General features: G+C 36.3%; 7 protein-coding genes, 1 long non-coding RNA gene, 1 other non-coding gene and 1 pseudogene across 10 annotated transcripts in view; 3 read left to right on the forward strand and 7 right to left on the reverse strand.

Annotated features, from left to right (window-relative positions):
• Positions 1-1,594: 1,594 nt before the first annotated feature.
• LOC106369828 lies at positions 1,595-2,029 on the reverse strand. The gene has a single exon (XM_013809934.1). The coding sequence runs from the start codon at positions 2,027-2,029 to the stop codon at positions 1,595-1,597; it is 435 nt and encodes a 144-aa protein (XP_013665388.1).
• Positions 2,030-2,084: 55 nt separating this feature from the next.
• Positions 2,085-2,564, reverse strand: LOC125592745. Its single transcript, XM_048768133.1, has one exon. It carries the CDS (start codon positions 2,562-2,564, stop codon positions 2,085-2,087), a length of 480 nt encoding a protein of 159 aa, XP_048624090.1.
• A 4,869-nt stretch (positions 2,565-7,433) lies between these two features.
• LOC106370495 (S-adenosylmethionine decarboxylase proenzyme 4-like) lies at positions 7,434-9,203 on the forward strand. Its single transcript, XM_013810496.3, has one exon. The coding sequence runs from the start codon at positions 7,557-7,559 to the stop codon at positions 8,877-8,879; it is 1,323 nt and encodes a 440-aa protein (XP_013665950.2). The 5' UTR covers positions 7,434-7,556; the 3' UTR covers positions 8,880-9,203.
• A 1,300-nt stretch (positions 9,204-10,503) lies between these two features.
• LOC106371904 lies at positions 10,504-12,810 on the reverse strand (annotated as a pseudogene).
• A 5,332-nt stretch (positions 12,811-18,142) lies between these two features.
• LOC106371903 (probable prolyl 4-hydroxylase 4) lies at positions 18,143-20,034 on the forward strand. The gene is made up of 7 exons (XM_013812013.3): positions 18,143-18,403; positions 18,519-18,576; positions 18,681-18,785; positions 18,988-19,045; positions 19,160-19,335; positions 19,419-19,488; positions 19,576-20,034. Exons 1-7 carry the CDS (start codon positions 18,264-18,266, stop codon positions 19,869-19,871), a joined length of 903 nt encoding a protein of 300 aa, XP_013667467.1. The 5' UTR covers positions 18,143-18,263; the 3' UTR covers positions 19,872-20,034.
• Positions 20,035-22,966: 2,932 nt separating this feature from the next.
• LOC125593511 lies at positions 22,967-23,073 on the reverse strand. Its single transcript, XR_007329415.1, has one exon. It is a non-coding gene; the product is annotated as a small nucleolar RNA R71 (small nucleolar RNA).
• A 12,362-nt stretch (positions 23,074-35,435) lies between these two features.
• LOC106371905 lies at positions 35,436-42,648 on the reverse strand. Its single transcript, XM_048769022.1, has 13 exons — positions 42,426-42,648; positions 41,778-41,846; positions 41,507-41,686; positions 41,311-41,421; positions 38,945-39,283; positions 38,678-38,854; positions 38,065-38,358; positions 37,861-37,983; positions 37,523-37,720; positions 36,718-36,971; positions 36,370-36,574; positions 35,982-36,287; positions 35,436-35,893 (listed from the first exon to the last, which is right to left on the reverse strand). Exons 1-13 carry the CDS (start codon positions 42,540-42,542, stop codon positions 35,603-35,605), a joined length of 2,664 nt encoding a protein of 887 aa, XP_048624979.1. The 5' UTR covers positions 42,543-42,648; the 3' UTR covers positions 35,436-35,602.
• LOC125593065 lies at positions 41,773-42,819 on the forward strand. The gene is made up of 2 exons (XR_007328989.1): positions 41,773-41,838; positions 42,418-42,819. It is a non-coding gene; the product is annotated as an uncharacterized LOC125593065 (long non-coding RNA).
• Positions 42,820-50,532: 7,713 nt separating this feature from the next.
• On the reverse strand, positions 50,533-53,834 carry LOC106371906 (sugar transporter ERD6-like 16). Its single transcript, XM_048769023.1, has 16 exons — positions 53,575-53,834; positions 53,395-53,457; positions 53,170-53,259; positions 53,013-53,072; positions 52,820-52,885; positions 52,525-52,666; positions 52,366-52,430; positions 52,109-52,282; positions 51,934-52,018; positions 51,793-51,839; positions 51,651-51,713; positions 51,492-51,551; positions 51,347-51,400; positions 51,185-51,244; positions 50,950-51,064; positions 50,533-50,859 (listed from the first exon to the last, which is right to left on the reverse strand). The coding sequence occupies exons 1-16, from the start codon at positions 53,764-53,766 to the stop codon at positions 50,738-50,740; spliced, it is 1,458 nt and encodes a 485-aa protein (XP_048624980.1). The 5' UTR covers positions 53,767-53,834; the 3' UTR covers positions 50,533-50,737.
• Positions 53,835-67,376: 13,542 nt separating this feature from the next.
• Positions 67,377-71,207, reverse strand: part of LOC106371909 (squamosa promoter-binding-like protein 7) — a 4,827-nt gene continuing 996 nt past the window's right edge. Inside the window, exons 2-10 of one of the 2 annotated variants that reach the window (XM_013812018.3) lie at positions 70,664-70,836; positions 70,318-70,544; positions 70,167-70,241; positions 69,961-70,068; positions 69,505-69,622; positions 69,250-69,385; positions 68,896-69,049; positions 68,259-68,810; positions 67,377-68,090 (exon numbers count right to left, since the gene is read on the reverse strand). In XM_013812018.3, coding sequence (XP_013667472.2) covers positions 67,791-68,090; positions 68,259-68,810; positions 68,896-69,049; positions 69,250-69,385; positions 69,505-69,622; positions 69,961-70,068; positions 70,167-70,241; positions 70,318-70,544; positions 70,664-70,836 — 1,843 coding nt within the window. In that variant the 3' untranslated portion in view covers positions 67,377-67,790. Of the gene's footprint in view, positions 68,091-68,258; positions 68,811-68,895; positions 69,050-69,249; positions 69,386-69,504; positions 69,623-69,960; positions 70,069-70,166; positions 70,242-70,317; positions 70,548-70,663; positions 70,837-71,207 lie in introns of both variants that reach the window. The other variant, XM_048769024.1, reaches the window with a different exon arrangement.

The following is a 71,207-nucleotide window of genomic DNA, read 5'->3' on the forward strand; positions in this document are numbered from 1 at the left end:
CAAGCCGGTATGTATGACTTAGTCGCTCTATTCGGGTCAGCAAATGAATCTGGCAACTGATTAGCTAGCTTTTGTAGATGTATAATCTTTTGGACTTCCATATCACATTCTTTAGTCCAAGGATCTTGCCAAGATATTGATGGTCGAGACCATTCTATTTCTTTTACCAACCGGCAGTTATCTCCCCCTAAGGTCGGATATGTGGACTCATCAAAGTGTGAGTCTGCGTATCTGGCCTTAAATAAATCACCCGTGGTTGGCTCAAGATACTTTATAATGGTTGGAGAGTCATATCCAACATATATTCTCATCCTTCTCTGTGGTGGAGCAATTGGAACATAAACGGCACATCCAAATGTTTTGATATGGGACACGTCTGGCTCATGACCCGTGAGTAATTGGGATGGTGAATATCTATGCTCACTAGATGGTCTGATGCGAATTAGTTCTGCTGCATGTAATACTACATGTCCCAATGTTGATACCGAGAGTTTAGACCTCATGAGTAATGGTCGGGCAATCAGCTGTATGCGTTTAATAAAAGACTCGGCCAAGCCGTTCTGTGTATGTACATGTGACACGGAGTGTTCCACACTTACCCCTATGGACATACAGTACTCATTAAACGCCTGAGACGTGAACTCACCAGCATTGTCTAGACGTATAATCTTTAAAGGAAAATCAGGAAAATGTGCTCTCAGTCTTATGATCTGAGCAAGCAGCCTTGCAAATGCCAAATTTCAAGTGGATAGTAGGCAGACATGCGACCATCTGGTCGATGCATCAATCAGGACCATGAAATATCTAAATGTCTCACAAGGTGGGTGTATTGGTCCACATAGATCTCCCTGAATCATTTCCAGAAAATTTATGATTTCCGTATTAACTTTGGCTGGTGATGGCCTAGTAATGAGTTTCTCTTGTGTACATGCTACAGATGTGAGATTATTTGGGACAACTTCTTTGAATGTGTGCCCTTGAGAATTCATTATCAACTTTCGCATCATACTAGTCCCAGGATGGCCAAGCCGGTTATGCCATAGAGTGAAATTTTCGCAGGCATTAGCCTCGATCATACTGATCTTTGCATAGTATAGACCAGTAGACATTGCAGGTATAGTTTATAGGATCTTTCTATTGCCTTGGGTGATCGAAATAATGTTAAGGAACTCTTTACGTCCTTCTTCCCATGTTTCAAGGTGGAAACCATTTAACCTTATGTCCTTGAAACTCAATAAGCTCCTTTTAGAGCTGGGGGAATATAAGGTATTTTTGATCTCTAGATGAGTGCCTTTAGACATCAGTATGTATGCCTGGCTGTGGCCTTCAATAAGGCTGGCTACACCCGCAATGGTATGTATATTGGCACTTTGCATTGTGAGATTTTTGAAATATCTTTTGTCTCTAAGAATTATTTGACTTGATCCACTATCCACCACAAGTATACTCATCTCATCTTTCATTCTATAATAAGATTTATAATCTCAGAGACTTTTGTAAAACTTTTATAAAATAAAACTTCATTTTATAAATCCAAAACATCTATAGTAATGAAACACAAAGCAATCATAAAACAATCAAACAAGATGTCGAATTAGTCTTTGAGACAATCTGAAGTCTCATAATCCATAAGGTCATCCTTTTCATGGTCGAAATCATCATCAGCATCATACCCGTTATCATGAACCATATGGGCTTCCGGGTTCTTGTTCTTAAGACTCTCTTGATAGAGTTCACATAAATGCTTAGGGGTTCTACAATTCTTAGCCCAATGGTTACTCATCCCGCACTTGTGACAAACGGATTTGATCGAGTAAGGAGGCTTAGATATGCCGCCTCGACCACGGCCAAAAGTGGCTCTTCCACGGCCATAGCTGGAACCACGACCACGGTTATTGTGGTTTCCATGCCCATGGCCGTATGAGTAGTTGTCACGACCACCACGGCCTTTGCCGTGTGATCTTCTTTCATTATAGACGTGGTTGTTTTCTTTGGGATCTTTCTTTTCTTGTTCAACCCAGGAGTTCATTATTAGCCTCGGCCAGAAGTAGGCACGAGATCAGATCAGTGTATGTGGCGAAGCCTCACTCTCTATACTGTTGTTGCAACAACACATTTGTGGAATGGAATGTGGAGAAGGTCTTATCAAGTAACACTTTCTCGGTTACTTCTTCACCACAAAGTCTCATCATTGAAACTATCTTAAACAATACTGAATTGTATTCATCCACAGACTTATAGTCCATGAATCTGAGATTCTTCCACTCATATCTAGCCTTTGGTAGTAGCACCATTTTCTGGTGATCATGTCGCCGATGTAAAGCGGTCCAAAGGTCTAGTGGATTTTCTATGGTAAGGTACTGATCTTTTAGACCTTCAATGAGATGGTGGTGTATTATACTTATCGCCCTATATCGATTTTTATCATTCTCATTGTTGCCCTCGATGATAGTATCACCGAGTCCCTTTGACCTCAGGTTGATCTTTGTATCTAGCGCCCATTGTAAGTAGTTATCTCCAGAGAGATTAAGGGCAGCATAGTCTAGATTTGAGATTTTCGACATCTGAATCCCATTATCAATCAGATTTTAGGGTTTCATAATGTGATCATGCGACCGTAAGACAAACAAGAATATTGGCCACAATCAAGTCTTATACGACCATAAATCAATCAATAGTATCGACCATATAAAATCTACTTGACCATGGTGCGAACAATCCTAGTTTATGTTTCAATATGTAACAAAGAGATTAGGCCACACGGCCATATAATGTCATGATGCAAACTATACAAGTTATGCAATCTATATATCATGCTGGTCGAGAATGCAATTAATAATATCATTCAGCTTTATATGTTATGCAAACAAACCTAAAAATCGGTTTCTATTTTGCAACAATATATAAAGTCTAGGGTTTCAATTTAAACAATATAAGCAGCCAGTTTTAGCAATATGAAATCAAGGTTTCAAGGCCTTTAAGATTTTAAATTCGAGATTAGATTATTCAATCAATCTATCAATCCAGATCATCAATTATTCAAACAAACAAGAATAATTAAAACCGGATTCAAACTTTAGGTTTAGGGTTTCGATTCCAGAATTTAGGGTTTCTTAAATTCAGATCAGAACAATCAATAAAACAATCAACATGTTCTAAGGAATCGATTTCAAACTAGTGGTTATAAGATGATCAGTTTTAAGGTATAGCTTTTTAGGGTTTCATCAAGAACAATCGGATTTCCATAATAATGGATTAGGGGTTTTAGGGTTTGATCATTATGTTCTCAGATTAATCGGTATACCTTTGTTTTGTAGGGTTGAACTGGACCACCAAAGATGAACAAATGAACCTCGAGCTGCACACGAACGGACGCGAACGGGGAACGGGGAACATGTAGGTGCTGAGCTGATCGTCGGAGTTGAGACGAGACGAGGAACGCCTTAGATCGTCGGAGTTGAGACGAGACGAGGAACGCCTTAGATCGTCGCCGGCTTAGGTTTTTTTAGGGTTTAGTAGTTGGCTCAGGGTTTTAGAATCTATCGTGCTGATAACGTGTTGTAAAAGTATGGGAAAATTGTGTCTATTATTAATGAATCAGAAGGTCCCTTTATATAGGGATTACAAAATATAGAAATATGGAAAGAGTACAAAACCTAATCCAACTAAAATTAGGAAAATTAATAAAACATGTAAAAGGAAATTGGGCTAATCTGGCCGACTCTAAACCTCCATGACCAGCTGAACCTTATCTTCCGGTCTTGGTTATGGGCTATCCACTTAATGATATATAACATCGATAAATTATTAACGGACGATCTAACAATCATATGTTATTTCTCGGTAAACTTGAACATTGATCCTCGGTTAAGCAAGCAAAGCAGACATGCGTCACATAATTGTACACTTAAGGCTGCTTGATATATATAGCTGTAACATTTATATATAAATTAAATGTTTATAAAAAATAACATGTTATTTAAGATGTTATACAACTCACACATCCCACTTTTTCTTTCATTTATGTCAATTTATTGACATATAAATCTGCCATCTTCTACAATTATTATATGTACAAAAAGAAAAACTATATGACAAGATGGTGTTCTGGAGTATAGTAATTGGAAGTAAAACGTAACTAAAAATATGGTTTAGACAATAAATAATATACTAATGTAGTTGCAATGATATTTCTTTGCGAGTATAGCTCCATAGATTTACTGGATGGATAATTTGACTTTAAGCATAATCTTACTTGATTTCTTAACAAGAGTATATGTAGTATTTGACGACAAAATAATTTATACTTAATTCGTACAATTTAATATACTAGTAATATAGCGCATGGTTAATGTGTAATGCTGCAGTGATCATGGTTGTCATTGGTACGCCGTGGACAAATTATAAGAGTGTTTAATCCTGTTAGAGAATTTACTTGAAATGTTAACTTAAAGGAGCCTTAGCAGCTGACTACGTAGAGTATTGACGATCACAAGATCAACCATGCAAACTAAACTAACGCCAACCATGTAAACTAAACTAATGTATACCTAAGACCATCTCTAGTAATATACAAAAATTTCTTCTATATTTCATACTAAAATAGAGTAACTCTATTATTGAGTTGAATTTGCTCCAACGGTTCACTCTATAATAGAGTTATTCTATAATAGAGTGAAATATAGAGTAGTGTTGTTTTTTTACTCCAAATATAGAGTGAAAAAGCAACATTACTCTATATTTCACTCTATTATAGAGTGAACCATTGGAGTAAATTCAACTCAATAATAGAGTTACTCTATTTTAGTGTGAAATATAGAAGAAATTTTGTTTTCCATTGGAGATGCCCTAACCACATGAAGAATATGTTATGCATGACAACATCCATCAACTTGATGATGTTATGTGGTTAACATCAGGAGTTTAGTTTCATTCATCCAAAAACTGATGTTTATGTCAGAGACCGTTTAAATAACTCGTTTCATCAATTAAAACACGACCGACCTAACCGTAATTTAGCTAAAATTAGATTTTAACCAACGTTTTAAAAACGTAAGAATATTTTTAACAAAAATCTAATTTACAAAATCAATATATTTTAACATTTTTGATAAGTAGGGTTTCATATTTTAGTGTATTTGAAAACATATAATTAAATTATTTTTATTTTTATTAAATATGAAAGTTATATAAGATATTATGCAATTTTATTTTTAATTATTTTAATCTGTTTTCTTATGAATTTTTAATAAAATTTATGTAATTTGTTTGATTAATTATGTGATATATACTTATTTGATAAATTTTTTAATTATAAAACTTATTTGACATCAATTTATTAACTTTCACATTTTATTTGTTTAAAACTTATTTGATGTCAACTTAAACCAAACATAATCTCGCATATATAATTATGAATTATATACTTTTAAGAATAAAATTAATCTAAGAATAAAAATATAATATGAAAGTTTTAGTGCAATTTTTGTTTATAAAAATATAAATAATATAATTCATTAATTTAATTAATTTATATTAAAACAATAAAATGTTATAATCAGTAAATTGACATCAAATAAGTTTTATAATAAATAATTGATCAAATAAGTATATATCACACAATTAATCAAATGAATTACATAAATTCTATTGAAAGTTAATAACAAAACATAATAAATAATTAAAAAACAAAATTAAATAATATTTTATATAACTTTAATATTTAATATAAATAAAATAATATAATTATATAGTTTTCAAATACACTAAAATAAAAATGTTAAAACACTACTTACCAAAATTTTGTAAAACATATTATTTTTGTAAACTATATTTTGTTAAAAAATTTCTTACGCTTTTAAAACGCAGATCAAAATCTAATTTTAGGTAAATTAATGTCAGGTACATCATATCTTAATTGATAAAGCGAGATATTTAAACGGTCTTTGACATCCACATAACTTTTTGGATGAATGAAATCAAACTTGTGATGTTAACTACATAACATCGTTAAGTTGATGGATGTTGTCATGCATAACATATACTTCGTGTAGGTATACATTAGTTTAGTTTGCATGGTTAGCCATGTGATGGCCAATACTTCATGTAGTCAGCAATCATTTTTCCTAGCTTAAAAGATACATTTAATCAAAAATACTTTAACAATTAGGCTTAAGATTTAGTGATTATTTTTTTATAGAATTTTTAGGTTTAAGATTTAAAGTTTAAGGTTTAGTGATTGTTTTCCAAGTTACATTCAAATATTAAGACAAACCAGAAAATGAAACCAGTACGAATCAAAATGAACGAATAAGAATGAAGGCTTGTAATCTAGGAGAAAAACTACAAAGACCATTTTCAATGGTTCATTGGTTTTTTTTCAAAATGAAGTAAATTAATTTTGAGTTTGAGTTTACTTCAATAATTTCTTTCATTTTTTTAATTCTTAATATATTTATTTCATTTTTTTTGTAATAACACCCTTTATCTGATAAGATTTAAAATTATATTCTCTTATTCTAAATTTTTAACTTAAATTTAACTCTATTAAAATAAAATATTTATTGTACTAGTAAAATTACATAACCACATACAAAAACTAATAGAATTTTTTTTAAACAGTGCTATTCTTTCATAAATTTTCTATGATATGTTAAAGTTTGTTTGTGTTTTTTTATTTTAGTTTTGGTAATAGTTATGTATCCTTAATGTTATTGTTTATTTTTTTTATTTTATTACAATTTTTATTTTAGATATATCATTATTGAATTATAAGTTTTATATTAAATTATTAAATTATTATTTTTATTATAATTATGTTTTAAATTTTAATCATTATATACATATTAAATAAAAAGATAATTTTAATTTTATCAAAAACATTAGAGATTATTATGCAAATAAAAAAATTCAACATCAAAATGATTTTGAATAGCATTACTTCAAATAATATAACACTATTCATATCCTTGTTTTTCCTTAAAATGTTGCATTATTGGAAAAATATTTGTTTATTTTTTAAGTTTTCTTTTATTTTGATTTATCATTGGAAATGCCCTAAAACTGAAATTGAGATTTCTGCTAAAACCCGAATATAGACTATTCGGAACCAACCAAGAACCTGACCAATCTCAGGCTGTTATCCGGTGTAACCAAAAAAAAATTCCTTCTATATAAACTAAAATATTACGAGATACAAGGTAGGCCTGGGCTTATGTCATCGTCTTTTGATAACATGATTGATAGCTTTATAAAATTTGGATTGCTAATATGTCTTGCGATACTATACAGTTTTACTGATAAACATAATTATGTAGAACCGGCAAATTTACATTAACCCATTTCGTAATTCGATAACAGTTTTACCAATCACAAACTATTATGTCGTTGTACTCTACATGTTTTTGTTTATTTTTCATGATTTTGAAAAATTATGCAATATTATCAACCAGGACTAAACATACCCACCTAATGGAAAATGATGAACAAACACACAAAAATTAAGACGACTCAGAAACGCACACTAATTAGATCTCTCATAGAGGCAGTACGCATGCATGCATACTTACATACACAACATACAAAACAAACACAAACTCTCATCATCTTTCTCGTTTCATTATGCCTGCAATCATGATTTTATTGGTCTCTTAACCCGCATGCTCCTCCTCCTTTATACCCTCCAAAATCTCTCCTATAAATACCATTTCTCCTCTACTAGTCACCACTACCTCTCTCTTCTCTCTCTGCAGACACACACACACACACACTCATCTGCTCTGTTCTTATTGCAACTTTCTCTGTTCTGTTATATCCCCACGTCTTCTTCTGACCTTCCAATGGCAGTGTCTGGGTTCGAGGGATTCGAGAAAAGACTCGAACTTCGATTCTTCAACGACTCTATAACCAATAACAACCCAATGGGCCTCCGTTTAATCGACTTCGAATCTCTAGACCAAGTCTTAAATGAAGTGCAGTGCACCGTAGTCTCCGCCGTAGCAAACCACAGCTTCGACGCCTACGTCCTCTCCGAGTCGAGCCTCTTCGTCTACCCAACCAAAATCATCATCAAAACATGCGGCACGACACAACTCCTCAAATCAATCCGACCGTTGATCCACCTCGCGCGTAACGTCAACCTCACGTTACGCGCGTGCCGCTACTCGCGCGGGAGCTTCATCTTCCCCAACTCGCAGCCTTTCCCCTACACGAGCTTCGAAGACGAAGTCGTCATCGTCGAAGAAAGCCTCCCGAAGTCTTTCCGTTACCGTAAAGCCTCCGTTATGACGCCGTCTAATAGTAACCCTTCGCGTGCTTGGCACGTGTTCACCGCGAGCGCTGACGTGGAGCCCGACGAGACTCTGGTTGTTGTTGAGGTATGCATGACGGAGCTTGACCGAGTCAACGCTCGTAGCTTCTTCAGACGGAAAGGCGACGAGGGAAATAGTGACTCTGCCGGGAAAGAGATGACGCGGCTGAGCGGTATCGATATGATAAACGCAAACGCGTTTATATGCGACTTCGCGTTTGATCCTTGCGGCTACTCGATGAACGGGGTCGACGGAGACCGTTACTCGACCATCCACGTCACGCCTGAAGACGGTTTTAGCTACGCGAGCTTCGAGTGCGGGTTGTCTCTTTACGACGGCGGTCACGGAGATATCGCCGAGGTGTTGGCCCGCGCGATTGATGTTTTCCGGCCAGGTTGCGTCTCCATCGCCACTACTTACAACGGCGAGGATTATGACCACGAGGTGACGAAGCGTGTGGAGCGGGTGCTGGCGAAGAAGCTCGGTCTTAAATGTCGGAGCAGACTTATGGATGAGTTTCCAGGCTCCGGAACTGTCGTTTATCAGTCATTCACGCCTCGTCGGAAATAGATTTCACTGGTGGAGGAGAACAAAGAAAAAAAAAAGTTTTAGGTTTTAAATAGTTGATGACGTGGAGGGATATGATTGGTTGGATTGGGTAAGGAAAGATATAAGTGGGAACATATGATCATCATGCATGCGCGCCCCACTTTGCACTTGTGGCACTGTCAAACCTAAGCATTTTTGAGGCACTGTGTTGTAGAATTTTAGTGGGGGATGGTAAAAAATGTTTGCTATTTTCTTCTTCTTTCCTTCTTTTGTGTTCTTGTGTTTGTTTTTTAAAAATTATCTTAAATCTTTACATGAGACTCTTGATATACATCTTCATTGTTATCTATGGCTGCAAATTAATTCATCATCACCTATATGTGAGAAGTATATTGTGGTTTAACCTAAATAGAAAAGGAGAAAACACCCAAAAAAAAAGAAAGATTAAAAAATATGCAAATATGTTACTAACCAAGGTAGGCTATCCTCCAATACACAAATATGAAACATATAGTAAAAACATTTCAAAAGTTATGTTCAACCAGCTTCCGCTATGTTTTGTCAGTTACATTCGGCGTTAGCAGAACATATGCATCAAGTCGGAATTAGTATCACCAGACATACCTTTTACACCGGTTTCTGGCGACACATTGGTCAAATTAGCATGGACGTCAATCGTCATCATCGTCATATCTTCCAAAATTCAAATCCAGTAAAAACTAAACTCATGGCTATCCAACACAACCCAGTTAAAATTAAAACTCATGGCTAACACAACACAATCCGATCATAACATTAAATTCTGGCAATGTGCATGTCTACGTGCTTGTGCTTTAGACGACAAAAATACAAAAAAATTACTCTCAAATTTCACTTTTTGGCTTTTGCCTATTGACCTTTTAAAAAGAAAATTAATATTTAGTTAATGACTTAATTTCAATAATCGCGCATGTAAACTCTATCCACTCCCAACATACTAAAAAACAATATGCACGTGACAATCATTGGTTAAAAGTAAAAAACCAATTTTGTTATGTCCAGTAGCAAAATCACTTTGAACTGCACTAAGATATCACTTTGAACTGCACTAAGATATTCTCTGAGCAGGGGAATCCACTCCACTCTGAAACTTTACTTTTATAAAGATTGATAGCTAATTCATTATTTTCCTTAAAAACCATCACTTAATCAATTAAAAACAATCAACAATTCACAAAGATATCTAGTGAAGGCAGAAGAAAAAGTTTGAAAAAATTGAGTTTTAAGAAGCTTCACTGCTCTTATTTAATGTCCATTCACCGGTTACCTTTACGATCACATGATTCTTTCTCTCCAATAAGATACAAAATAAGTAGCAAACAATTAAAAAAGATGTGTAGCTTTGGGAAAAAGGATGCACGAGGTTCTTCGTCATAAGAAGTATTAGCATTCTATTAAAAAGGATTCAAATGAGTGAAATCTTCTGAATGAACCAAATTCAACTAGGAAGACAACAAGCTTTATGAAGTGCAAATACAATTTCTGTTTTTTATTTGTGAACCATTGTTCACATCTCAGAAGAAAAAAAACTCAACTAATTAGGAGCCATCAAAAGAAAAAAATTCTCTGCAAATGAACCGAATCCTACCAGCAAGAACACACAAAAAAAAAAACAAGATTCAAATTGCTTGGAGTGAAATTTGCTTTTATTGAATTACATTGTAGGAAGAAAATTTGTGCATTTTGCAACCCGCAAAACAAGAAGAATCATAAGAAACCGTTTCACAAAGCTGTAAGGTTTTCGTATAAGAAGTAACCAATCACTACTTCGTAATCAAGGAGTGGCTTTTCATCATCTCTATCATTTCTTCGTTCTCCTTTCACGGCATGCCTTCAAAGCTTGAACGTCTTTGGAACAACAAATCACAAACAACAAAAGCTTATCAACACTACGTCCGATTGTCTTTACCAACTGTATCATCTCTTTCACGTAAGAGAATTCAATTAATCCATCACTTCTAAATCAGTTCCTCACACAACAATAATAAACGCAGTGTCATTCTCTTAGGTTAAAAACCCTAAACCCAGTTCTAAAATCTGCTAGTAAATTTGAGAATAGAGAGAGCTACGTACGTTTCTGACAAGGTTTCTAGTCCCTATTGCTATCAACAAGACAATCCTGCCAAAACAAAAATCAAATAAAATAAAGCGAATATAAAAGATGGAAGAATCAAAGAGAAGATGAGAAACAAAAACCTGTAAAGACAAATAGAGAGAAGAACACTCTTTGAGCTGTTTCACATTCCCGTCGTGATGGTTTGGAGGAGGAAGATGTTTCGTCTCGGAATTGGAATTCTTCGTCACTTTCTCCATTTCTTCTTCAATCGTGGATGATTCAGGAATCAGAACACTGTCAGTATAAATCAGGGAAACCTTTTATTATTTCGTATGGGCTTTATTTATTCATTTAGAGCCCAGGCCCATCTACAGATAAGAAGAAGGTCTGATATACGTGCAGTATTAAGTAGTGGTCTACATGTAGATAAACCATCTCTTATATCCTAGCTAGATATAAATGTTGGATATGGGCCCGATTAATACCAAAGCCCAAGAGTCGACTCGGTCCAACAACTTTAGAGAAACCCAGAAAGAAGCGTGGCCCATTACAAACCTGGTCGCGTCACGATAGCCGACTTACCAATCTGTCAGGACGATCTGACACGCGCAATCGAGTGTCAGAAACGAGAAGAACCCAATCCCTTACGATTGCACCGAGCGTAGGTATCAACAGCTCCGCCAATCACTGTTCCGAGTCAGACAATAATGAATAAACCAAGCGGCATCCACGCAACGAATGCCTATATAAAGAAAGAGGAAGTCTGAAAAAGAACACACACAAAAATATATACGGAGAGAGAGATGGAGAGAGAGATAGCTGTGACGAAAAGTTAGTCTTTACGAAGACGAGTTCATTTTCTTTGTATCTCCTTTCAGCTTATAGCTTAAACTTCATATTAACGAAACCTAAGGCTCCAATTCTCTTTTATTGTTTAATTAAATCTGTTAGAGTCCTTGGTACCGGATTTAGGATTCACCAATAAAGAAGATTATTGTACTATTATTTTGTTGTAACTTGTAAGGTTTACTAGCGTGGGCCATCTATGTTCTTCTTGCACGCCAAGCCATTGATCAAAAAGAAAAAGAACAAACAACTTCTTGATCCGGTTTTAGGAGATGATTACGACTTAGAAGAGCTTGACCCTCTTATCTTCGTAGCTTCGTGGTGTATACATCAACCCCCTCCCCCCATGAACCATGCATGCATATCAAAACATTCAACTCTAAGGGGCATCTCCAACTCTACTCTATTTTCCGCTCTAAAATAGAGTTTAGAGTAAAAATGTTTCAATGGTACTCTATTTCTTAGAGTGAAAAATAGGTTTACTCCAACTATAGAGTAACTTGTTTTTTTGTTCATCACTCTATTTTTTATTCTAAAATAGAGTACTATTGGAGCAAACTCAAACTCTATTATAGAGTTACTCTATTTTAAGAGCATCTCTAACTCACCTCTATTTCCACCTCTATAATAGCATTCAAAGGCAAAATCACTCCAATCCATCTTTATTTTTGCCTTTAAAATAGAGATTGTTTTTTTCCTCTATTTATAAAGGAAGAAATCACATTATTTTATATTTTACTCTATATTTAGAGATAGAGAAATACACCGGAGTAAAACCAATCTCTATTATAGAATTCTTTTATTTTAGAAATAAAAATAGAGAAATGCATTGGAGATGGTTTAACACCTAGTCACATACTCACATTTTACATTAACAAAGTGATTAATTTGGTCACATATGTGTGTATACAAATAGAGAAATGCACCGGAGATGGTCTAACACCTGGTGACATTTTACATTAACAAAGTGATTAATTTGGTCACGTATACATAACATGTTGTGGAGGTTCTCAGGGGAGACAAATGCAGCTTAGATCAGTTAAGAGAATGAGAAAACTAAAAAACTGCAAAGGACTTATTCAGAAGAATTATTGGATAACGAAGAATACAACTCAAAAAGATATTTGAACGATATTAATCGACACATGGAGACTGCGCCTCTCGGAACATCTAAAGACTCGTGAGTCGTGAAACATCTTACTTGTTAAGTGCAAGCGAAATGATTTCACTTACTGCATTTGTTCACACGATAAATTAATCAGATCCGGATTGGTTATCAATTTAAAAGAGAAGACGGGAAAAGTTCAGTCCAAATATGTTGTAACATATGTATTTGATCATGCTGTTGTGTTCTTGCAACTATTGTTTGTTACATGTTATCCTTTTGTTCTTGGATTTTTCCATATCCACTACGTACTAATGGATTATTGGATTGATTTATACACCATATATACTTTATGCATACATCGTTTTTATAGTGATGATTAAGAAATAAAAAAATTATATATTTTTGTTCATTACTAAAATATATCAATACTATTAAATTAGAAACATGTCCTATTGATAATAGTTGAATCCAACTTAAAAAAACACATAGATCATTATTCTCATTTTATACTAAATAAAAGATAATAAAATAAAGGTAAATTAACGTCCGTTGAATACACATTTTGTTACCTCCATTTTAATTCCAAGATAGTCAGTTCCCAATTCTCTCACTACTCCAGACCCACTTCCTCAATATTTAAAATTGTCGACTAAATTTAATCCAAAGCTTACGATTTCATATAACTAATATAAGTTATGAAATAATATTCATACTTCTGAAAAAGGACAATAATCTACATTGTAACAAGGCAGTTGCATCATTCCTGATGCGACATGTCAGCGATATGTGGGTCCTATTTTTAAAAAGTATGAAAAAATGTCAAGTCTGTGACTCGAACGCAGATTATTGAGATCTAAACAAAACATTTATACCACTGAGCTAAAGGATTTTTTGTACATTGATGACTGAAACAAATATATATTTATGAAGGTCGGAAACCTTTGCTTTTTCGGTTTTCTCTGTGGGATCCACACTTATTTATTTTATCTAATGATTTAATAAATATTTTATAACTCACGTTTTGAAATGAGATTCGTTAAAAAAAACCCCAATAAACCTCTTTGGTCTGTAAGCGTTCTCTTCAATAGAAGTTTAGGGCTTTCAATTTTTAATCATCGGTTCATGACTCATCTAAGAAACACAGATTGGCTCTTTGAGTTTCATGAATCAGTTTTTCTTCTTTAGTCTCTACATCTCCCCATTTTCAATAAATTCATCATCGGTTCTTTTATTTTGCCTGATAAATCATGATTGTGTGGTTTTAATTTTCTTTGGTCATCCTTAGCTTGCACCCTTTGATCTAACCAAGAAGAAGAAGAAGACATTTGTCGTTCAGGATGCCATCGAGGACTCAGCTGAGTCACACGGGAGACATACTATCTGTTACCTGATTGTTCAAGAAGAATTTATGTGCTGTGAAACATATTTGTTTATTTTCTTCAGTTGCTTTATTTAATCTTTTTTCCTGCAAATAATGATGGCTTTGACAGTTCATTCACGGGAGCCAAGAAGTAAAAGAAGAAGAAGCCAGTGAGTGTTTGACATTTTTTGTCTTCCTAAGTTTTTTTTCCATTCATTAAACTTGGATTTTAAAGATTATGTGTCTCACATTCTTTTTATTTTGATGGTTGTTAGGTTGAATGAAGATCATTGAATAAAGAAAATGTTGATGCTCCTGAAGATTTGGAGGGTACTTTATATTTCTTTCTCTGATAATTCTAGCGACATAAATTTGAACCTTATAGAAGGTATATTGCAGAGCATCCTAACGATGAGGAAGAGGTGGAGGGAATTGATCTGCACCAGCAACGTTACCCGTGGGAGGAAAGTGACATGGATTACTTATACGACGAGGTAAGCATATCATTAGATGGTTTGCGGTCCATCTTTGAGAGCCGTCGATTGTAAGTGTCTATCGTTTTGAAGTTGTACGACACTAAGATGTAAAGAATTACTAATCACGATTACCTTACTAGCAGAGTTCTTTTACACAGCTATTGTCAATGCAATTAACACTGGAAATTGATGGTGCTATATTTCATGTTCCAAATGCTAACGCAAGCTCCAATGTTGATTCTCAGCTTTAACATGCCAAAATCACAATGCAGTGGATGTTGTAAGGTAATTCAGTAGGCACAAATGTTCAGTTGAAAAAAATTCTAAACTGTATTTATGCATCAAACTTATCATCCGTAACATAATAATATGCTTTTTCTGTGCTAGGAACCGTTTGTAAATAAATGTCTCGGATGTATATGACTGCTTAGTTTGTTGCTTTTGACAGTGAAATCACTAAGCTTGCAATGTGTCAGGACAACAAAAGCATCTCAGCTGATGGTTAGCTTTACAATTTCGTTGGTTTCTTTTTCCTATTATGTTGGATGAATTATTTTAGCTAACAAATATCGCAACAGAGCGCTAGCAATAACTCTAATAGATTTATATATACATTTAGAATTGGAAGTTTGGTGAGAACAGGAACAAATACTTTTGTCACGCTATTGGACAGTTATACGCCATTTCAAGAGAATTGATTTCTTATATTTCCCATAATCAGTAAGATTTTAACTGTTTTGTCTACCTTGCATTCATACCTCATTCTCCATTTAACTTCATGGTGCTACTATATAATGATCAAGTCATTTTCTACACAAATAGGCAAGTGAGGGATGTTACGTTGGGTGCTTGGTTTATTGGGCTTGGCTATACAAAGTCTGTTGTGACTCTAAAACTTTTACCTCATTTAACATTGATTATGGTTCTTGGGAGAATTACAGATTGTGAATGAAAGGCACAAGCAGGGAACATATGTGTAGCTGCGTTCGACTCGACATGTAGCGGTATCTGCAGATCCGCTGATCCCATTGTGGAGGTTAACATGCAATGTGTTGACCTGGAAATCATTATTTGGAAGCTACATTTCGAGGCATTTCCTCAACATATAAATAGACCATAGACAGAGTTTGATATTTATAATACTCAGTGATCATGAAGTCTGCAGAAAACAGTCCTTTTGCATATTCTATATGGAACCAAGAGATATGTCATTTGTTCGATGATTGTATTATGATAGCTACTAACATAGGAGATGACTAGAGAAAGAGAAATTAGTATGAAACTCTTATATGGGTAGCTTTTGTAAACACATTTGGGTTTATTAACAGTTGTGACAAGCAATTATGTTTATAGTAAAGGAAACCCGCCGCAGCGTCAATAACAAATGCGCCAGTTTTTTGGTTGTTTGGGATTGAAATAGCTTATAGATTTTCTAAATCAATATAATTGATTTGATTAAAGCTATATTGGATGACAAAAAGAAGAATTGCAAGTTTAATAACTTCTACTTTAGACTTTAATTTCAACTAAATAATAATCAGTCTTTTATCCATATCATCTTAGTTATAATCGTAAGGACTTATTAGAATAAATAAATAGTTTCAACAATATTTAATATGTGATTTAATAAACAAAAGAACATGTAGGATTTTTAGGATTTAAAGAGATTGGAGACAATAGTTAATGACTATGAAAAGAATACGAAGCAGATGATGAAAAATGATTCGAGCAAATTAGTGGCAACACAGAGCTAAGCGAGATAAAAATATCAATCAATAAAGAATGAAAGAAGAATGAGCAGGGTTAAGTTATTACACAAGCCAAAACTAAGACAAATCAAACGACAGAACGTGAAAACAAATGTAAACAAGACAAGAGGAGATGGTGAAGATAAAATGCATTGAAAAACTGAATGCTAGATTAGTAAGTAAGAGACAAAAATAGATTAAAATGCAAAAACCCCGCGTCTTGGCGCGGATAACGATCCCTAGTAGTATTGATTCCTTCGTTTAGGTTTCTACCAAATGAGGATGATTAACCTATATTACTCTATTATAATAAAATTATATTTTAAATCTATTACATTACATACACGAACTATAACTGTGAAACTAAATATAATCTTACAATTAATTAGGCATCAGGTATAGTAAATCATATTATTCATGCTCAATGCAACAATCTAATCGACAACATCTTCCTTCACCTAACAATAACATTTTCTTCATTCCACATCATGATTTCTACCAAATTAGGATTTTAGCTAAAAATTAATTAATAATTATGATTCTAATATTTTAATAAATCTAAATATAATTTAAAAGTATTAAAAACAAATTATCAAGTTACAACTTAATGGCGGGTTTTGGAATTTTACCGAGTTTTTAAAACAATGAGTGTTTAGCTAAATTAGAATTAGATTATATACGAATCACCGAGTTTGACGGTTCAACTACATATAAGTCATGTATGAAAGCACCGGTCAATACAATTATAAATGTATTATGCTACACAATTTTTAAATATATAGTCTTTTAATTACCTAATCTTTGTTTTCTATAAACAAAGTTTTAAATAGAAATAAATTCCGTGTTTTGAAAGATAGACTCTTTTGTAGTATTTTAACTACCGAATCTTTGGGTTAGTGACGGACTTTAAGATTTTTACGGATTTATCGGTTTTTAAATATCAGATTTTAACTAAATTTGAACTATACTATATTCGGATCACTGGATGTTTCGGTTCGACCGCGGGTCTGGATCGAATACATAAACATTAGTAAAAACTATTATAACCTCTGCAAATATATATTATTAAATTAGTCTAAAATATGCCAAGTAAATCTTATGTTTCACCAATTTAACAAATTTAACTCTTATAAAATGTATAAAAATATAAAGATGTTGTGAGATAAGAATGTATACAAAATCTCAAATAAAAGAATTGACAAATTATATAATTTTAAACCAAAAAATATTTTATATAATAACAATAATATAAATCGTAATCAAAAATACTATTTGTATCACATTTTTATTAACCAAAAAAATCTGTGCTTTTGAAACGCATATCAAAATCTAGATTAATATAGATCCTAATTTTCATTCAAAAATTAAATTTCTCAAAAAAAATTAAAACAAAAAATATACTCAAAATCTAGTATAACATTAAAATCGAAAGATGTTGCATCCGAAAAATCAAATACAACAAAACTACAGATCTTATTGGTTATTATTCTGAATACAACAAAATCAATTCATATGTCACTATGCTTTTTCATACGATCTAACCAATTAAGAGTTAGACTACCCATCCGGTACGGTACGGTTCGGTTCGGACCAACATTCTCAAAAAAGCCGTTTTGTCGTTATCTGGTCTTAGGCAGGGCATAAACTTGTCACCACCGTCGACATTTTCCCCGAGAAAAAGAAACTTTTTTTTGTTCCTTCTTGTAGTTCCGTCTTCCCATCTATTTCCTTCCACCGACTCCTCTCGTACATCTAAGATCCGATCCACTACGATGATGTCGATGTCTCGCCGTGGAATGTTATCGTTCTTCGCCATCTTATCCGTCCTGCTTCAATGCACCAATTCCTTAACTAGCTCTCCTACCGCCATTATTAATCCTTCCAAAGTCAAGCAGGTTTCATCCAAACCCAGGTTTGTTCTCTCTCTCTATCGCAAAAATCCTCAAGTGATTTTGAGAAAGCTGAAACCTTTTTGATGTTTTAAAAAGTCTATGGCTTTGTCTTGTTTATTTATTTTCTTGTTTCAGGGCGTTTGTATACGAAGGGTTCCTCACGGAATTGGAATGTGATCATATGGTCTCCCTTGTGAGTTTCCTTCGTTATCATTCATTGCTTAATTTTGGAAACTTCTCTTTTCTTTTTCTGGTTAAAGATTCTGACTTTCGATTTATGTGGGGGAAAAAAAAAAGGCAAAGGCGAGCCTGAAGAGATCTGCTGTGGCTGATAATGATAGTGGAGAAAGCAAATTCAGCGAGGTTCGGACCAGCTCTGGCACCTTTATCCCCAAAGCAAAGGTTCGACTTTTCTCTCTGTGTTTGCATTGATCCTGCAAATGACAGATCTTTTCTCCAATGTCCGGTTGATTAGAACCTAACATAATGTTGTTATAACCTTTGATGTGATTCCTATTTGATTTTAGGTTACTTTGTTCATATCATTTGAATGATGGATTTTGGTAGTTGGAAGATTGATCTTTTAGTATTGTTGTGATCACAGGATCCAATTGTTTCCGGTATAGAAGACAAGATCTCCACTTGGACATTTCTTCCTAAAGGTTCAAGAATTGCTAACTAAGATTATTGCACAATCTTGACATCTTATATTATTGAAAGATTTTCATAAGATACAAATTTTCATTTAAGTTCATTTGGTTTCTGTGGGTGACTAGAAAACGGGGAAGACATGCAGGTATTGAGATACGAGCACGGTCAAAAATACGATGCTCACTTTGACTACTTTCATGACAAAGTCAACATTGTCCGTGGTGGACACCGCATTGCCACCGTTCTCATGTATCTATCCAATGTCACAAGAGGTGGAGAAACCGTCTTCCCCAATGCAGAGGTTTGTGCAGCACCTACCTATCAGATGATTACTGTAAATGATCTTCCTTCTCTCACTACAAAGATCTGATGTTTTTTGTGTAGATACCTTCTCGCCGAGTACTAACTGAAAACAAAGACGACCTTTCTGATTGTGCCAAGAAAGGAATCGCTGGTGAGTAACTAAACTGATACTAATAATCATTCTTCTCTTCTTGTAACAGTAAAGGGTATAAATTTTTACATCTTTTGTGTTTGTCAGTGAAACCAAGGAAAGGGGATGCTTTGTTGTTCTTCAACCTCCACCCTGACGCAATCCCTGACCCATTGAGCCTCCACGGTGGATGTCCCGTGATTGAAGGAGAGAAATGGTCTGCGACCAAGTGGATCCATGTGGACTCATTTGACAAGATTGTGACACCGGGTGGTAACTGTACTGATATGAACGAGAGCTGTGAGAGATGGGCAGTTCTAGGGGAATGCACAAAGAACCCAGAGTACATGGTTGGTACTGCTGAGCTTCCTGGCTATTGCAGGCGCAGCTGTAAGGCTTGTTAGACTTACCCTCCTCTTTCTTCTTCTTCTTCTTCTTATGTGCCATCAAAACTCTTTGTTGTTGTCTCTTGTAGAGTTGTTGTTATTTAACTGGAGTTTTGTAAAACTAGAACTGTTGATGAAAGACTCTTGTAGAGTTGTTATAATTTTGGTTTTTGAGGTCTTATGTAGGCCTGGGCAAAATAACCGGAACCGAAGAACCGAACCGGAACCGAACCGAAATACCCGAAACCGGAATCGGACCAATACCCTCAAATACCCGAACGGTTCCTATATTTTTATATCCGAAATAACCGAACCGAACCGGAACCGAACCGAGAACCGAACGGGTACCCGAATATATAAAAATATTAATTATATATACATATAACATCATTAAATATATATTTTAAATTTAAAATTCTATTAAAAGTATCTGAAAATAGTTTATGATAACTAAATTATTATAAAGTATCCAAACTACCCGAAAGTATCCGAAAGTATCCGGATAGTTTTATCCGAAATATCCAAAGTAATCCAAAATATCCAAAATTTTTATGTAAATCATCTTAATTATTTGATATTTTACCTTAAATAACCGATATTTTATCCAAATTATCCAAACTACCCGAACTATCCGAACCCGAACCGGATCCAAATGAGAACCGAACTTTTTCCGGATATTTTCCGGTTCCTACATTTACTATCCGAACCGAACCGAACCCGAAACTATCCGAACCGAACCGAACCGAAAATAGGTCAAGTACTAAATGGATCCTCTAGCCCCTATCCGAACTACCCGAAACCCGAAATACCCGAACCGAACCGAACCGATACTCGAAATGCCCAGGCCTAGTCTTATGTGTGTTGTTCCTTGGAGTATTGTGGTTAATGAACATCTTTTGTTCTTAAATTCATTAGTTATAGACACATTTTATAATTGTAATCCATAAAAGAGCTTTGTATACTAGCAATGGAGTTTATTTGAAATCAAGCATTGAAGTTTCTAAACAGCTTCTGGAATAAAAATTCAATCAAATCTTTGATCGGTTAACCGGGTATTTATCTGATATCTTGCATTTTTCCATTGTCTTATCCATTCACTCATGTGCATTTTGATCATATAGACTAGGATTTAGCCATGTTTAGGTTGCATTTTGCATACATGAGTCCTTATCAGGTATTGGAGTACCACATGGAGTTTTTGGAGACATTTGAGTGCATTTGGAGCTCAAAAGAGGTGATAAAGGTGATCATTGGACGAGCAGTGCTGGGAGCGACCTCACCGGAGCGACACCGTGAAGTCGCTGTGACACCCTTTCAGAGCGACTTGACCGGAGCGACACATCGAGCCTCGCGTCTCCATCACCCGGAGCGACGTGACCGGAGCGACACAGCGAGGTCGCTCGCGTCTCCATCACCCGGAGCGACGTCTCGCAGCGACCCCTCCAGGTCGCTCCCGAAGCCTGGAGCGACTTCCCGGAGCGACTACTAGAGGTCACTGCGCGCCTTCTGTTTGCTCGAATTCATTTCTACTCAAGGGCCTTTTGGTCATTTCATTATGCACGTTTTTTACTTCTGAAAACCTATGTTTTAAGTACTTTTGGCAGCCACCAGAGAGATTATCTTTTGTTCTAAGAAAAAAACCTTTGGAAAGTTCATCTCTTGAATCATCTTTGTTCATCTAGTTATTGCAATTCTGTGTTTTCCAGTTCGTTGTTGTATCCCTCTGTATGATTAATTTGAAATCCAAAATGGGTTTAAGAGAAATCATGAAGGGTAGTGAGTAATCACCATTTGAATTCATGGGTTAAGAAGATTAATGGTGATTAGGTTAGAGCTAGGATATTTTAGAGTAGATCATTCCAAAACCTTGCTAGTAGAGTAATCATAATGCATCTTCTGAGTTAGCTTCTCAAAGGTTGATCTTTAGGCATTTCCTACCCAAAAGGTGTTCGATGAAATGCCTGAAACAACTCTTCTAAGCTTTTAGCATATTTTGCCAAAGACATTTGTTGTTAGAAGTGCTAAGATAGCCTTAGACCTGTTAGTAATGATTGCTTCCATATTATTCAACCAAAGACATTTGTTGTTTGAAATGTGTTAGTAAATGAACATCCATCTAGACATAGAGTTTGTTTAGGATCGTGTCTAAGCTTAAGGTTGATAGTTTGATTGTTCGTCTGCCATCCTTAGTTCGAAACTTGATCACCCAAGGTCTAATTCGTATGCTCATGAGTTCTCATTTTCCTTAGTTAAGAAAGTCAACTCATTTACCATTTTTATTATTCTGAAACTGCATTAGTATTAATCATTAGTTTAGAAAACCCTTTAAATCATTGGTTGCACTTAGATTAAGTAAGTACTTGCATTCTCAGTGCTTGAAATCCCTTGGAATTGGTTCGACAATCATTTATACTACAACATTTGTCTTAGGAGCCTTGAAAACTCCTAACATCAAATTGGCGCCGTTGCCAAATTCTAAGTGGATTTGAACATTGAGATTTAGTTATTTGCTTGAGACTAAGTCATTTTTATTTTCTTTAGTCACTGATTCTCCTTCTTCACCTCCCTTTAATTTACAGGTGTATGAACTTGAGGAGCAGGGGTCCATCAAACCTAGTTCCAAGAGACGCAGACATCAGAGCTTTAGAGAGAGAGTGTGCTAGAAAGAGAAGAGAAGAAGAGCAACAGTCTCACTTGCAGAGATTGGATACTGATATGGGAGACATACCTCAAAATGATGCCAACAACGTTCCACAAAACCAACAGCGAGCAGCTCGACCCATTGGCACTTATGACCGCCCCAACATTCATGGTCATAGATTGGGAATCCGAGCACCAGCTGTAGCAGCCAACAACTTTGAGATCAAATCAGGACTCCTCAACGTGATCGAGAACAACAAGTATCATGGCTTGGCTCTAGAGGACCCATTTGATCACTTGGATCAAAAACCAATGGTGTGTCTGAGGATGCCTTAAAGCTGAAGTTATTCCCTTTCTCTCTGGGGGATAAGGCACGACAGTGGGAGAAGTCTCTACCAAGTGACTCAATCACCACTTGGGATGACTGCAAGAAAGCTTTTTTGGAGAAGTTCTTCTCTACTTCAAGAACTGCTAAGCTGAGAAATGAGATCTCCAGCTTTCAACAGAAAGGCTTGGAAGGCTTCAGTGAAGCTTGGGAGAGATTCAAGGGCTACCAAGCTCAATGCCCACACCATGGTTTCTCTAAGGAGAGCTTGCTGAGCACATTCTACCGTGGTGCTCTTCCTAAGTACAGGGCCAGACTGGATACAGCTAGCAATGGGTTCTTCTTGGGGAGAACTGAGGAAGATGCAGAAGAGCTGGTTGACAACATGGTAAAGAGTGATGCAGTCTACAGTGGAGACCACGACAGAGGCAGTCGAACAGATGACAAGCAGACGAGGAGGGAGTTAAAGGCTCTCCAGGATAAGATTGATATTCTTATTGCTGATAAGGCCACCTAGGAGCAGCTGCACTTTGTTGGTAACCCAAACAAAGAAGCCACACCTGTTGTCCAGGAAGTTGATGGTTTGGAAGGGCAAGAAGAGTTGTGCTTCATCAACAACAATGGTAGCTGGTACAAGAAAGAGCCAAACTTTCAGTACAACAACTACCAACAGAGATCTTACCCCAACAACCAACAGAGTGGCTATCAGCCTCGAAACAGCCAGCAAGGTAGCTATCATCCTCAACAAAACCCTCCTCCCGGTTTCAACAACAAAGGACAACAACCTGCCCAACAACAACCTACTACTTCTACCTCTACTCCTCCAGTCAGCAGCACTGATGCCCTACTAAAACAAATCTTGGAGTCTCAGACAAGAAGTGAGAAGCATGTTGGTTATGAGTTGAAAAACCTTCACGCAAAGATTAATAGAAGCTATAATGAGCTCAACAACAAGTTCAGAACCTTGGAGAACCAGTTTGCTGCCATGAACACTCAACAAAATCGCCAACAAGGTTCTTTACCTGGAAAATCTGAGCAAAACCCCAAGGAGACCATGAAAGCTATCACCCTCAGGAGTGGTAAGGAGTTACCTCAGAAAGCTCTCACCAAGGATGCTGAGAAACAAGGTGAGTTGCCATCAACATAGATGATGAAGTGGTGATTGTTGATGAGAAAATCAATGATGAAATCTTGGAGAAGATTGTGGAAGCAAAAGGTAAAGGAAAGGTTGAGGAAGAGAAGAAAACAGTGAAAGATGGTGAAGTTGTTGCTCCAGCAAGTGAGAATTCTTTTGTTCCTCCTCCCTATGAACCCAAACTATCATTCCCTGGTAGATTCAAGAGGCAACTGCTAGAGAAGTACAAAGCTCTATTTGAGAAGCAAATGAGTGAAGTTCAAGTCACAATGTCCATCATTGATGCTTTCATGCTAATCCCTCAATATAGCAAGTTCCTGAAAGATGTTGTAGCTGCAAAGAAGAAGGAGATGGAGGGCATGATGATTCTCACTCATGAGTGCAGTGCCATCATCCAGAGGCTTGTTGTTCCAAAGAAGCTAGAAGATCCAGGATGCTTCACATTACCTTGTGCTCTTGGACCTATGGTATTTGATAGATGTCTCTGCGATTTGGGAGCTAGTGTCAGTTTGATGCCTTTATCTGTTGCTAAGAAGCTTGGTTTCACTCAGTACAAGAAGTGTAGATTGTCTCTGGTATTGGCTGATCGTTCAGTGAAGTACCTGGTGGGTATCTTGGAGGACCTCCCCGTTATGGTTGGAAAATATGAGATCCCTACAGACTTTGTGGTGCTTGAGATGGGTGAGGAAGCTGCAGATCCTTTAATCCTTGGAAGGCCTTTCTTAGCTACAGCAGGAGCAATTGTTAATGTGAAAGAGGGCAAGATTGATCTCCACTTGGGTAAAGGGCATGTTCTTCACTTTGACATCAAGGAGGTAATGAAGAAACCAACAGTTCAAGGGCAAGTTTTCTACATTGAAGAGATGGATGCCCTTGCTGATGAGCTCCTTGAAGAATTGTCAATAGAAGACCCTCTACAGCATGCTTTGACGATAGAGAGGCCAGCTGAAGTGATTCAGAACCTGGAGAGTGCTGCCTATGGGATGATGTTGGATTCACACAGAGGATTTGGTAGTAAGGATCAGTATGAGGAGCTGCCTCAAATTGTCCATCAGGAAGCCTCGGTCATTCAACAAGGGGACACCCAGCAAAACGACTGGAGCGAGCTTAAGGCGCCTAAGGTGGAGCTTAAACCTCTCCCCAATGGTGTAAGGTATGCATTTCTTGGTCCTAATGGAACTTATCCAGTCATTGTGAGTAGTGAACTTACTGAAACTGAGCTATCTGAACTTTTGAAAACACTTAAAAGATTTAGAAAAGCAATAGGTTACTCACTTGATGACATCAAGGGAATATCACCCTCTTTGTGTATGCATAGGATACATCTTGAGGATGAATCAATGACTTCTATCGAGCATCAAAGAAGGTTAAATCCTAACCTGAAGGATGTTGTAAAGAAAGAGATTCTTAAACTCTTAGATGCTGGTGTTATCTACCCTATCTCAGATTCTAAATGGGTATCTCCTGTGCATGTTGTGCCAAAAAAGGGTGGTATAACTGTGATTAAAAATGACAAGGATGAATTGATACCAACAAGAACAGTCACTGGGCATAGGATGTGTATTGATTACCGCAAACTGAACTCTGCATCTAGAAAGGATCATTTTCCACTTCCATTTATTGATCAGATGCTTGAGAGACTTGCAAATCATCCATTCTATTGTTTTCTTGATGGATATTCAGGATTCTTCCAGATCCCCATACATCCCAATGATCAGGAGAAAACAACATTCACATGTCCTTATGGTACCTTCGCATATCGAAGAATGCCATTTGGTCTATGTAATGCTCCAGCCACCTTTCAAAGGTGCATGATGTCGATCTTTTCTGATCTGATTGAGGATGTTGTGGAGGTGTTCATGGATGATTTCTCTGTCTATGGATCTTCGTTTTCTGCTTGTTTGTCAAATTTGTGCAGGGTCCTACAGAGATGTGAAGACACCAACCTTGTGCTGAACTGGGAGAAGTGTCACTTCATGGTCAAAGAAGGGATTGTGCTGGGGCACAAGATTTCAGAGAAGGGGATTGAGGTGGATAAGGCCAAAATCGATGTTATGGTTGGTTTGCCCCCACCAAAGACAGTGAAAGACATCCGAAGTTTTCTTGGTCATGCTGGGTTTTACAGGAGATTCATAAAGGACTTCTCCATGATCACTAGACCATTGACCAGGCTGCTGTGCAAAGAAGCCACCTTCAGCTTTGATGTGGAGTGTCTAGAAGCCTTCAAGAAGCTGAAAGGTGAACTCATCAGTGCTCCAATTGTCCAGCCACCTAATTGGGATCTCCCCTTTGAGATCATGTGTGATGCTAGTGATTATGCTGTGGGAGCTGTTTTGGGGCAGAAGAAAGATGGCAAGACCCATGTGATCTACTACGCGAGCCAAACCCTGAATGATGCTCAGATGAGATATGCCACAACAGAGAAGGAGATGCTAGCCATTGTCTTTGCCTTTGAGAAGTTCAGAAGCTACTTGGTGGGATCTAAAGTCATTGTCTACACAGATCATGCTGCGTTGAGACACCTTTTGGCGAAGAAGGATGCAAAGCCCAGGCTCTTGAGATGGATTCTTTTGCTGCAAGAGTTTGATTTAGAGATCAAGGACAAGCCAGGAGTTGAGAATGGTGTAGCTGATCACTTGTCCAGGCTGAGAGTGGAGTGTGGCATTCCCATTGATGAAGGACTCCCTGAGGAACAGATCATGGCTATTGGAGCAGTGATAGCAGTTTGTGAGACTGGAAGGAAGCTTGAAGAAGTCAAGGCAACAGAAGAGAAAGAACCTTGGTATGCTGATTTGGTGAATTACCTAGCCACAGGAAAAGAGCCTTTGAATCTTGTGGGTTATGCCAAGAAGAAGTTCTACAAGGATGTGAAGAGATACTACTGGGATGAGCCCTACCTCTACATTCTCTGCAAAGATCAACTTTATAGGAGAGTGGTTGCTAATGAGGAGATTGATGGGATCCTTACACAGTGTCATGGATCATCTTATGGAGGCCACTTTGCTACCTTCAAGACTGTTGCTAAGGTGTTACAAGCTGGATTCTGGTGGCCACACATGTTCAAGGACACACAAGACTTTGTTTCAAGGTGTGATTCATGCCAAAGGAGGGGAAACATCACCAAGAGGAATGAGATGCCTCAGAATCCAATCCTTGAAGTTGAAGTGTTTGATGTGTGGGGTATTGACTTCATGGGGCCATTTCCATCATCACATGGCAACAAGTACATCCTGGTAGCTGTTGATTATGTCTCAAAATGGGTGGAAGCTATTGCAAGTCCCACCAATGATGCAAGAGTGGTAATCAAGATGTTCAAGAGCACCATCTTTCCAAGGTTCGGAGTTCCAAGAGTTGTAATCAGTGATGGAGGGTCTCATTTCATCAACAAACTGCTTGAGGGACTTCTCAGAAAGAACGACGTTAAGCACAAGGTTGCAACTCCTTACCATCCTCAAACAAGTGGTCAAGTTGAGATTTCTAACAGAGAGATCAAGTCCATTCTGGAGAAGATTGTGGGGATTACAAGGAAGGATTGGTCAGTTAAGCTTGATGATGCGCTTTGGGCTTACAGGACAGCTTACAAGACACCTCTGGGGACCACACCTTTTAACCTATTGTACGGGAAAGCTCGCCATCTACCAGTAGAGCTTGAGTACAAGGCACTTTGGACAGTAAAGTTCCTGAACTTTGACATTAAGAGTGCCAAGGAGAAAAGATTTTTTCAGCTACATGAGCTTGATGAGATAAGAATGGATGCCTTCGAAAACTCAAGGATCTACAAGGAGAAGACTAAATCTTTCCATGACAAGAATATCCTAAAGAGAGAGTTTAAAGAAGGAGATCAAGTTCTTCTCTACAACTCAAGACTGAAGTTGTTTCCAGGAAAGCTTAAGTCAAGGTGGTCCGGCCCTTTCAAGGTCAAAGAGCTTAAGCCATATGGAGCAATAGTTTTGTGGAGTACTGATGGAAGAGACTTCACAGTCAATGGGCAAAGGGTTAAGCTCTACATGGCTGATGCACCTGAGGAAGATGGAGTTTCAACTCCGCTGGCTGACCCTACCCCAGCCTAGAACAAAAGGAGGCAAAGTCAAGCTAGAGACTTAAAACAAGCTCACTTGGGAGTAAGTCCCATGTGTATCCTTGTACATATTGCATTGGTATTTTCATTTTCATCATATTTCATAAAAAAAAAAAAAAAAAAGTGTTGAAGTAGTGTTCAGATGGTTCATCGATCCGGTCAAGGCAAAGAATCGAGCGTGGGAGTGAGGTTCCGCAGAGACGCCACGAGGTCGCTCCAGCTGGGAGTGACGTGATCAGAGCTACTGGTCCAAGTCGCTCGCGTTTTCTGTCTCCGAGGCTCGAGAATCGCTCTCGGAGCGACGTCTCGCAGCGACCACGTGAGGTCGCTCGCATTTTCTGTCGCTGGGAGCGACGTGACGCAGCGACCACGTGAGGTCGCTCGCGTTTACTGCGACACGGAGCGACCTATCAGAGCGACCACTCCAGGTCGCTCCCGAGCCGGTCCAGGTAAGTCCCTCTTCGATTTTGTCCGGTTTAATTTGAGTTAACCAGCCCTAAACCTAACCGGACGACCCTAGACCTACCCATACCCACGACCTTCATCTCTTTCACTCTCCCTTCCTCTCACAAACACTCATACTCTCTCAAACAAACCCACACCAAAAATCTCCTAACTTTCTCAATTCTCACCCAAATCTCCTAGTTCTTGTTTCTAAATCTAAGCTTTCGCCCCAACAGTCTATTCCTCACCACCCATTCCCCATTTCCTTCCATCCAAAGCAAGGTATTGTGTTTTTAAATTCAAATTCGTAGGTCCATGAACCCTAGAATTTGAAAATCGAAATTTGGTCATTTTCTTGCTTGATTGTGGTAAAATAGACTAGGGAAAGCTTATATATCAAGTTGGGTTGTTGAATTGATGGTGGAACTGAGCTTAATTTGAACTTTGGCAAAATTAGGGTTCATGGATTTGGGGCTTTTCGAAATTGATCCTAATTGAGTGTGTTAGTGGGTGAGTTAGTATGTTAAGGTGTTGAAAGGTTTGATTAGAGAACCCTCTCATTCTAGAATTACTTTGATTATTGAATTTTACTTGTCTTGTAATTTTCACATGATGAAAAGATTGAGAATTGTGATTCTTTACGTTGCTTCTTGAAGTTTACATTTGCAAAGTCAATCGACTTATCCCTTTCCAAGTTTTGTATTTCTCAGGTACAATGGTTAAGAAAACTAAGGAAAGTCGGATGCTGAGAGGCAAGAACCTGAAAGTCAAGAGTCTTCGTTGAGAGGAAAGGCTTTAGCCTCGGAACGAGCTGGTTCTGGGACACAAAGGACTTCTCGACAGAAAACCGTGGCTGCAAAGAAGGCAAAGGAGCAAGAGAAGAGGGCAGGAAAGAGTATAGCAGTTGCCACAGATGAGGAGAGTGGCGATGAAAGTGCAGATGAGCAGGCTCCTACAAAGAGGGCCAAGATGTCCAAGGGGAAAGAGGTTGCTGAGGATAGAGACAGGGCGAAAACTCCATCTGAGGAAGAGCTGTATCACCATTTGTTGAATGGGGTAACTTGGACTCCGACCAGATTCGCTGACCTTGATTTGCTGAAGGAGGTGGGTCTCGATTCTGATATTGAGGCAATGCTGGGGCACCTGAAGATGCCCAAACTCCTCACCATGGCCTACCCCACCTACCGGGATGTCTCCTGTCAGTTCTTGTCTTCCCTTGAGGTCACTTACCATGACGATCCGCACGTGAGGCAAGGATGGGGAAAAATAAAGTTCAAGGTCAATGGGAGAGAGTACAACATGAACTTCAAAGACATTGGGAGAGTCATGGGTTTCCAAGACTTGGCAAACTACTCCCTTCCCAAGTGTGAAAACCTCCCCACTCAGCTTTGGAAGTTAATCACTATAAACAAGCACTCTACCGGGGCTGACAAGAACTCACATATCCGGCACCCGTATGTACGCTACCTCCATAGGATGCTCGTCCATGCATTTTACCCACGAAGCAAGCTGGTAGTGTCACCGAGGAAGACATGCGACTGCTCTGCTCGGCTATCCGCCCCTACGCCCCACCTGGAACGTTGCCCCTTCCAAGCAACGACATCTATGCTTCCTTCGGGATGGTCAGTTTCTTCGTGAATCGTCTCGAGCACTACAGAGACTGGGCATGGTACACAACTGATTCGCAACCAAAGGTTGGGATAGGCGGGAAGATCACGCCACTGCTCCAATTTCTGAATGTTCCCTTGGGAAAGGACGCAGCAGGGCCTAAGTTCATCGATGGCACTTACTTGAGGATTGCCGCCTATTTCAGTGGGATGTATGGGAAGGACTACGTCTACCACTACTACTTGCAGGGCAAGCCGGTCGAAGTGGTTCTTCCAAACCAGAGACTGACGAGCTTAGAGAGACCTGGAGCTATCAGCTTCAACTTATCCCAAGAAGACTTTCTTGGAGAACACGGGTCTCTCGGTCCCATTGCTGCACCAAGGAAAAGGAGTGTTCCGACGAGACACGACTTCACAGAACCTCCTAGGGAAGAATCTGTACCCATCTATGGACCTCCACGCTACTACTTCAAGCCACATGATGGAGTCCTTCCCCCTGGTGCGCTTCGTGATGCTCATGACCACATTAGCCGACTTCAGCGATGGAACAAGGCACAAGACAGAACAATCGAAAAGCTGAAGGACAAGTGCAAGGCGCTGAGCAAGACGGTGAAGAAGCAAGCAAAGACTTCAGCCAAGTTCATGAAGAAGGTGGCCGATGTCTTGACCAGAGGAGGAATAGCTGGATGTAGCTCAGCGGACTTCGCCTTCGCGAACACATCAGTCCCCCAGCCCCCACCTCAGCCCACTGATCTTGGTTTCCCACTCACTGATAGACAGCTCCAGCGACAATGGAGGAACCCACCCACTCAGCCTTCCGCCTCTGGAAACAAGTCTCCATCCCTAGCCTCTTCAGAAAGTGAAGCTGAGATTGAAGAAGTTCAGAGCCAACAATGGTATGGAGACTACAGCTCAGGACATGGAGGTTACTACAACACGTTCCCACCGGACGACGATGATGCTGGGGCATCTGCCCCACTTACTATCCTTGAAGGTACTTCTCTACTTTCCCTTGTATATACCATTTCGTTTTTGCATATTAGTTTTCTCTTTTTGGGTATCTCTCTCTCTCCTTGACAACACAGAGACTGTCATTTAAGTTTGGGAGAGGTACCAAGTATTTGATCATGTTTGCTTTGATGTTGTTTCATTGAGTCATGCATTGCATACCTATTTGCATATAAAAAAAAAATCAAAAAATCATTTAGTTTGCATCATTTGCATTTCTAGGAGAGTCTAGAGCATATAGGTTGCATTCACTTGCATTGGGAGCAATGATTTTAAATGCCTTTTAAAGAATACTACTTTGCACCTGAGTAGTTTATGCACCTCTCAAAAATACTTGTATGCTTCGAGCCTTGAAAACTCTTCCTGAAACTTGTTGATTGCTGAAACTCAGTCTTTGAAGCCAACTACAACCTTATTCGAACTGAACGAACTTAATGCATCTTGCTCATGGTCCCTTGTGTACTGAATCATGGATATACAAACTTGAGTTGTCACATATGCCAATCTTTTTGACAACCTCTAGTGGTAGACCTCTCCCCAAAATCCCTTCCTCCGTTTAAGCCTTCATTTATTGATGAGTGAGGCCTTTTTCGGAAAGTCTTACATGCACATAATGTTGAGAGTATCGGAAACGACAATGCTTGACCTTCATTCTTGCTAGATTAGGCACATTATTGTCTAGCCATAGGATGGGGGTGAGTGTTGTGAAGTTTGATTTGGGAGTATGAGAAAGTTGAAGGAAAAGAGTGAACTCTTGTGTTTAATTGACTAGTCTTTATGGGATAAGTAGAGAAACTTCTAGCTCAATTTGTGAAAAGTCTTGGCCCAAAAAAAAAAAAAAAAAAAAAAAGGGCTAGCAAAGTTGTTTAGAGCTAAGATTTGTTTAGAAGTTAAGAAAATCCTTTATAGATTTCAAAGAAAAAGAGTTTTATGTGTAAAGTGTTCTTGGGATCATTTGGTGAGAGATGAGAGTTGGGTTTGACATTATGAAGTGATTGTGTAACTTGTATGTTTGGGAAAAGGGTAGAACAATGGAGATTGAGCATTGTATGCATGAGTTGGTCCCTTTCTTAGATATATTATGTGCAATGTCAAGACTACTTGTTTTGAGAGTAAACCACTTTAAAAGATCATGGATTTTGAACCTCTTGACCTACTTGAATAAAAGCCTTCCCTTACTCAACCAAATGATTTGGACCAATTGACCATTTGCAAGAATTCACTTGATGTTTTATGCTTAATGAATGTGAGAGTTGGTTGATTTGAATGTGTGGATGCTTGATGATGAGTATAAGGGCAAAAGGAGTTGAGATAGGCCTAGAGAAGCTAGAGTGTAATAAGAGAGTGTGCTCATGTTAGATTAGATGTTGAATCGAGTGCTAGTTGTGTTTCTTTTGGCTATGAGCTCCCACCTTCAAACCTCTCTCCCTATGAGTTCTAGAAAGTTCACTTGTGGACAAGTAAAAGAACAAGTTTGGGGGAGTTGATATCTTGCATATTTCCATTGTCTTATCGATTCACTCATGTGCATTTTGATCATATAGACTAGGATTTAGCCATGTTGATATCTTGCATATTTACATTGTTTTATCCATTTATTCATGTGCATTTTCATCATATAGATTAGGATTTAGCCATGTCTAGGTTGCATTTAGCATACATATCTCTCTATTAGGTATTGGAATACCACATGAAGTTCTCGGAGACATTTGGGTGTATTTGGGGCTCGAAAGAGGTGTAAAGATGATCATTGGACGAGCAGAGCGATGGGAGCGACTTCCCGGAGCGACACCGTCAAGTCGCTCTGACCTGCCTTATCAGAGCGACCTTACCAGAGCGTGCGGAGAAGTCGCTCGCCATTTCATCCCGGTGGAAGCCAAAAACTGACCCAGAGTGACACCCCGAGGTCGCTCGTGTTTCTATCGCGTGACGACAACACAATGGAGCCGGAGCGACCTCTCAGAGCGACCCACGGAGGTCGCTCCCGAAGCCTGGAGCGACCTTACTAGAGCGACGTGGAGAATTCACTCGCGTTTTCATCGGTCGGAGACACGAAAACAAGCCCAGAGCGACGTCTCGCAGCGACCCCTCCAGGTCGCTCCCGAAGCCTGGAGCGACCTCTCGAAGCGACTACTGGAGGTCGCTGCGCGCCTATTGTTTGCTCGAATTCATGTTTACTCAAGGGTCTTTTGGTCATTTCATTATGCATGTTTTTTACTTTCTAAATCTATGTTTAAGTATCTTTTGTCAGCCATCAGTGACTAGGGGCTGCTTGATTTTTGAGGAAACCACCAAAAACCTCTTGGAAAAATTCATCTTTTTGATTCATTTGATCATATGTTATCCTGTTGATTTCTAATCTATTATCTGTATTTTTCTACATGATTAATCTGAAATCCAATATGGGTTTAAGAGGAATCATGAAGAGTAGTGAGTAATCACCTTTTGAATTCATGGGTTAGGGAGATTGAGGGTGATTAGGTTAGTTCTAGGATGTTTTAGTGTAGATCATTCCAAAACCTTGCTAGTAGAGTATTCATAATGCATCTTCTGAGTTGGCCACTCAAAAGTTGATCTTTAGACATTTCCCACCCACAAGGTGTTTGATGAAATGCCTGAGACAACTCTCCTAAGCTTTTAATATACTTTACCAAAGACATTTGTTGTTAAAGGTGCTAAGATAGCTAATAGACTTGTTATTAATGATTGCTTTCATATTATTCAACCAAAGACATTTGATGTTTGAGATATGTTAGCAAATGAGCATTCATCTAGACATAGAGCTTGCTTAGAATTGTGTCTAGGCTTAAGGTCGATAGTTTGATTGATCATTTGCCATCCTTAGTTCGGTACTTGATCACCCAAGGTCTAATCCCTATCCCCATGAGTTCTCTTTTCCCTTAGTCAAGAAAGTATCACTCTGTAATTTCTTTCTAGTATTAGTAGTAGTTTAAAACCCATCTAAATCATTGGTTGCACTTAGATTAAGTGAGTACTTGCATTCTCGGTGCTTTGATATCCCTCAGAACTGGTTCGACAATCTTTTATACTACAACATTTGTTTTAGGAGCCTTGAAAACTCTTAACATCACATGTTTAGGTTGCATTTTGCATACATGAGTCCTTATCAAGTATTGGAGTACCACATGGAGTTCTTGGAGACATTTGGGTGCATTTGGAGCTCAAAAGAGGTGATAAAGGTGATCATTGGACGAGCAGTGCATGGGAGCGACCTCACCGGAGCGACACCGTAAAGTCGCTGTGACACCCTTTCAGAGCGACTTGACCGGAGCGACACAGCGAGGTCGCTCGCGTCTCCATCACCCGGAGTGACGTGACCGGAGCGACACAGCGAGGTCGCTCGCGTCTCCATCACCCGGAACGACACAGCGAGGTCGCTCGCGTCTCCATCACCCGGAGCGACACAGCGAGGTCGCTCGCGTCTCCATCACCCGGAGCGACGTCTCGCAGCGACCCCTCCAGGTCGCTCCCGAAGCCTGGAGCGACCTCCCGGAGCGACTACTGGAGGTCGCTGCGCGCCTTCTGTTTGCTCGAATTCATTTCTACTCAAGGGCCTTTTGGTCATTTCATTATGCACGTTTTTTACTTCTGAAAACCTATGTTTTAAGTACTTTTGGCAGCCACCAGAGAGATTATATTTTGTTCTAAGAAAAAAACCTTTGGAAAGTTCATCTCTTGAATCATCTTTGTTCATCTAGTTATTGCAATTCTGTGTTTTCCAGTTCGTTGTTGTATCCCTCTGTATGATTAATCTGAAATCCAAAATGGGTTTAAGAGGAATCATGAAGAGTAGTGAGTAATCACCATTTGAATTCATGGGTTAGGAAGATTAAGGGTGATTAGGTTAGAGCTAGGATGTTTTAGAGTAGATCATTCCAAAACCTTGCTAGTAGAGTAATCATAATGCATCTTCTGAGTTAGCTTCTCAGAAGTTGATCTTTAGGCATTTCCCACCCAAAAGGTGTTCGATGAAATGCCTAAAACAACTCTTCTAAGATTTTAGCATATTTTTCCAAAGACATTTGTTGTTAGAAGTGCTAAGATAGCCTTAGACCTGTTAGTAATGATTGCTTCCGTATTATTCAACCAAAGACATTTGTTGTTTGAAATGTGTTAGTAAATGAACATCCATCTAGACATAGAGTTTGTTTAGGATCGTGTCTAAGCTTAAGGTTGATAGTTTGATTGTTCGTCTGCCATCCTTAGTTCGAAACATGATCACCCAAGGTCTAATTTCTATGCTCATGAGTTCTCATTTTCCTTAGTTAAAAAAGTCAACTCATTTACCGTTTTTATTATTCTGAAACTGCATTAGTATTAATCATTAGTTTAGAAAATCCTTTAAATCATTGGTTGCACTTAGATTAAGTAAGTACTTGCATTCTCAGTGTTTGAAATCCCTTGGAATTGATTCGACAATCATTTATACTACAACATTTGTCTTAGGAGCCTTGAAAACTCCCAACATCAGTATCTTTTGTGTTGTTCTTCTCAACTTGGTGGTGTGTTCCATTTCTTCCTTTGTTCTTCAAAGCTTCCTATAACCGCAGACTGGTTCTTATCAGCGAGTCTAGAAGCAAAACTCTCGTAGCAGCCTCTCACATCTACTCTTTCCAGTATCTTTACTTGTCTTCCACGCAGATTATCGATCAATACCTGACCATCTTTCGACTCATCGCCTTCAGCGATCACTCTTATGTGCTCAGCTCGCAGTCTCGGCTTCAGTGAAGCGTGATCCTCTCCCAAGTAAACCGCTCCAAGAACTTCCCCTAAGAACATGTCCTGCAATACACACATTTTGATGAGCTCAGCTAGCCAAAACCATTTGTGTCGTAAAGATGAAACAGAATGACAAGAGAGGAGGCTTTACCACATGCGAGTATCTTCTGTGTTTGTGATGAAGCGCTTGTAATCTAGCAAGCAGACGTTTCACAAACAGACTTTCCGGTGTTTTCGCCGAGGAGTAGAGTCTATCCAGCATTGTTTGGAAAGAGCTCAGCTTCCGTTGGGTTGCTAGAGGGATGAGTGTGATGTTTAGCCCGGATTCAAGAACCGTCTTAGCTGCTAAAGGATCAAGAAACATATTGAACTCAGCGTATGCGTTCTTAGGAACCGTGAATATGTTCCCTTTGTCTGGTTTCTCACGGTTAACGTGTCCTCCCATGATATAAACTTCCTACAATTTTCATAAGAAGCCAAGTTCAGTTAAGCCCGGAACTTGATGAAACTAATTAGAGAAGCTAACAGAATGTTCTTGCCTTGATTAGTGAGGATGAGTTTTTATCAGATGAGATTATCTTAGCCAAGCTAGTCAATGGTCCATTGGTTAGTACAGTGATCTTAGACGCTCCACTTATAGTTTTGGTCACGTATTGCCAAACTTCAAGTGCAAGAGGTTGTCGAAGTTCAGGCCGATCAGTGTCCCTAGGAGCTCCATCGACCATGGAGTTCTCCGCAGTGTATCTGCATGCATGAATAGGTTAGATATATTATCTTCCACAACATGATCTTATCACAGAGTTATATAAACATATTAATACAAAAAAAAATATATATATATATATATATAATATTAATACATTGTTAGGTATTGGTTTTTTTATTACCTACGAGGGCTTCTTGGGAGGTCACGAGCAAAACCATAAAGAGTGTCCGAACCAAGAAACCCGCCACAGCCTTGAGGAACAGCCTTGATGTATTTGCAATCTCCAACCGGTGGGAAGATCGGGTCAGATTGGTTTAATGCGAACAAGTCTCCCAAACCGACCGGAATGTCGTCACGACCCATCATGTGAAGCAGATCATAGACCACATCGATTGTTGCTGCATTAGCCCAACCGGTTGGGCTCACAATAATGGCCTGACCAGTCAAGAAAATAGTAGGTGTTAACTATTAAGATACTTAAAACTGAACATAAGTAACATGGTTTCTTATGTAAATTTTGGGGGTGTTAGTGGGAGTAAGATTTATTTAGAGTTTGTTGATTTTAAAAGTCGAGAGATTTGTTAAATTTGGAAAGAGTTGCAGAGAGTTTTGTATATTGTGAAATTCGATGAAAACACATTGATATAATGATTCTAAGAATCTAAGGTATATAAATAGTATTCTCAAAATCTTGTGTTATGAGTTAAATGGTGAAGAATACAATTCCCAATAACACCAACTTTAATAGATTTAAAGAATCATTAAAATTTAGACTTTTTGAATAACAAAAGATTGTGTATAGAATTACTAAATCATGAAACCCTAACTCTAGATTTTAATGGAATGTGAGAATGTGTAAACCAATAACACTAGATTATATAAATTCTAACAATCATCATAAATCTAATTCCCACTAACACCCCCAAATTATCTATTTAATTGTGTAACAACTAACAAGAAGCAGTTATATCTTGGATTATAGATACCTTCAAATCGATTTTCTCCACTTGAACTTTAAGGAGATAGAAGAGAGAGAGGAAATCTCCGGCGCTCATGTCCATATCGAAAACGACAGGCTTTCCAAGATGCGTTTTGCTAAGATCTGGTCTAAACAATTCTTCTTTGTAGTATGGAAACTGAGATGAAAAGTTAAACCTCCCTGTTTCTCCAGGTTTATTCAAAACCTGTTTTATTATGTAAACAACTCTGTTAGTGTTCAAAAAAAAAGAAAGGAATGTAAACAACTATGTTATATCAATCAAGTAATAAAACGCCTATCTGTAACCTTTATCAGGATAATTTTTCTGAGGATATAACAACTTACTTCCAAGAAATCAACATAGAACTCTCTGTCAAGTTTGCTTTCGATGTTTACGTTCGGTTTAGCTCGTTTCGCGACAAGAACACGAACTGAATCAGGTCCAGAAGTCTCTTGTGTATAACCATCCTAATAGTGTTAGCCATTAAAAAGGATTAAAATGTAACTAAATCAGAAACTCAAGAAGGGTGACTGAAGGAACACACAAACCTTACACATTCCTTTCCCACTTTTAGGTATGCAGATTGGATCACGCAAACCATTCTGAACATGACCACTGTGAACTCCTCCAAGGGTTAGGTTAAACTTTGGAGTTTTTCTTTTATCAAAGAAAGGATTTGAGCCATCGGATTTTCCATAAGGTTTGTTTGAAGTAACAACGGTTATGTTCATGTACTCCATCTCCGCAAAATCATTCTCACCATTGGTGTTGTTATTTTTAACGGAGTTTCTCATGATTGAGACTGCAACACCAGCCGTGAAAGAATCCCACATGAAATAGCTCTGGAGAATTTCACAATGGTGATAGTCTCATATGTTAGATGTCAATGATTATATATTGAGATGATGGAATAATGAAATAATAAAATTTAGAAAACATTTGAGATGAACAAATTTATGTTGGAGAATTGCAAACCTTTGAAACTTATATTGGTAGATTACTGAATAAATTTTTTTTAGTTATATTATTAACAAGTGCACCATATATATACTGAAACCAGTAGTGAAAAAAACCCTAAATATAGTTTAAATAACAATATTTAATGTTACAGAAAACCCTTCTCTACAGCATTTTAGTTTGAGAAATGGACTCCATACATACCTGGTAAAACTCAGCGTCGAACCAAGTGTCTCTAGCAATTTTCAAAGATAAGAAAACATATTGAGCTTCATATGTCCTCTGGTTGTTTTCAAATGTCTCAAAAAATTGCTTGTTGATAGGTATTGTGTTAGTTGCATCTAGAGGAACAAGAGTCACTGGAACACCTGAGTGAAACACCTGTAATATTTGTTTTCTTGATTATTTTCCTAAACAACTAACGGTTATTGCTTTGCGCTTCATATATATTGAAGAAGGACAAGAATGAACCTGATAAGCAGCGAAAGGATCAAGGAACATGTTGAACTCTGCGTAAGGATTACTTGTATAGTCTGTGAACAAGTTCCCACGGTTGCCACATTGTCGAGGTTGACATTGCTCCGCCGTGGAATTCGCCGGACAGCAACCGGTAGGATTTCGAGACCGTACACCACCGCCCATGACGTATATGTGTTGGATGTTGTGTTTAAGGTGAGGGTTTGACATCAAGAAGAGAGCGAAATTCGTGTGAGAACCGATGAGGATCACTGTGATTGGACCTTCGGAAACTTTTTCCGTGATTACTTTCTGTGCCGTTGGTTGCCGTATAGGAGTGTATCTTCTGTTCCCCTGTTTTCCCAACAAAGACATAACCAAGTGAACCCACAAGAACATTTAAAAGAAAACAAATTATCCGTCCTCTGTTTCTTAAAATTATGTGTTTATTTTGTTGTTGTAAAAGCCTTAAATAAAGAGAAAAAGACAAAAATAGCACTAAATCAAGTTTATGTTCCCAAACTAGCATTCAATGTCAAAAATCACAAAAATAGCAAAAGTCACAAACTTGGGGTTTAAAGTTAAAGGGTGGGGTTTAGGATTTAGTGTTTAGGGTTTAGGGTTTAGATTTTAGGGTTTAGGGTTTAGGGTTTAGGGTTTAGGATTTAGGGTTTAGGGTTTAGGGTTTATGGTTTAGGGTTTAGGGTTTATGGTTTAGGGTTTAGGGTTTAGAGTTGAGAAATGAGATTTTGGGGATAAGATTTCAAATTTTGAAAAATAAAAAAATTAAAATTTTCAAAGGATAAACTTAGAAATGTGCTATTTTGGTCATTTTAGTTTTTGAGTGTTATTTTTGTGATATAAACTTAGAAATGTGTTATTTTGGAAATTTGCCGTTAAAGTTATGTGTTATATTTTTATTTTGTTTTGTTGTATTTTGATAAGACTGTGTATTAAGGTTTCCAATGGATTTTTTTTTTTTTGATATAAATCATATAATAATAAGAATATACAAAGATAGCTAACTACACTCTTATGTTATAGGTTACTATTTTTCTTATGAAAAAAGATAACAATTTTTTCGGTCAAACAGTATCGGATTAGATAAATGAAAAATGTGCCATTCACATTAAAATATTAAAGTCTGAAACCATGGCTTCTTCTATCTAATGCTATGGAGATCGGATCTGCCGACCCCAAAACCTACAATTATATACTATGATATATTCACAACTAGACTTGAATCTACTAGTAGCCGACAGATGTAAAAGTCAGATTACTTCTATACGAACCACCATATTACCATGGTTCTACCGACGTGTGGCGGACGAGAGATACCAACAACACAAGTGTCACAGCAACAACACCCTCCACAAAGTTTGACAATTTATAAGATTCTAAATGGTGGTTGCGAGTCGACTAAAGTAGCTTAGTTGGTGCGATGCGATAGGATATATATAACTCACGCTATTATAGTTTTCTAGATAAACCAAACCAGCACTATTATTTGGTATATTGTATTAATGATATATATTTAGATCATCCCCACCTCACCCTTTTTTGTGATAAAAAGTTAAAAACTCACATTTATATATATTTCTATAATTTTTTCTAAAATAAAATAAAAATCTGTTATAGGAATTAATTTGCTCTAATATAAGTATTTATAATAAAATTTTCTATTTTAAAAAAGAAAAATTCTCTAGAATAACTATTTTTAATTTTTTGTCACAAAATATCATTCAATGAAAAAAATGACCAAAATAAATTTTATTAAAGGGTAAAAATACATTTTTATCCTTGAATTAACTAATATAGACTTAGAGTTTAGAGTTAAGGGGTGGAGTTTTGGAGATAGGGTTTTAAATTAAAAAAAAAAAACAAAAAAGGAATATTAAAAATTTCAAAATAAAAAAATGAGTTATTTTAGTTTTTTTTTAAACTACTATTTTTTTTTTGAGACTATTTTTGTGACAAAAAACTTAAAATATGTTATTTGAGAGAATTGTCATTTATATATAGAAATATATATATAAGTGATGGTCTTGTAGATGATGCAGTCAAAATATTATTATTTCACAGTTATTTTTTGTAGTTACTGACAAAAAAAAAAAAAGATTATTATATTCTGCCCAGAAAGAGAGATTTAAGTTATTTAGAGATTGTCATATACTTTAACTCTAAAATTAAAGCACCAAAGATATTTATTTATTTTTCATAAAAGAATTATCTCTTAGAATATGAAATAGGAAAGTTTTAATAAGGTCGAATATTTTTGGACCTTTGTCCCAAAAAGAGAGTTATATATTTTATAATATAGGGTTTGTTTTTTGAACCGTGAAGAAAGTGTCTATTTCTACAAAACTTTCCATGTTAATTACCTGAGGAAGAAACTGTTTACGAAAACCATAATTGGAGTCAATGTCGAGTAGGCCTCCGGAGCCTTTAGGAATTGCTTGTCTGTATCTACATTCTCCCGTTGTTTTCATCCCCTAACACACACGTTTTTCATTTTAACACAAAATTAATACAAAGATTCAACAAACATATCAATAAGAAATAAAGGAAGAAGAGAACCTGTTCGATGATCGGAAAATAGCCACCGACGTCGGAGAGTATAGTACCGTCGTCGAGAATCCCACCTTCACCGCCGACACCTACGGCGACATCGTCACGACCCATCATGTGCAATAAATCGTACACTTGATTCACTCCGTGACCTGCGTTGGTCCACGCATTTGCACTTATTGTAATCCCCTGTTACGAAAAACAGAGCAATTATTAATAAAAAGAAAAGAAAGGTGAGAGAGAGAACATAGAGATGACTAATAAAGAAAGAAAGGCTTACGACGAGATCGAATTCTGATTTGTTTAGTTTCAAGAGGTAGAGTAGGCCAAAGAGATCGTCTGTGTCGACCTGTGTTTAAAATGGCGCTCGCCTTTTGCGCCATGGCGCGAGGCGCACTCAGGCGACGGCTCCATCGCCATGTACCTCCTAGGCGAGGGTGGGTTCCGTAAGGCGCTCGCCAAGTGCGCATTGGTCATAAGGCGGTGCCTTAAAAGGCAACGCAAAGGCGAGCCATGGAGACGATGACGTTAACCGATACTAAACCACGTAGAAACCCTAACTTAATAAATGGACCAACCTTAAACCAAACTTAAAACCAAACGTCTAAAAACTTATCAAAACCCTAGCTTGCTCTTGTAGAAAAGCAAAGTTAAAAACTTAACAAAACATGGATCTCACGGACTGTGTTTTGCATAAGGTTAGTACGTACTCTCTTCTCTAATCTCATGGGGCTTTCTTCTGATAAAAACTATTTAATAAAGGCAAAATCACGTGAATGAAATTTGTATATTACGCACGGATACATAACTAACGTAGTCTTCAAGTGGGTCTTCAAGGCGAGCGCTTTCTTGCGCCATGGCGCAAGGCGCAAGGCACACACCTTATCGCCTTGGATCGCCATGCGCCATTTAAAACACAGGTGTCGACATCTGTGTCCACTAGAATACGGTGTGGGCTAGACAGAACACAGTGGAGATTTTGTCCTAAGAATCCGACGATGATGAGGAAGAACCATAAACTCTTGCAAGATGGACTCATCGACATCTTTTAGAAGGAGAAGAAGAAGCACAAAGATGACTACAGTGAAACAGAGGATGAAGATGAATGAGAGTTTTTTTTTTTTTTTGCTAAAAGATGACTGAGAGTTGAGGAATATCTTTCTTGTTTGATCTAAAACAAGACCTGTTTCTCCAAATGGGCGAGACCCAAAAGATATCAGATCAAGTAACCTATAATATATAAAAGCGATATGAAAGAAAAGGTAATAAGAATGAGAAAGTTGGTTCCTATGTATGTGGATGCTATGAGGAATCAGCTTAAAGGAGACTGTTACATCAAGCCTTTGTTCTGTTTAAACAAAATGGATAGGAAAATAAAACTCAAAAATGCAAAAGATAAGATTTCTAAGGTGTCTTCACAGTTTTGTTTTTCTTAACGTCTTCTTCTACTTCAGAACTTTGTTTCTTATGAGCAGAGTAACAGCTTAAAAAAATCCTTGGCCTATATTAACACTGTGTGATAAGTCTGGCAAAAAAAAGGAAAAAATAAAATAAAAGGAAAAAATTGTACAGACGTGCAGAGAGAGAGAGGGAGAAGAGGCCACAAGAAGAAAAAAAAAGGAGGGACGAGAATCGATATTGAAAAGGCTATTAGCATCTAAATATGGAATGTGACTTTAAAAATACGGAAAACTATTAGTCAACTTCCTTCGCAATGCATCTTGAACGTTCCCTTAAGATTAGTCCTCGGCGTTTCAGATATCGGTTCAAAAACTTTTGGTATCGGGTAAAAATCTAGAGAATCCATTTGCTATCTAGTTTTTTTCTGTTGGATTCAGTTTGGGTTCGTTCGGTTCGGATAGTACACCGAAAAATCTCTGAGAATAAATTTGATTCTCGTTCGTTTTGGTTATTTCAGATTTTTGGATAATTCATGTTATTACGATGATTCAAATAAAAATCTTGAAAATTTCAAATTATTTTGGATATTTAGGACAATTTTTGGGATATTTTCGAATAGTTTGGATACTTCATAATATTTTTTTCATAGCTTTTGGACACTTTAATAGATTTTTAAATTAAAAATATATATTTAGCTATGTTATATATATACATAATTAATATTTTTATATATTTAGGCATCTATTCAATTTTTGGTTCAGTTACCATTGGGTTCATTTATTTCGGATATAAAAATATAAGAACCATTAGGTCATTCAAGGATTCAGTCCAGTTCTAATTTTGGATATTTTGATTTGGTTTTTCAGTTCCGATTTTTTGCCAGCTCTACTTAAGATATTGAAAATTATTTTAATTGACATAACCGGTTTAAAAAAAGGTTTATACTGGTGACAACAAGATACGTGCCCGTGTCTTTTTTTAAAACTAAATATGTGTGTATATATTGATAGATTATAAATTCCTTTTATAGATACGAGGGAAACATGTTTGCATTATATAATTCTTAGCTGGCCGTGATTAGTTAACGAATTAAGCGAGACAAAAAAAAAAGAACATCCGTAGACATTTTCGATGTATAAATAAATATGTATATATGATGTAAGCATGTGTGTATATATTTATAGATTATAAAAAATTGTGTTATAGATACGTGGGAAACATGTTTGTATTATATACTTATTTCTTAGCTGTCCGTGGTTGATTTACATATTGAGACAAAACTCTTTAAAATAAACATCTACAAACATGTTCGATGTATATATAGTACTGGCCACCGGAGAATTTACATGCGGACTTGCTCTGGCGTCCGAGACCGAAGACCGTTGTCTGGCCATGATCCACCTTCGGATGTGCGTCCGCGCCGTTAAAAGGTTCGGTCTCTAGTCTGGACCACCAAGGTGGGACCAGGACACTCGGATATCAAAAAAAAATGTATATATAGTACTACTGTGGCAGGAATTTAAATTTAATTTCTTCTTGAGGAAATTATTTCATAGCATGAGTTCATCATAAAGTTCAACATTTTCCCAAAATTAAATTTTATATACGTTTTTGGCATCAAATATGAATCTCAGACATGCCTATTGCAGCCGACAGATAGAGGGTAAAGATACTTAATATCGTAGGACAGATGACAGCTTTGTTTTTGTTTTGAAGTTCAATAATAGCAGTGTTTTGAAAACTGGATCGGACCGGCCGGTCGAACTGGTCGGACCGTGACTCATTATTCTAACCGATTCCGAGTTGTACTAAAAATCGGATTTGAATTAAACCGGCAAACCCGGTAAAAAACTGGCCAAATTCGGTAAAACCGATGATCCGGTTCAATATTAAAATCCGGTTTTCTCAATTAAATTTTTTAAAAAAATTAAAAAATTGCAAATTTATAAATATTTCATTTAAAATCATATTTTTAAAAGTATATTTCCAAATAAATTAGTTTTCATTATATTTTTATATATTTTAAGTTTTATATATTTATGTATCAATTTTAGTTAGATTCTAGAAATGATATAAATTTATATAAAAATAATTGTATATATATATATATTTAATTATTTAAATTTGATTATAATTTAAAATCCGGTTGAACCGGTTAGACTGGTCCGGCCATTGACCCAGTTACAATGCCGAATCAATGTCCGGTCCGGTTTTCCAAACATTGAATAATAGTGAACGAAAAAGGTTGATAATGTATTTCGATTTGTGGTGCACAATTTCTCCCCCCCTCCCCAAACAAAAAAAAAACTTTACTTTTTAGAGATGTAAATTGATTTTGTTACAGAGAGATCGGGAATCACTTAAAATTTTTTTGATTAAGCAACTGGGGTGATCGCATTCCTTTTCTAGATATTCTCTCTTAAGTCAAACGAAACGGTGCCGATCCGATCCGTCACTAAAGATGTTGACAGGCCAGCAAACTAAAATAAAAAAAGTTACAACTTGTTATTAAAAGATTATCTAGAGAAATTTTTAATTACAGTGAAACTTATTGTGTGTTTGTGTGTGTTTTAGTAGGTTAAGACTTGAGAGATTACTCCGACATGGTTTTGTTTTGACTATAGTTGCTCTAAACACTGTAGTTTGTAGAAAGAAAACAGATATGACCCGATAAAAGTGTTGACTTCAATATATTTCACGTGGAAAACACAAACGTATAGATCACGTGACGTGATCAGTTCTTATTGGTTGTTATTTATCTCGAGAGCCCCTCGATGGCCGGCTGTCCAAAGCAGTGTGTAATTTAGGTATTGAACTTATATTGTATTTTCCATCTTTTTATTTATTTATTTATTTTTATCTTTTTGAGAAAATCTTTTTATTTATTTTGTTCTCACTTGACCTTCTTATTCTATGTAATAGTATAAAGTTAACTAGCGAACCCCGTTTTATATGGATCATACTATGTAATTTAGTCAAGGTTTTTGAACTGCGAAGGGACCATTCACATTAATGAATTTGATAACAATGACTATTGAAAACCCATGCGTGCCAAGCACTAGCTTATTGAACATGGACCATTTCCATGGTCTACATTCGAGCTTTGATTATTGAATTATCTTTATCGTCAATAAAATTGTTATCCATGTTTGCATATATAGTTATTTATTTTTTTTTTTTGTTTAACCAGGTGTTGGCCAACCTTCGGCCAACCCACCACCTAGGCCCGAAGCCAACTTTTGCATGTATCGGTTAGGGTCCTGGGCACGCCTCCCCGCCCTGCGAATCGAACAGCTGACCTCTCGAAGGGACAGATACCACTGGACTATCGAGTCCGGGTTTGCATATATAGTTATTGGTAGACAAATTTAGTTCTTCTTTACGTTTTTATGTCTAAATATAGTGTAACTGTACAAATTTTCAGTATTACACCCCGAGATTATAACAGGTTTTTAGCAATTTGGTATAAACACTGTGAACGCCTGGACAACCAACCTATCATGGCCAATAAAAAAAAACTAAATGGTTTCGTGAATGATAATCTACATATTCCTGGCGTATAAACCAACCATAGTAGAACGAAGGAAGATTCGACCTTTATTTTAAAAGAGAAGTAATTAGAAAGTGACAGAAAAAAGGAAGAAAACTCGTCGCAAATAAATTAAAAGAAAAATAGATAAGCCAAAATTGGAAGATTTAATTTTATAGTAATTGATACAGTTCTCTTTATCTTTAAATAAGCTAGGTACTCCTTCCGTTCCTTAAAGTTATATTCATTCTGTTCCTGAAAATAAAATGTTTTAAATTTTTTACGTGTTCCACAAAGATAGATTTTCTGTATGTTTAAAGTATTTTTTTATACTTTTAAGAAACGTTAAATGAAAATATTTGAGTTGATTAAATTTCATTGGTGAAAAGTTATTGGAAACTGTATAATAAAATAAAAGAAAAATTAAATTATAAATATTTATTGAATTCTTAATAAGCGTGAAAACTTTAGAAAATCTAACTTTCGGAAACAGAGGGAGTATATTCTAGATTTTTCACACATCTTAATAAAACACATTTAATTTGCATAGTTTTTTCTGTTTATCTTTTTACATAATTTTAAGCCAATAAAAAATTTAAGTAATACAATTAAGTTTTTTGAAGTTTGCAAGTATTTAATAAAACATGCATTGAAAATATAAAAGCTGGATCTTTTTGAAACAAATTTTTTTTCTAGAATATGTAATTTTAAGGAACAGAGAGAATATATCTTTTCTCAGCGGATTAATTGATCTTGTTGCAAAATAAATAAATTATAGGATTTTCACTATTTATCTGTCAATGAAACGATATATTTGTGCTATTGGTACAACAATATTTGAGACTATAAACATCCCATTTCAGAACAAAATTAATTAATCCGCTGAGAAAAGATATACAAAACTTATTTCCTTGACAAAAAAAAACTTATTTAAAGATAAAGAGAACTGTATCAATTAGACAATTACTCTTTCTAGGTCGAAAGGAAGGTCCCCCACGTTATCTCTTTCAGTCATTCAATAATGGATAGTTGATTTAAAAGGTAGTAATATATAAATTGCGAGTTGGGCATAACTATGCATGCTTCGCATCACTAGAAACTAGAAAGTGGTGCTGACATAAAAATGGTCAAATTAATTAGCTCAATTTCCTAGTTTGATAAATTAATAGTAATATGAAATATGTTTGGTTTAAGAATCCTCTCAATTCTCAGATGTACTTATATATTCAAAAATTTGGGCTTGACTAGTTTTTTTTTCATCGGTTTGAATAGTTAAATGATGTAATCTAGAGGTCAGGTACATGCTGTCGAACCAGAGATTTTAAAATTCTGGTTTAACTGTTAATCGTAGGCTGCAACTTATATGATTTTTATGAAATTAGTACTATATATAAAAATGTTTAGGATAAAAAATATTTGTAGTAAACAAACTGCAAAACTAACACATATTTACTATGCGAGTATAAACTATTTTGGCCACTAACTCACCAGTATATAGCTATATATAAATGCAGAATGAATATTACAAAGAATTTAGGAAGATTTCTTAATTTTATTAGGTAGACTGCTAGAATCAGGTTTATGATGAAAAAAACTTAAAAATATGAGTGTAAATTTCGGGAAACAAATTCATTATAGTTTTTTCGAAAATAATACAAAATGTTTAGGGAAATATCTTAACTTTTTAAGTAGACTTCTAGAATCATATTTATGAGGAAAACTAAATAAAAACGCAAGTGTCGTAAATCTTTGGCACACAAACTCATTATGGAGTTTTTATAATTATAAAATAAAAATGGAAGAAAAAGTGATAAAACTAAATAAAATTATTCGTGCGCACCAAAAGGTAACGTCCTTTGTTTTATTGGAGTTTGATGATTCAGTTTGGTCAAAACCCACTTGAGTTTTTGGCCCATATTGATAGAAAGTGTATAGCATATATCATAAAAGATTCTTCTTGACCTTAGTTGATTAATGGAAAGAATTAAGTACTTGATTAGTCAAGTGCTTAAGCTAATAGCACTAAACAAATTCAATCTGTCTCCACCAGGACGAAAATGATTAATAAACATCTATCATTTTGTGCTTATATTATTTGTTTTGTATTTCCTCCTGTAATCTTAAGGATAAGGATTCACTAAGATATTGATAGCCTAAGAGCATTTCCAAAGGAAGATTGTAGAGTAGAATTTTTAGCAAAATAATATTAAGATATTTGGAATAGTTCACATTTTGTTAAAAATCTTTAGCAAACCCTTAATTAAGGATTGATTGTTAGTCAATTTTTACACTATTCACAGGTCCCACGACACGTGCCAACCCGCTATTGATTTCGTTTTAAAAAAATTTTTACAAAAAAGAAATAATAATAAAAAATTCTAAAAAGTTTACCTATGATTTCGAGCCACCAGAGTTTAATATATTGGACTACCCCGGTAAATGGGTATGGTATGGGTTTGGGTTTTTGGAGTCAAAATAAATTTTATGAGTTTCATGACAGACATCTTTCTGGATTTACTCCTAAAGTGTTATATGATTCCTGGACTCGTTGCTTTTGTTTTTGTGATGTTACAGCTCGTTAGATTTTTCACGACATTGATAAAAAAAATTGTGATGTTACAGCCCGTTTGATCAAACAAAAACAAATTAAGCACATCAAAACAAACAACTTACAAGAAGCATATGCATTTTCTTAAGTGGCTCACAACTTTGTTTTGATCGATCTAACAAATGTTATTCTAAAGTTACAAATGTCAAACAATCACATATATCTCACACAGTAAGCATCAAAATATGTTTGCTTATCAAGTAGACTCATACAATAAGTTGTTACAGTTTTCAAGCAAAAACTTATACAAACAGAAAATCTCAATCTTTCTTTATCATTTCATAGAAAATAATTTGACCCTAATAAGAACATCATATAGATCTGTAATCTCGTAGATATACCAAACTTCAAAATGTGCTTACCGATCAAACATACACAGACAACAGACACAGTTACTACAAATTTATTTCGAAGTAAAGCAGCTGAGAAATTCCTCACCGAGCTCCAGCGAAAAGAAGCTTGTAGAATGTAGTTTCTCTGACGGATTTCTTGTTGTGGTTGATATCGTGGATGGTGGCAGAGAGCTTCCAGTAGAGAGGACGGCAGACATAGAAGAGAAGCACCATTAAAGTGAACAAGATCACTATACGGAGCCAGAGTCTCGTTGATGTTGGAGACGCCATTGATGAAGATTGTTTGTTTTAAGACATATATTTACAACCTCTACGAGACTACATCATTATGAAGAGCTCTAAACTATCCTGAAAATGTACACAAACAATAAATCTTGAACAATGACAAGGTGGTGGTGGTGGGTGAACTATTCTTGTCCGTCCATTTAACCATGATGGCCTGAGTTAATGGGACTTGTGACGAACATCTAAACGTATCAAATTATACTCGAATTAACATAAAACATTAATGGCTTAATGTGAACATTTTACCATGATGGCATGAATAAAGAGGGTTGTGGCAAATACGTAAGTAAGATATAAACTACAAAATAAACTCTAATGTATCAAAATAACATATATGAAAGAACACTTTTTCTAAGTATCACTTTTTTTGGGTAGGATGTTAAGATTCTAAGAATCACTTTACTTCTTAGAAAATGGCTAACCCTATTTTTATGACACTAATTTTAATTGATTTGTATATTATTAATTGGTTGCTAACTCATATGTCCACTATAAAAAATACTCCCTCCGTTTCCAAAAGTAAAATGTTTTAGATTTTTTATTTGTTCCACAAAAATAGATTTTCTATATGTTTAAGGTATTTTTTTATACTTTTAAAAAACATTAAATGAAAATATTTGAATTGGTTAAATTTCAAAAATTATTGAAAAGTGTATAATAAAGTAAAAAAAAAAGTAAATTATAAACATTTATTGAATTTTTAATAAGCGTGAATGCTTTAGAAAATCTTAGTCGAGGAACAGACTGAGTAAAACTTTTAAATAAGACTGGGTGCACTTGCACCCATAAAGCTTTAACGTAGCTTGACCCCTGATTCAGTGTATTGTTTTAAAGGATCACTTGTTTTAAATGCTATTGATTTTCGAAACAAGTCCATTCCATTAATTTTTTCATATAATTTCGCACCATACATAGCAATCAAAACCTAACTGATGGAAACCTAAACGTGACAGAATAAACCTATTTTCATAACACTGAAACAAAACCCTCATGCTACTTTTCTACTCCACCCTTGAGCTCATCACCCACCCGAAGAAGCTCGTCTTCTGATTGCATCTTTCGGCTTATGTCTCTCTTCGGATAGAAGCTTGGATCTCTTCGAGTGTCTTCCCTTTCGTCTCAGGCACCATCTTCGCCACAAAGATAATCGTCATGGCAGCAAAAGCAGAGTACATGTAGAATGTTCCTACACAAACAAAAAACATAGCTTCGTCTCAGTTTAGCTTGTTTTAGAATCGTGGTTTCTTGCGGTTCAAACACCTTTGAGAGTGTGTACCTGGAGAGCTCCAGCTCATGACGAAGTTGAAAGTGTAAGAAACAGCCCAAGCACCAGACCAATTCACCAGTACCACTAAGCTTCCTGCGATTCCCTTCACATTTATTGGGAATATCTGCGTTTGTTTCATCCCCAAACAGAGGAAGACTTTAGTTTATACTCTTAAAGCAATGACTATGTTTATTACTTGCTTCACAAGTCATGACTCTGTTTTTAAACAAGGAATGATACATACCTCAGACATTATCACCCAAGGAACAGGACCCATTCCGATGGAAAAAGCAGCTATATAGATCTGATTGGTGGAAAATGAGACATGAATTATATATCACATATATTTATTTCAAGAACTCTGGTCTTGAGTTCTGTTTTTGGTATTAGGTTAAGTTTCACTTACAAGTACACCTCCCACGGCTAAGAAAGGCACCCATTCAAGTAACAAGCTTTGTCCCTGAATCCATAACATAACAGATTCGATTTAACGATATGGTTTAAAAAAATAAATAGATTTCAAATGTGAATACAGGGTTAATGATATGCACCTTGAGGAAGAAAGATGTTCCTGTGAGTATACACCCTAAGAAGATACCACCAGATGAAATCTGCAGCAACATTTGTATATATATATATATATATATATATATATATATAAGTTGAACATTCGAATCGTAAAACGCTTTCTGTGGATTGAAATATTTTACCATTATAAGTGGCCTTCTTCCACATTTATCTATCAAGACTGTTCCAAGAACAGTTATTGGCACCTATTTAAAAAATCATCCCATATCAATATTTGAAATATGAATCATTATAGAGAAAAATATAGCAAAGAGTATTATTGACCTGAACACAAGCGATAGCAATTGTTCCGAGTTTACCAGACGAAAGTCCTGCAAGTTATTTAAAAGACACGTTAGAATCACACACGAGTTTGGTTCTGACTTGTGACACAAGGCAAGATATTTAGGTTTATCGTATATATACCTGCTTTTACAAACGTTTCGCTTGCGTAGAACCCAATCCCGTTGATTCCCACAAACTGTTGGAATACCATAAGGGAAACACCAATCTGAAGAATATTTGATCACAAGTTAATAATACATTTAAAATTCTGAAAGATTGAAAAGTTTGTGCTATTGGTTCTGAGGTAAACACTTACGATGACAGACCGACTGTATTTCTTGGAGACAAGATCTTGGATTCTTGCTTTTGGAAGAATCTCAAGAGCTTGAATGGATGCTTGAATGTCTTCAGCTTCATTTGTGATATCTGTATCTCTTCCTCTCAGCTTTTGTAGCGCTACTCGAAACTCTTTCTCACGTCCTGCTTTTGCCTGGAAGCATGAGCATGAGAGATTTTAGATCATATCAAGAAGCTTATATCGATAGGATCATGAATCTTGGTAGAGAGAGTTACCAGCCAACGGGGAGACTCGGGTATGAAGCACAAGCCAAATAGCAAAACAATGCAGGGAGCAAGTCCTTTTTAAGACCAAAAAAAACATATGTATATTAATAATCACTTTTCTAAGGGAGTTTTCTTTAAGGATTTATCAAGAAACTCTGATGGATTTACCGGTAAGGGCAAGGATTTTCCAGGAAATGAGAGATCCGATCAAGAAAGAAACAGATGAGCCGATCACAATCATGAGTTGGTTCAATGTTGTGAGTGCACCTCGTAGATTCTTGGGGGATATCTCAGCAATGTACACAGGCACCTGAGAGTTTTCATAAACATTGGTTCACAAATATAACATAAATTTAAGCAAAAACAAAACACAATTTTTCAAAAAAGATAGTAAATTTTTAAATTAGACCAATTAGTCTTTGACTAGTAGATAAAAAAAGAAGTGATTTGAAGGATTAATTACCACATAAGAAAAAACTCCAATGCCATATCCTGTAAAGAACCTTCCTACATCGAGTAACAAAGCACTCTGCACCACGTTGAACATCATATTAGAATCTAATGTTGGTTTTATTCAAATTCAATCACTGGATCTATTAGACAGAACTCCAGACTAATCTCATAACGTAGCTTTGACCTTGCAAACTTTTAAGTACCTTGGAGAAGAAGACAGCGAGCCAACCAGTGATGCAGAAGCAAGCTGAAGTTCTCATCGCCTGAAATGAGTTTCCCCATACAGTATAAACATATATATTCGGATTGAAATTTTAATTTTTAGGAACCTAAGTTTGGGATTGAGAAAGATATATATACCCCTTTACGGCCAGTCAAATCTGAAATATGCCCACTCATAACAGCACCAAGCATTGCACCGATTGTTAATATTGATCCAAACATAGAGAACTGCATATTTCCATACACAAAAAAAAATCATTTTCTAACAAAGAACACTTTAGCTTAATTAACATAATTAAACTAATATACTATTTGACAGAAAAAGAAGATGGAAAGGCTCTGGCTCAGAGTATAGACACAAACCTCAGCAAGGGAGAGATTGAGGTCTTGTCTTATAGATGATTGAGTAGGAGCTGAGTATCCAACCTTCATCAATAAATAATTTCGTTTTTACAGAAATTAGTTTTGTATTTGGACAGAGGTTTTGCCTTATAAAGGAAACCTCCTATTGGTATAGAGTATCTCTTTTTGGCTAAAACTTACACAAGAGCCGAACTCAAAAGAGCCACAGACAGCAACAAAAGTGCTGAAGAGAACCATAAAGTAAGATTCATTAATCTCACTCTCTTCAACATCATCTTGATCAGCCACCTTCTTCAACAATGGATTCCCTAGACCCTCCACTCTACTTACTATTTCACCCCTCTCCACATCTTTAATTTCTGGAACTGCCATTCTCTCTAATATCTCTGTATAATTCTTTGAGAGAGTGTTCAAAGAAACAGAGAGGGGTGTGAAGAGTATGGTTCGTGAGATGGGTATTTATAGGAAATAGATGCAAGTAAAGTCTAGACGTTGGAACGAAGATATTTAAGATATTTGTCCTTGGCGGCAAAATAAAATAAAGAAATATTAGATTTGATGATTGAGGTTAATACTGACAAACATAGTTCTCATGTGGGATAAAGCTGTCACTGACCTATATATCCAATCATCTCCACTCCTTTTTATTTTTTACTATTTAGGGGTTTTTTCCTTTCAAATTGCTAATTTACTAATTATGTTTAATCGTTTAAGTAATGCAATCTCATAGTACTACGATTTTTACTTTCTTGTGAGATTCATCTGAAACCTTATACATTGAATAACAACACATAAAGATGGTTATCTCAAGTTGTAACTTGCAAGTCATTCGTTATCATATAACAAACGTAAGATTCTAAAACGATATGAACTTATACAAAGCAAAACTAAAATCTTATAACATTAATTTCGTGAGCAAAAAGAACATTTTATGAATTGTGGAAAGAGTAATTTTGTTTATACATTCATAATACAATTTTTAATGTTCAGTTATCATAATTTCGGATTTTATATTGATAGCTTTTACCATGTGGGTGGGGTGTGAGGGTCTCACTAGTCTAAACTACCCATTGTGATAACGACAACGTGCATCTATATTTGTCCATATGTTCTTATATGATGTATTTCTTATCTTAGCTGTGCTGGTGTTTATTGGTTACTTTTTCAAGCTTTATGTAATTTTTTGTATATTTTAGTTGACTAATATATAGCTAACTCTTGTCACCTTCCAAGCTTCTCAATTGTTCGGAATAAGAAAAAATCTCGTAATAATTCGGCTTCAGCAGATATTTATCCTAAACCAACAACAAATATCTGTGGAATTTTATGAACTTACGAAAACTAATCACAAAACCTGGAATGAACTTATAAAATATCTCCAGCGAGACCGACGTACGTGAATTTTGTTGACGTTATGTTGAATAAACGCATCCACTGCGTCGCGTATAACTAAAAAAAGTTCCAACCTACCCGATGAACTTATACATCATCTACACACATCTTTGTTTGAGATTGTATCTAGTATACGTCCAACGATCCAACATGTGAACTTATTCACTTTCAAAGGTTAAGCAAACTCCTCGAGGCAAAAGATTAGTAGCATGTTAAATCTAGCGTTTGTTAGAGCATCTCTAATATAAAACTCCATTTTTCCTTTAAAATGGAGTAAAAGCGAAAATAGAGTAAAATTGCTCCAACCATACTCCATTTCCCACTCCATTATGAAGTGATGAATAAACAAAAAATAAACTACTCCATTTATGGAGTAAATTTCATTATGGAGTGAGATATGGAGTTGGGTTGGAGCATTCCTTACTCCATATCCACTTTTACTCCATTTTAGAAAAAAAAATGGAGTTAGAACGGAGATGTTCTTAGAACTTAGAAACGTATGGAGAAACCTGTATCAAACTCTTAGCCAGTTTATTTAATTTAATTAAATGTTTAAGATGTTGTCGTTTACTACAAGGAATGACTCAGAACTGACGCGTTTGTGTCTCTTCATTGTTTCCAAATCTCATATCTTTTGTCTCTTTCTACCCATTTGCGTTCTATGATGCAATCAATCTCCAGTCCACATCACATTTTAAATACGTAATAATAGCTTCGGAGGCTACATTTTTACAGAAATCTATTTACTAAACTTATCAAACTGTTTATTATTACCATCTTATTTCATTTGTGTATATCCCAGGGGTGTATATACAAGTATCTTAGTTTTTAAGTAAATAAGACTATATTAAGAATAGACAGCACCATAGCTATTCAGACTCGAATTATCATTATTCTATTATTATAAATACTAGGTAAGGAATCCACGCGATATAGTCTGGAAACTCATTTTTATAAATAAATATATCATACTATAATTTATATATTATATAAAAAATAATTTTATTTTCAAAAAAATTCTCATGTCAAAACGTAGAACATATATGTTTATATTTATTTATAGATAATATTAAAAATGTATATTCTATAATTTTAAATTACAACTAAAATACAAATACATCAATACTAATAAAATTATACATTTTTATTTTATTTTAGGTAAGTTAATCTAAAATTTTAAATTATATCAATTTATAATAAATAAATAAAATCTCTTATTAAACATAAAAATCTTTTTAAATGAAAAATGTATCGTTTACATTGTGTCGTTAACGAAAAAGTACGAACGACTCATAACCTAAGAGGTGTATGAACACGTCGTAAACTAAGGGATACAAACATGATGTGATTCAAGAGGTATAACTTGTTCCAAAGGGTGGACGAATGTGCCTTGACCGAAGGTATGAAAGTGTCATGACCGAAAGGGAGGAATTGAAATTGGGATCCATAAAACAAAAAAAAGTTTCCGGATGGGTAAAAACAGGCAAAATCTAAGAAATATTAAGAAAATGATAGATTATAATTTGGATAGACTTCTTATGTTGTCGAGAAAAGGTCATACTCTTATATCACCAGCACCAGGGTTGACCTTTAACATTCTCTCACTGATGTCTCGTTCACACTTTTTCAGTCACAATCCATTCTTACCTATTCAGTCATGATTCATTGGCACTCCTTTGTATACGACTCGTTTGCACCCTTTTATTCACGATCCGTTCACACTCATTCGGTTATGATCTGTTTACTCCTTTTGGTCACGACACGTTTGCACTTTTTTGTCACAATCCATTTGCAATCTTCCGGTCACGACCATTTGCACCCTTTGGTCACGACCCGTTTGCAATTTTTCGGTCACGATCCATTCGCAACCTTTCGGTCACGACCATTTGCAATCTTTCAAACACAACCATTTGTACCCTTTCGATCATAACTCATTTGCAAGCTTTCGGTCATAACTCATTTGCACGCTTCGGTCATAACCCATTTGCACACTTTCGATCATAACCCATTTTACTACAAGAAAACATGGGGATTCTGATGGCCGAAATCGTCGGAAATTCGTCGGAATAGACAGATTCCGACGAATTTCTGACGAACCTGTCCGTCGGTATCGTTTTGTCAAAAAAAAAAAAATTCGTCGGAATTTCGTCAGAACTTCCGACGACTTTCTGACAAATACCGAGAAACGTCATTCTGACGAACTTCCGACGATATTACGATGCCGACACACGAGACCAGAGTTCATCGGAAAAACTATGTACCGACGGAGATCGTTCCTCGGACATTTTCGACGTAGTGGATTCCTCGGTGTATTCCGACGGACAATAGTCGTCGGAATATTCCGACGGAAAATGGTCGTCGGAATATACCGACGGATATTTGTCCGTCGGAATATTCTGACGAATATTGGTTCGTCGGTAAATTCCGACGGATATTTGTCCGTCGGTATATTCCGACGACCATTGTCCGTCAGAATATACCGAATTATATAAATTTTAAAAACGAATTGATTTTGCAATTTTATATATTTTTTATATTAATAAATTTAAAAAAATCAGAAATTTAAAGCTAATAATATTATATAATTTAAATTCATAAAAACCGAAATACAAAAAAAACATTCAGAAAGTTTAAAATTCATACAAACCGAAATAGAAAAAAAAAACATTCCGAAAGTTTTAAAAAGCCGAAAAAACTAAGATGAACTCGAAGACATCAAGCGATCTAGCTTCTGCATTATCTCGGTGTTGAACTTCTTCTGGGATGCCAACTCAGCAAGGATAGTGGCATTCTCCGAACGGATAGTGGCATTCTCCGAAAGGATAGTGGTGTTCTGCTCCTCCAATGCCCCAATCCGTTCATCTTTGTCATGTAGCTCCTCGAGAATCATGGGATCGGCATACGGAGCTTGCGAAGAAGATGCCGGATACGAAGAAGCACGGCGGGCCAACCCAACTAAACGGCCCCCTTTCCTTTTAGGAACCGCCTACAAAAATATTTAAAGTAAGTAAATAGGGACATGTTAGTAATTGACATTATAAAAAAATATATTAATAAAAAAATTACCTTTTCAACCATCTCATTTATTTGCAATAGAGACAAGTTGGTTGAAGCTCCCGTAGAGTCGCCGTCATCAGAGAGAGGCTGAGATTGAGAAACTATTTCAGCTTCCACCAAATCAACGACACCTTTGATCACGGGGTCCTGAATTTGACCCGTCGTCTTGTTAGTGTGAGCCACCTTAATGAGTTGGAGACGATCAACGGGATTACCGTCATTTGCTTCGATCTAAAAAAAACCGTCATTATTAGCCAAGGAATATATAAAATATTTATTTAAAAAATATAAAGATAAATAATAAAAAAAAACTTACAAGTTCATCCTCCTTAGTAGACATAGAGCAAGCGCCGAGGTTGTGCACATACATACCTTTCCCGCCACGATCGCTCTTCCGGTTCTTGAAGTTCCTAGAAGACGTCTCTGCAGTTTCTTCCTTCTCCCAATGAGCTATCAACTGCTCCCACACCGTCCCGTTGATGAACCGTGGCCTCTTGTTCTTCTGCCAAACTGTCTTCCACGCGTTTATCTGCTTTGTATAAGAGTCCATGGCCTTTTCGTTGAATTTCTTACGGACTGTTTCCGTAAGATCGGAGTGCCAGTTGAACTCTTGCTACAAAACAAACACAATTTAATAAGTAAATATATTAAAAAAATGTAAAAACTTTAAAAAAATAAAGAGTTACTATACCGCAAACTGACGAAACAACAACTCTCGTTCGTCGGAAGGGATCACACTCCACTTTGGATATCCAAAACGGAGCATGGAGTACATCATCTGGTTGATGCTCCGGCTAATGCCATTTTTCGACTTGGTGAACCTTAAAAAAAAATACAAGTTAGCAAGTTCATTAAAGGAAAAAAACATAACGGTACAAATAAAAAAAATACTAACCAAGTGTTATAGCCTCGTCGTGGGTTGGGTTGGAGAACCGGGAGATGCTCTCGACCTGGTTGTTGAACCAATAGATGAACCGGCATGACCCCCGGATCCTGTTGAGCAGCAGCGTGAGGGGCAGCGGGAGCTGGAGCGGGAATATATGCGGGAACCGAGTCATGAGACGATCCCGATGCACGGGAACTGCTCACCGAACTACGTCGAAGACGAGCTGCGGGGCGGGGTTCATCCTCGGCCCTAAAAAAAAAATTAATACATCAAACATATTTTCAAATCATTTCAATTTTTAATGTTTTCATTTATATATTTACAAAAGGTTTTATAAACTATTAAACCTTTTATTATACATAGTTTATTACTAGAAACTTATAAAAAATAATAAAAAATTTTAAAATTTTTTATTATACATGATTTATATATATATATATATATATATGTATACACAATTATAAAAAATTTATAAATGAAGAAAAATGTTGTTAAATATTTATAAATTTTTTTAAAAACCGTTTTATTATACATAGTTTATTAGTGGAAACTTATAAAAAATTATAAAAAATTTTAAAATTTTTTTATACATGATTTATATATATATATATATATGTATACAAAATTATAAAAAAATTATAAAAATAGAAAAATGTTGTTAAATATTTTTAAAAAAATTTAAAAACGTTTTATTATATACATTTCATTACTGGAAACTTGAAAAACGTTTTAAAAAAAAAAAAACGTTTTAAAAAATCAAAAAACGTTTTTAAAAATCAAAAAATGTTCCAAAAAAAAACTAAAAAAACAATCCAAACAACAATCCTAACTTATATATCCTAAACTATCCATTCAATCCTAAAATTTTCAATCAAACAACCTAAAATCCGAGATCTAACTTCCAAAACCCTAAACAATTGATATAAAAGAAGGTTTGGGATGATTCTTACATGATTTGGGGCTTGGGGAAGAGATATGAGGGTGAGAAGAGGATTCGCCGGTGAAGAGAGGTGGACAAGGGCCGGAATCGCCGGAGAGATGGAGAAATCGCCGGAGAGTGTTCGTTTTGAGGGGGAGAGAGGCCGCAGAGATAACGAAGAAGGAAGAAGGAGGGTTATTATATCCGAGGATTCCGACGGACACGGGTTCGTCGGTATTCCGTCTGTATAATTAAAATATACCAAATGCCGATTCGCGAAAATTTTCAAGCGGTTTGGTTCTCCCGGGCAAATTGAATTTCCGACGGAATGTGTCCGTCAGTATATTCCGACGGAATATGTCCGTCAGTATATTCCGACGACTTAGTATTTAGGGTGTTGATTTCAAGTTTCTAAATGCAAAATCCAAATCTTTGATAATATATATAGTATTTGCATAAGGATTTAACAATAAAAATGTTTTATAACACGATTTTACACAACAATATTTTTTGTAGTGTAAGCTTATATGAATATGATTGTATAAGTATATAATGTTAAGATGAGATGTTATGAAAACAATGATATGCATACATAAATATTTTAATGAGTTGTTATATTTGAACGGTTGCGATCTAATACTATATTAAACACTTATTATGTGTTATTTTCATAGTTTTGGCATCTAAATTTATAGATTTTTATGATTGAAATTTTATAGAAACACATGTCGTCGGTAATTCGTCGGAATATACCCAATGTCGTCGCTATGTCGTCGGTATATTGCGAGGGATTTCCGACGGACCAATAAAAAAAAAAAAAAAAACTAATCAGAATCTTCTAAATCTTCATCAAACTCCCCAACCTCGGCTTCTGGCTCTGAATGTACGACAGCATCATGTCCAAACACAGTCAAATTCTCAACGAGTTGAACATTTTCCAAATCTTCAACTGCCTGGGTGTTGCTGGTAGACTCTGGTTGCAATGGTTCATCATCATCAGAAGTTCCATCCACTCATCCTCTTGGGTTGATTTGCGTTACAGTAACCCATGGATCGTCTCTGTACGTCACCCGAGGGTAACTGATGTAGCACACCTATACATATCAATTATACAAGTATTAGTAAAATATATAACATTAATTAATTATATTGGTAAAAAATTATGAATAGATTGACATACCTGATCAGCTTGCGAACCAAGAATGAAGGGATCATAATATTGAAGTTTCCGCCGCGAATGAACTGATGTAACACCAAACGCATCAATCTTCACTCCTCTATCTGGGGTGGTGTCATACCAATCACAATAGAATACTACACAACGCAATCCAACCATTCCAGGAAATTAGATTTCCAATATTTCTTTTATGTTGCCGTAGTAGACATCGTCACCAGAAGAAGATGAAACATCAGCATCATATGTTGTCTTAGAATGACCTTTCCTTGTGAATGCATATCCTCGCGTACAAAATTTAGGATATGATTTGACCACATAGTTTGGTCTCTGCACAAATTCGCGTATCAAATCATCGAACACAAGACCTCTGGCCAAACCATCATTCACCTATAAATTAAAAACATATATGATTGAAAAGTTAATTAGTTTAAATATATTAAATTTAAACTAATCATTTCCATAGGGTAATATGATATATGACTCACATAACTACGAAGCCACACAGCAAATCCGTTATCTCTAAGTTGTCGAAGCTCATCTTCTGTTGCATGCCTGTGAGTCATACGCAACTCCGCCATATATACACTATATACAAAAATATTATCAATATGAAATAAATTTATTGAATATTAATCTAACAATAAATGAATAAATATTTTTACCTCTCATATTGTAGAACATCTTCACAGTTGGTGAGCAAATATGTTTGCAAATGAGCGTGCTCAGTGTCCGTAAGTCTCCGCTTCGTGAATTTTCCACTAAGTCGTCCTATTTCCTTGAACATGCTTGGGACAGTAACATGATATGTTGCTCTCTCCCCTCTATCATCATGCCGAGCAGGTCTTCGGTGTTTTGTATGCACTTCTGGTGGAAAATAATTTTCAGCAAAGATTGCAGTTTCTTCATTGATCACCTGTGCCACTATAGATCCTTCCACCCTGCTTTGATTTTTGACCATCTTCTTCAGATGATGCATATAACGCTCAAAAATATACATTCATCTGTACTGCACAGGACCACCAAGTTCCAATTCTCTTGCGAGATGAATAGCAAGATGTTCCATTACATCAAAGAATGATGGAGGAAATATCTTCTCAAGGTTGCACATGCTGACTGGTGCGTTTGTCTTCAAATTATTAATACCCTCTTCAGTCACTACTCTGCTGCATAAGTCGCGGAAGAAAACACTAATCCCTAAATAGATAAAAGACATAATTTTCGTAAGTAATAAGTTTTTATAAGCATAATTGTTAAATATAAAAATAAATTAAATTGTAAAAATATAATATACCTGCAATTGCTTCATGAACATTACGTGGCAATAATGCTGAAAAAGCAAACGGATGGAGGCGCTGCATAATTACATGACAATCATGACTCTTCAAGCCAGTAAACTTTTCTTCGCTTCTATCAACGCAGTTCCCCAAATTTGATGCATATCCGTCAGGAAATTTCACTTTATCTGTAATCTAATCAAAGAACTCTTCTTTTCTAGCACCATCCAGCCGATAAATGGGAAAAGGGGCCGTACTGTTCTCATCAACGTGAAGTTCAGAACGATCACAAATATCGACTAAATCCAACCTTGACTTCAAATTATCCTTCGTTTTACCTTGGATGTTAAGGACTGTGTTCATCAGATTATCGAAAAATTTCTTCTCAATATGCATGACATCTAAATTATGCCGCAATAGATGACTCTCCCAATATGGCAGATCCCAGAAAATACTCTTTTTGTGCCAGTTATGTAGCTCTCCAACCGCATTGACTCGAATGTTTTCATGTCCACCTACATCTGGCGTCCTTTCTGCATCAAAATACCTAAACTGCTTCAACAAATCTTTCCCACTAACTTCCTCAGGTGGACCATCAAACACCTGCTTGTTCTTCGTAAACGAAGTCTTACTCCTGCGGTATGGATGATCAGGTGGTAGAAATCGTCTGTGATAGTCAAACCAACACGTTTTCCTTCCGTTCTTTAGTTGGAAAGCATCTGTGTCATCTTGACAATATGGACATGATAGCTTCCCATGTGTTGTCCATCCAGATAACATATCATATGCTGGAAAGTCACTTATTGTCCACATAAGTACTGCCCGCATCTGAAAGTTTTCTTTGCACGAAACATCGTATGTCTCAAAACCATGCGCCCATAGTTGTTGCAACTCATATATTAGTGGTTGAAGAAACACATCTAGTTATCTTTTAGGATGATCTGGCCCGGGGTCGAGAATTGAGAGAAACAAAAACTCTCGTCGCATGCACAAGCTCGGCCGTAAGTTGTACGGTGTCACAATAACTGGCCATAGAGAATACTGTCTTCCATGCTTTCCAAATGGGCTGAAACCATCAGTAGATAATCCAAGATAAACATTTCTTCTCTCTTCCGCAAATTCTGGATATGTTGACTGGAAATGTTTCCAAGCCTTCGCATCTGAAGGATGTCTAATCTCACCATTTGTGGAATGCTCTGCATGCCATCTCATTGCTTTTGCTGTGCGCTCACACTGATACAACCTCTTCAATCTTTCCGTCAAAGGCAAATACCACATTCTTTTGAATGGGATCGGAACTCTTCCCCTCGTCTCCTGATAACGAGGTTTTCCACAAAATTTGCATACATTCCGTGTCTCATCCGCTCTCCAGTAGATCATGCAGTTGTCAATACATACATCTATCACTTCATACGGTAGTTGAAGACCTGCAACAAGTTTCTGAACCTCGTAGTATGAACCCGATGCAAGGTTATCCTCAGGTAGAATACCTTTGACAAAATCAGTAATCGCATCCATACATTCTTCAGCCAAATTATAGTCTGTCTTAATACCCATTAATCTAGTTGCAGATGATAAGACTGAATGACCATCTCTACAATTTTGATACAAAGGTTGTTTTCCTGCATCCAACATGTCAAAAAATCTCCTAGATTCGGGATTTGGTTCTTCCCCTCTATAATGATCATGTACCATCTGCTCAGTACCTACACCATAATCTATATCCATTCTAGATTCTTCTAACCTAATATCAGGCTGAAGTTCACTAACAGGCTGAGGTTCGCTAGTACTACCATATTCATAACCAGTTTCCCCATGAAGGTACCAAACTTTATAATTACGTGAAAACCCTTTCATATACAAATGAGTCTAAACATCAAATTCTTTTATAACCTTATTATTATTGCAAGAAGAGCAGAGACATCTTAACATACCACTTTTTGCATCCGGTTGCTGTTGAACAAGCCTCATGAATTCTCTAATCCCTTGAACGTATTCTTCCGTAAGCAAATTGGTGTTCGGATCCAAATGAGGTTTATCCATCCACGAACGATAATAAACTTCTGAAGACATGATTTTCACGGAATTGTTATGACTAAAGAGAATGAAGTGTGAATGAATTGAATGAGGAGGGGTTGTATTTATAGGAAATTGCTTACGGCCCTCCGACGACTTTCCGACAAAATTCCGACGGATGTAAAGCAGTCCGTCGGAATTCCGTTGGTATTGTCCAATCTCAAACGGCTATACAACGGTCATATATATTTGTCGGCAACGGTCACATGGTTCGTCGGAAATTCATCGGAAAATACCGACGGAATTCCGACGACTTTACTGTTAATCGAAATGTCGTCGGAAATTTGTCGGAATATACCGACGAACTTCCGACGACTACAACGGTTACATTTTTTATCGGAATGTCGTCGAAAAGCCGTCGGAAAATTCCGACGACCCTTGTTTCGTCGGAATCTCATCGGAAATGACCGACGGAATTCCGACGACTTCATTTTTTTGGATTTGGTCGGAAATTGGTCAGTAATCCGTCACAAATGTCCGACGACATTGATGTCCGTCGGAACCTCCGTCGGAATTCGGCGTGTTTTCTTGTAGTGTTTGTACCCTTTTTGTCATGGTCAAGATCCATTCACATCCTTTCGCTCATGATTAGTTTCACATCCTTTCGCTCAAGAACCGTTCGCACCCTTTCGTTTATGACAATTCACAGCCTTTCGATCACGATCCTTTTATACATTTCGATGCAAAGATTTCACTCCGCGAAAAAGATGATTCATTCGGATCAACATGAAAGCCCAACTACATTGCATTGCCAGAATTCATGTTATCTATTGATAATACATTCACACCCTTTCAGTCACAACACTTTTGCACCCCTTGACTCATGATACGTTTGTACCTCTTGGATCATATCATGTTTGTACCTCTTAGATTATGACGCGCTCATATCTCTTAAATTACAACACATTTATACATTTCTGTTGATGACACTATATAAATATTTATAATTTTAATCAGTGTTAATATGAAAAGTAAACTTATATGAATTTTTTTTGTATTTATTAGTATTGAGATAAAAAATTATGTCTTTTTTGTTTTTACTTTACTCATATCTATATATTAATACTTTATGAATATTTGTAGTTGTTTTATTATGTTGGCCAGAAAAGATCATACTCTTATATCACCAATATCATGGTTGACCTTTAGCATTCTCTCAATGATGTTTCGTTCGCACATTTTCAGTAACGATTCATTCTTACCTCTTTGGTCATGATCCATTGACAGTGACACACCTTTGGTTACGACTCATTCGCATCCTTCCAGTCAAGACCCATTCACACTCTTTCGGTAACAAATCGTTCACACCCTTTCGATTATGATCCGTTCACACCCTTTTTTGGTCATGACCCGTTTACACTTTTTCGATCACAACCCATTCACAACCTTTGGATAACGACCATTTGCACTCTTTGGTCACGACATGTTTGCAATTTTTCTGTCACCATCCATTCGCAACCTTTCGGTCACGGTCATTTGCACCCTTTCGGTCATAACCCATTTGCACCCTTTTGGTCATGGTAAAGATTTGTTCCCACCTTTTCAGTCAAGATTAATTTCACACCCTTTCGGTCATGATCCATTCGCACATTTTCGTTTATGATCATCCTTTCGGTCACTGTCGTTTTGTATATTTTCGGTCAAAATTCATTTGCATCCTTTCAGTCACAAAACGTTCATACTCCTTGGATCATGATATGTTTGTACCTCTTGGATCACAACACGTTCATACCTCTTAGATTATGAAGCGTTCATATCTCTTAAATCACAACACATTTGTACATCTACGTTGATGACACCACGTAAATATTTATCATTTTTTAATCATTGTTAATATGAAAATTGTGTCTCTTAAGTTTTTTTATGAAAAGTTATTTTTATTAGTATTGAAATAAAAATTTATGTCTTTTTGTTTTTATTTTATTCTTATATATGAATAGTCACATCTTTTAATTTAAAGGTGGTTATTTTGAAATGATACTTATATGAATAGTCACAACTTTTCAATTTAAATAGCCACATCTTTTCAAATTTAAATGTAATTATTTTGAAATGATAGAAATAAGAATAGTCACAACTTTTCATTTAAATAATTACATATTTTAAAATTAAATTATAACTAATGCACAACTCTTGAAACAAATAACGAAAAGACACAACTTTAAGAAATAAAATTCTTATAAAAAATACACAACTTTTCAACATTTTTTGGGTTTTTCATGTAAAACATTTAAGAGATGCAACTTTTATGTATAAAACTTAAGAGATTCAAATTTTCATATTAATCAATACACTGATTTTTAAAAATAAAATAATTGCAAATATTTATGAAATGTTAATAATAGATATGAGCAAAATAAAAACAAAAAGACATATTTTTTCATCTCAATACTAATAAATACAACTTTTCATATAAAAAATTAAGAGATGCAACTTTCATATAGATGAATAGTAACATTTTTTCCACTTTAAATGTGATTATTTTGAAATGATACTTATATGAATAGTCACAACTTTTCAATTTAAATAGTCACATCTTTTCAGTTTAAAGTAGTTATTTTGAAATCATACATATATGAATAGTCACAATTTTTCATTTGAATAATTATATTTTTTTAATTTAAATACTAACTAATACACAACTCTTGAAACAAATAAGGAAATGACATATCTTAATATATAATGAAAAGACACAACTTTTAACAAGAAATAAAATTCTTATAAAACACATAACTTTTCAACATTGTTTGGGTTTGCTATTATTAATTGTTTTTTTCTTCATCATTTTATTTGATTAGTGAAAATTATGCTTTGAGAAGTCATGGACATTGGACTATTTATAGATTTTTAAAAATTTGTTTGAAGAGTCAAATCTTTTGAATTAAAAGATTGTCTTTTGTAATAATACTTATATGAAGAATCACAATTTTTCAATATAAATGGTCACATTCTTTCAATATAAATAGTTATTTTTAAATGAAAAAACACAACTTTTAATTGTTGAACAGATCCAATCTTTTAACATAAGTGGAATTATTAGTACGGTCGAAGATGGTTTAACGGATTGGGTAAAGCCAGAGAGTGTTGTTACTTGTTAGTCAATTGGATGGACATGACAATAATGGAAAGGGCAAAGTTTGAAACTTGATCCTAGTGTTGAGCAAATAGGTTTAGAGACATCTCAAGAGCCAAGACCATAACTTGAAGCAGAAAAATGTATAATACTAAGTTACGATTAGGATTTGTCCAAGAATCGTTTTCAAGACCAAGAAAAAAAAACATGTTACAGTGAGCGAAAGCAAACCCTAATCTACATATATAACACTGGTCGATGAGGGATAATCATGTCAGTGACCAGATCATTTCCTGTTATTACAGTTGCAGTATCACCACCAAGTCTATAAGAAATTAGGACGAAGAACACAGAGAAAGAGCAAGTAAACGCATCTGATCATTAATCATTTTGTCTCTTTCTCAAGGTAATCTATCCGAGAAGCTGTACCTGAGCTCTGTTGAAAGCTGAGACTAGCTTTTTTGTACAGCTCCCTTCAAGCTTCTTTAAATGAACACACCTTCACCGGTTAAAATGAGAGTCTCTGCCATTGGACTTTTTATTCATAGTTTGTGTGCCAATCTCGTCCGGATAGACACTGCAAGCTGCGTGACCTTGTTTGGGTGGTAGAGAACCGCACAGACCGCAAAACAGACAGCAATTGTAGCGATAAAGAGAACAGTCTGACGAGACCTGAATGTTTGGGCAGACTGTATTGGTATACAAGACTTCCTTGGCCAGTCACCTATGTCATTAACGGTCATGACAACCTCTTTGTTTAACAGAGGATCGGTTTCTTTTCTTCCAGTATCTGGTGAAGCTGCTTGTATCCTCTCGTCACAACCTACACCTGCTTCTGGTTCCTGTAAATAGAACAAAAGGGGAATCTTAATAACAGAATGCAAAAAACCAATAAAAAGATGCAAGATTAATCCATTAATATCGTCATAATGTCCCAAATTTATCATGAGACATGAAATCAAATGTGTAAGACAAGTGAAGTTTGTGTGCTGATATTAGCAAAAAGAAACCTGATTGAAGTTTGGTACTCTTGATGGGATGTCCTTCTGGAAACTGCTCTCACAACAGCACACTGATGTTACTGGATTCATCTTTGAATCTACATGGCTTTGCTGTTTTCTGGCTGTATTCATATTTTCATGTAGAAGCCTCACGTCGCAGTCACATGTACAGTGAACGAAACTGTCTGGCTCCATTTTCTTCACCAAAGTTTCCAGATTGTGCAGTACGTTTCCTAAGATTGAGGGCGAGTTACTCTGTATCAGATAATTCAACACTCTGTTGTATCTTTTTATCTGACATCGGTTCACGGTCTGCTCAGTGCATTCTGAAGAGGGCACCTTCACCGACCATGCAATATCTAACAAGAGCCCAGTAAAGGTACTCTGCCTCTCTTTGAAATCTTTGCAACAGCAAGTCAAAGAACAGCAGGTGGTAATGCCTTGTTCCTCTGGAAAGAGTGTAGCATTGAACTCCTGCTCGATTAGTTTCATCTCAGAGCAAATAGCTTTATCTCCAATTATTAAAGGTATGAAATTTGATAGGCCAGATTCATTTTCAACCTACAAAATGATTACAGGAAGATCACATTAACTTTGTATAAACGGAGCTACTTGTCAAAAACGTATATTTTCAACAAATGGGTACCTCGACAAATGCAGGGCCAAATAGATTAAGATCAGAATTCACAATGTTTATCCTGTACAACTTGTTATTACAAGAACGCTTCCCATCCTGGCCCGGTCCAGGTACAGCGGAATAGTTATGTGGTAAGTACTTTCCAGAAAATGAAACAAGAAACCTGCACCGAAACCATTATCATGTTATTCTTTCCTATTCAGAACATGTTAGGGGTCCCAACTCCCAAGTGCAAGATACCAATCCCAATGCAACATTTTGAAGGTTCTTGAAATATAGTTTCGTCATATGAGCAATATGACAGAACTAAAATATGCGAGAGAAGCCCTAAGCATAGATCAAGATAGGGGTTGATAGCCATACCGGCATTTGGGTTGCACAAGGTTAAGTCCACAAACGACGAGTTCAATTGGTTTGCCAGCTTCAAAACATGTTGGATACACAAACTGAAGATTCGGTGACTCTAGTTTTACATCTACTCTTCTTAAAGTTGTTCCACCTGTAAACCAAAAGAAACAAGTATAAACTCACACTTAAAAATCTTTTAATACACATAATTATGCTTAGCATGATAGAGAAATATAAAAAAGGAGAAAAAAGTAAAGCAGATCATCTTGCCTTTGATAAGACGGAAAATCATGTTATTCAAATAGACAGTCATCGAGCCTCTTCCAAATAGCATCTTTCCAGGTTTAAGAATAAATTCATCCAGATATGACACAGGATCTTTAGACAACTGCTTAAAAGAACAAACAGGAAAAGCTTGTTACAGCGCAAAGTCAAAAAGAGGGCTCGCAGGAAAGACTAAGAGATATTAAAGTTCTATTTCCTCTCTCTCTCTCTCTCCAGGACACAAGTTTCGAAAAACATTGCACAACTTGCAGAAACAAAAGAACTTCAGGACAAACAAATTAGTAAGAGCTTTAATGTGTATATGGTACTTAAGAGGAAACGTGTATAGAGACATAGACCAACCTTTCGAAAATAGACACCCTACTGAAAAGAAACAATATTTATGTTGTGTTGTGGCATCAAGAACATGAAAATGATGAGTAAAAAGATCACAGAATGTACCTTGGCCCACATTATCTCTGGCATTGCTATAAAGACGGTCAAAATTGTACATCCGGGACGGATATACCCCTCCAACTCAACAGGCATGGTGGCCAACCATTGGAATATCTGCAAATTTCAATTGATCTCGCAAAAATGAGTTCTTTGTGATTCTGAAAAGGTTAAACATAGTCTCCGAACCCTAAACTGTAATGTAAAATTCTTACTTGATGACGTAGTCTCCTTGGGAACTCCGCTGGATTCCAATCGTAGAGTTTGAAAGAGATCCGACCTGTAGGGCACTACAATGAAATGACAAATTAGTTAACAAAACACAAATAATCTTTTGATGTAAGAGTGACTGAAGAGAAAACCCACCATAGTTGAGTAAGCACTTTTGTTGTCACCACCGGAAGGTGAAAGTTCAAACTTTGTGTCATTAATTCCTTCATCTGGCTGAGCTTCACCCGAACATGTACCAGAGACAAAGTTGTCTGCATTGATGCTATGGGTAAATGGTACAGAACCCTGTGTGGGGATATGCCGATCTTCAAAATTCAGTGAAGTCTCTTGTTCCACTCTCTGATCACTAGAGCATGTATTATCTGCTTCAAGTTAACAACATGAAAAAGCGGAATCAGCTTGATTTTCCAAGAGACATCAAACATTGGCAACTAGAAGAACACGCAACTCAAACAACTAAGCAAAGAAAGCCAACTTATACCTTTTCCATCATCAACATCAATGACGCTGTTATCGTTCTGTGGTAACACTTGCTGTTGTTTTGAAGCAACTCCTCCTTTATCTACAGGTTTCCTTTTCCTTCTGTTGTTGTGACGCTCTAGCTTTCTCCGACAGCTGCGTTTTCCCTCGTCAAAGTCCGGGAGCACGTGGAACCTGCCACATGGTGACTCACTCTAAGAATAGAAACAACACCGATGGGACCAAAAAGACTCCCGTTAATAATTCTAACTACTTGATAGTTGATAAAGGTGAACCGGTTCAGCTCAGCTTATGCTGAACAAAGAGAGCTTAGCTAATGTATAATCTGTGGAATCATTAAAACGGATTACAGATGAATCATCTCTCCCCAAGTTATCTAATTTCCTAATGATAGATTCAACAGTTTCTAATCCTACCATAAAGACAACAGAAATCAATCCAGATCTTGAAGATTTCGTGTTGAAAATCAACTTTAGTGAAGATAGTAACACATTTCTAACGAATCTGTGGATAATCAAAGTCAACCACGAGCTATCAAAACCAGT

This window comes from Brassica napus, chromosome C9 (assembly GCF_020379485.1).
Source record: "Brassica napus cultivar Da-Ae chromosome C9, Da-Ae, whole genome shotgun sequence".
Classification (NCBI taxonomy): Eukaryota; Viridiplantae; Streptophyta; class Magnoliopsida; order Brassicales; family Brassicaceae; genus Brassica; species Brassica napus.

Coding starts and splice junctions, on each gene's coding strand:
- LOC106371905 (XM_048769022.1), bottom strand. CDS start 42,542: ATGTCGATGAGTCCATCTTGCAAGAGTTTATGGTTCTTCCTCATCATC. Junction 36,288..36,369: donor ACTCATCCTCACTAATCAAG/GCAAGAACATTC, acceptor TGAAAATTGTAG/GAAGTTTATATCATGGGAGG. Junction 35,894..35,981: donor ACAGAAGATACTCGCATGTG/GTAAAGCCTCCT, acceptor TGTGTATTGCAG/GACATGTTCTTAGGGGAAGT.
- LOC106370495 (XM_013810496.3), top strand. CDS start 7,557: ATGCATACTTACATACACAACATACAAAACAAACACAAACTCTCATCA.
- LOC106371903 (XM_013812013.3), top strand. CDS start 18,264: ATGATGTCGATGTCTCGCCGTGGAATGTTATCGTTCTTCGCCATCTTA. Junction 18,577..18,680: donor GTGATCATATGGTCTCCCTT/GTGAGTTTCCTT, acceptor GAAAAAAAAAAG/GCAAAGGCGAGCCTGAAGAG. Junction 19,336..19,418: donor CCGTCTTCCCCAATGCAGAG/GTTTGTGCAGCA, acceptor TTTTTTGTGTAG/ATACCTTCTCGCCGAGTACT.
- LOC106371906 (XM_048769023.1), bottom strand. CDS start 53,766: ATGGCAGTTCCAGAAATTAAAGATGTGGAGAGGGGTGAAATAGTAAGT. Junction 53,458..53,574: donor CTTTTGAGTTCGGCTCTTGT/GTAAGTTTTAGC, acceptor TTATTGATGAAG/GTTGGATACTCAGCTCCTAC. Junction 52,886..53,012: donor TCGCTGTCTTCTTCTCCAAG/GTACTTAAAAGT, acceptor AACGTGGTGCAG/AGTGCTTTGTTACTCGATGT.
- LOC106369828 (XM_013809934.1), bottom strand. CDS start 2,029: ATGAACTCCTGGGTTGAACAAGAAAAGAAAGATCCCAAAGAAAACAAC.
- LOC125592745 (XM_048768133.1), bottom strand. CDS start 2,564: ATGTCGAAAATCTCAAATCTAGACTATGCTGCCCTTAATCTCTCTGGA.